Source organism: Oncorhynchus masou, chromosome 9, assembly GCF_036934945.1.
Source record: "Oncorhynchus masou masou isolate Uvic2021 chromosome 9, UVic_Omas_1.1, whole genome shotgun sequence".
NCBI lineage: Eukaryota > Metazoa > Chordata > Actinopteri > Salmoniformes > Salmonidae > Oncorhynchus > Oncorhynchus masou.
This window is the reverse complement of record NC_088220.1, coordinates 51,941,016-52,013,104: the sequence shown is the minus strand read 5'-3', so window position 1 is coordinate 52,013,104 and position 72,089 is coordinate 51,941,016. Positions and strand designations below refer to the sequence as shown.

The window sequence follows — 72,089 nt, the reverse complement described above, 5'->3', positions numbered from 1 at the left end:
AAATGCCCGAGATGACACCTCTTTGATCTAAAACAGGGATTTACATATAACCTACACAGATCATGTGCCATCTAAATATCATATGGCTACTTGTGTCATAACTATTATCCAGGGTCGCAGTTATTGGTTATTATTGGCCAGGTCGCAGTTGTAAATGAGAACTTGTTCTCAACTGGCCTACCTAGTTAAATAAATGAAGGTGAAATAAAAATTCTAATTCTAAGGCCTACCTAGTTAAATAAATGAAGGTGAAATAAAAATTCTAATTCTAACAACTTTCTTTGAACATGAAACCCCCTTTGGTCAAAGGTCTAAATGGCCATACATAATGTATTCCAAAAGGTACAGTATGATTAAAAATATATATTTCCCAAATATTATTGATACTAATATATAGTATGCCCTCATGATTATGGGGATGCACTGCCATCGATGGACAAAAGTAATCATATGTTAGTCTATTAAACAGATATGAACAGCGTACATAAAAAACTCAAGAAATATTAACCTATATTCGGTTATTTTACGTAGGGATTTACAAAGCATCTCTGATTGGCTCCGGTAATTGACTGGAATGGAGTAGGTTAAGCGCATTACTCTTGATCCATTCAGTGCGTAAACAGTGACATGTGCCGTCTCACACCACAGTTCGAAAAGGTTTCAAACACGACAATTGTGACATTATCTATTTCAAAAACGTTGTTCATGAATTGGATTCGGGTGCTAGTATCAGTCGTTGATGGTTTCGTTGTCTTGCTGTGAAGTATTTTCGCTTTGTTCAATAAATTGTGCTCGTGCCCTACTTACGCCTCTAATGATCAAAGTAAACGCACACATTTTAAGTCTTTAGGAAAAGGGCTCCACCAGCTGGTTACAAAGACAATAGCAGCATATATCAGACAAAGATCTTACATAACTGGGTTATTTATTAGATTTTTTAATTACGTTATTTCACCTTTATTTAACCAGTTAGGCCAGTTGAGAACAAGTTCTCATTTACAACTGCGACCTGGCGAAGATAAAGCAAAGCAGTGCGAGAAAACAACAACACAGAGTTACACATAAACAAATGTACAGTCAATAACACAATACAAAAATATATGTTCAGTGTGTGCAAATGTAGAAGAGTAGGGAGGTAAGGCAATAAATAGGCCATGGAGGCGAAATAATAACAATTTAGCATTAACACTGGAATGATAGATGTGCAGATGATGATGTGCAAGTAGAGATACTGGGATAGAAAAGAGCAAGAGGATAATTAACAATACGGGGATGAGGTAGTTGGGTGTTCTATTTACAGGCTGTGTACAGTTATTGGCTGGCTGTGTACAGTTATTCAGAGTTATGAATAACTATGCCTACACAAGGCTGCTGTGAATGCTCGCAAAATAATTTTGACGTTGGACGTCTGTGTAGCCCACATATACGAAAGATCATAAAACTCACTCATGCAAATGTCTTGTGTAAAATCCTAATTTGAACCAGTTTGCTACAGCAGGAAAACAATCCTGCAGCAACAGGAAATGTGAATTATTATGTGGACTATAATTAATAGACATTGTTTTTGGAGTTGATCCAATTTTCGTAAGGGAAAATCAAGTATGACATTTCAAAGTGAAAATGACAAACTTCAGAAGCCTTTTAAACCTCAAATACACTACAAGTTAAACATGTTCTGCATTGCAGGAAGGTTCTCCTGCAACAGGGTGATACAATTAACATCCTATTATATCCCAGAGCGCGTAAAACCCATACATCTATGCGTAAAACAAACAGTCAAGGCCTCTTTTTCTCCGAAGTCTCTGTAGTGCGTAGTGACACCTAAATGCACTGTAAATAACGTAGCCTATGATTTAATTCGATAGCACATCTGTCATTATGTAAAATGTTACATTGTAGGATACTGCAATTGGCAAGACAATGTAAACACATGCATTACTATGTTAACCATATAATCCCATTCATTAAACATTAAACAGATCACTTCATTCAAGTTTTTTTTATTTATACATACTCTTCCATTTAGAGTTCATTGTTACATCTAGTTAATCCAGAGTTAACATCAAAGAGCCAGCTATGGTCTGGTTTCTAATCTCCCTCATTGATGTTCAATTGAGTTTCTTTACATTGACGTTGGATCACAGAGAGTAGTCTGACACCATTTTAACAGAAATGCTTGACATGTTTGTCCACGTATAATCCCAGAAGCACCATAAAGTTAGTATCGCCCGTTTCGACCGTACTATCTAATCAGTCCAAAAACACTAATTACAACCAATCACTGCGTATATTACTTTGATTCGAGGACATCAAAGTCATTATCCTTTGAACCAAATATGTATATGTTATTTTATGATGAATCTGCGTGAACCGTTTGAAATGGACATCTTCAAAAAAGGTAAAGCCATTATGGGCCATTAGGCATTTTCTTTAGTACAAAAAGGGATGTAAAATTGAATAATAATGAGGGGTTACATTTGACAATTTATCATGTTTTTGAACTATCAATGGATGAGTATATAATCTGGGGTTGATCATAAAACTGCACATTTGAAGGAGGACAGTGTCCCTGGTTGGAGAGGTGAGACAAAAAAGTAGCCCCGAGCACGTACCTAACTGTTTTAGAGGGACTTTTACCCCTGAGCATGGGTACGAACAACATTTCAAACTTCAGCATTGAACGCATTTTAGGCACTGAAATGGGACCTTCTTATACAACTGGAGCCGAATCTTCACAACATTTTGCATGTTTGTCTGGCACCTTCCACCATGGACACTCAAATCCACATAATGAAAACTGGAAATATGGTATGCCTAGGGATTTGACAACCGCACACATGCTGCAGGTTCCGACCATATCACACACGTTTGATTCTAGTAGCAGTTACCTTAGTTATGGATCATTTCATTGTCATCATGCAGATATAAATCTGTGTCCTACTGCAACTCAACACCGAGTTTTCAACGATGAAAGAGGTGAGATAGTGTTACATTTGATTATGTCACTACATAGACTGTATGTTGAGGCCACAAAGTATTGAACTGTAGTGCTACATTGTTACAAAGTATTAGGCCTACCTTTTTCTTCTTCTCTTTGCTTGCTTTTGACTGCTTAATCATGTTTTTTTTAAATCTCAGGGTATCAGCCTCTATGCACTTACTTGAACCAAGGTGGAAACCAAATAAATCGGGTCAGAATGCGCACAGTGTTCACGGACAGCCAGACCAAACAACTGGATCAGCTGTTCGAACAAACGAATTACCCCGGCGTCGAGGGACGGGCTGAACTAGCCAGGAACATGGGCCTCACGGAGGAAAGTGTTAGGGTAAGAGAAGGATACGTTTGCTTTTAGAAAAGTGGTTGTGTAACTGTTTAAGTTACAAGTTATTTTCTGGACTTGACATCATTTGTTCTATTTCTCTAGGTATGGTTCAAAAACCGTCGTGCGCGCCGAAAGAGGCAGAAGAGCGGCACCAAGGCCGAATCCCCAGACCTGGCTACTTCGAAAAGAGACCGGCCAACAGTCGACGACAAGCGCAGCTTCCAGGGAAACAGCTTCTCATGATTCCTCTGATGATAACAAGAACATATGATTTCTTTACACTAATTTATGTTTTCTTGAGTTCATACGCCTTTAGGCCCACTCACAACGCGTACATATCCCCAGATAGCAATTCATCGGTGGGCATTTCATGTAAAAACTAAATGTAATTGTTAGACCTGCAATAAATGCACATTTGAGCAATTACAGTAAGTGTCTGAGTGATTTATCTCTAAAGTTGTTTGAACAAAAGCAAGCAACAGCAAATGTAGAAAACAACATCAACTTTTATTAGATTCATAGTCGCAGAGTTGTAATTATAAGCATTTTCATGCTGAGATACACCATCGTAAAAAGAAACTTTCAGCAAATAAAGAGCATGCAATGAATATTATTCATGACACTATAATAAACCCAACAGTACACCCCCACCCCCGAGTTAATTAACTATTTTGGACACAGACACCAACACACTGGAAAACTGGAAAATAAAAGTACACTTAGTGAAATTATCAAAATATATTTTTAACAAACTGCAACGACATGTCTATGAAGAAAATGAATCATTGTTGAGATAGAGTTTTAGAATAACATGTTTTTTTGTTTTGTTTTTTAAAGATAATGACAGTACACCACTTAATAAGATTACATACATGTTCATAGTGTCCTCGAATGAACATAACATTTGAAGAGAGGACTCATCAACTTAGATTCTTGTCAAGTTGTTAGTTGTAGATGATAACAAAGTAACACATTAGTGACATCTACTGGCATATTATGGTACACGTTATGCTACCAGAGTGTAACATCGAGGCAATAACTACACCATTTTGGTCAATCTTGGCATCAAACGACTTTTCTTGAGTATATAATCTGCCAGTCAACCAACTATTGAACTCAACCATGTAGTAAGTATGAACAATGTTGCACGCTATACTTATTTCTAATGACATTTCTTCCAGCATAAGTAGTAAAGACAAGACATTCTGATGTGTTCGTACTCATTATCAAGCACTTCAGTATGGGGCGAGGATTTGTTTGTTATCTACTAGTAAAGAAACTCAGTCCTTCTTGACACAGTATAATTTTAGCCTTTCTTGGCTAACATAGGATTTTAACAAAGCGAGCTGTCCTGATAAAGTTTGCAACATTTTGTGTTGAGATAGTAATTAAATTAAATAAAAAGAGAAAAGTTCCAAATGCCATAGTTTCTTAAGTATCCCATTAAATGACTTTGAGGTTTAATGGACGAGTTTCTCTCAAACTGGATATACTCATCTCCCTTATTCAGATCAAATCAAGCTGAAGCTGAGTCCCTCATAGTATCCTTGTTGTTCAGCGGCTCTCTTACAGACCTAGTCATAACTTTACACGAGCAATATCAAAAACAACCACGCATTGTTGCGTTCAGTTCCACATTGCTCAGTGCCACATCTTATAAGGGGCGATTTCGGAAAACGACATGGTGCAAGAGTTTTTAGACACTTCCTGATAATGAGATTTTTGTTGTTGTTCCGCGGTGCTGTTAACACAGGATGTTCACAACGGTGTTCAGAGAGTGCAGGAGGAAGTTCAGGTGTTTTCTCTCCTCCTCATGGTGTTCTTACATAGTGTTGAGTAGACAAAGACACTATCCATATCCACATTGCAAAGTACACAGTTAAATATTGCTGTTTTTATGCACACACTCATAGATTTTGACATTAAGCGCACACACGTTTAGACGGTCATATTTTTTTCCTAATGCTCACACCCACAAATTTACCCAAGCCTAACTTTGAGAGAGAAGGAGAGAGAAGCATGAGAGGATAGCCAACAGAAGGTGTAAACTGTGGTAGCAATGAGCTAGCAGATGTTCCGTCTGTGCAGATTTAGCCTGAGATTAACACTTTTGGTGCCACAAGGACCCTACAGATGGGGAGGAGGGTACTAGTTTATTAAGAAACATATCTTGAACAAGTATATATTGGTACCCCTGTAGATTTCCTATTTCTATAAACAAAACTTAAAAATGTGGGCAAATAAAGCTTTTTTAACATTACGTTTAAGTTAAAGTTAAGCAAAAGTTATTGCTACTTCATGCTACACAATAAAGAAAACAGCTTTAACAATATTAACCTAAGTGGTTTACCCTTATATTACATTTTGGGGTGAGCAGCTATTTTGGTTAATGTAAACTTGGATCTGTGACCAACTGGTTCAAAAGTGCAATAAACACCTAAAACCAAGTTATGTAATTCTTATTTGACCCAGTTATGGACAAGTAGAGGTGTCTATAATAATATGATTTAAACCATTGCTAGAAAATTGTCTTTCAAGGGTAGAGAAGTTATCTGTGCAGATAAAGATGTCCTTCAGAAATGAAGTTGGGACATTATGATTGACATACGTACGTGCTAGCATTACATTTCCTAAAACTGGTAACAAGTTTTTAACAGGGATCTCTCAAAGATTTTAGTTCCAGAGACCAGGAACTTCATTTCCGGACCATGTGTGAGCATATTACAATTACACAAGCCCATTAACAAGCAAATCAATACTATATACAAATTTCCAATTGCACATTTGGGAAAATTCTCAGAGTGCAAGTGAAGAAATAGTGAATGTAGGAATCCTGAATAATATTAAACCCTGTTTTCTTTTGGACATATGACATTAGAAGAACATGACCATATATTCATGTCACATCTTTTCACAATAAAAAGGAATGTTTATGGGAAAATAAATTAGTAACACGATTTGACTCAGACTTGCACATTTTGGATCAATCCCTTTAGTACGACAGACAGACAATGTGTTGGTCTCCTCTGAAATGCTGGAAATTAGGATGAAGCAGCAGCAAATCAAAGTATATCAGTATGTACTTAGTCATTTGAAAGGTTCCCTAGTAGAAGCTCCATGGCATGAGAAGTTGGCTGACTGGTCTAAGGGTTTTGGCAACTTCTGACAGGGTAACAACAAGCAATCGACACCAAAATAGAGAAACCTACAAAAACTAAATGAATATATCTATTAGATAGTTGCTTTTGTAGAGTTTGTGTCCCAGATTTCGAGTTACAATTATTTTGTCTCATTATTAGTGTTACAAACGGAATGCAGGATGTTAGTTAACATACAAGGCACTAGGTTTTGCTATAGGACTGACTGCAATCAAGGAGAATGGAGAGTGGAGGGGGGGGGGCAGTGGTTCACTACTGTAATTCTGACAGCAAGAGAAAAGCCAGAGAAAAGCACAAATGAAAGATGGACACTAAGAGGAGAGCAGTAGATCTTTTGAGGAGGAGGAAGAGGAGGTGGAAGGAGAGTGTGGTTAGGACTGCATCTCGGCTCGCAGCATCCAGGGGAACCAGCAGCAGAACAGCAACCTGAGGAAGAGGATGAGCAGGAGGAAGAGGAGAGGGATTCGCGTCACTGGACATATTCATTAACAGGAGCTTATTTCTAAGGTGCCATTTGTTGACTCAGAGACAACACAGAGAGGAAAAGAAGAGACTCTACCTGGATATTGAGCTCTCAGACGTTATGTCCTTAGGTGACCTCACCGCGTTGAATTTACGCTTTGGCTGGTTCACTAGAATAAACAAAGAACATCTTTGGATAGAATGCAGACGTGGGAGGAGAAGGTACATGATGACATGGGGTGGCGTGGCAAGCTGGCTAACATGACCGGACGGATTTGACCGTAGATACTTACTAGACACCTGGTGGACTTTCTTCACCATCGTGCCGTCGCCGCTCTGACCGTCCTTTGATCCGCCGATTCTGAGAGATCATTAAAACAGCCGTGCTTAGTATTGTACAAGACGGTCAGTCTGTTCAGAATGAACCTTTACAATCACAACAGAGAACGTTTGATATGGTCTCGCTCTTCGTCTGAGAATGACGGATAAGCATAGTAACATGCTTATGCCACAGGTTCTGTACAGTAAAATGCTTTCTTATCAATAAAGTCGTTATGTTATCTTAGGGTCATTTAAAAAAAAACAGGTGTTAAAATAGGTGTTATGTTACCTCTGTACGCGAGACGGGGGTGCAAAGACGCCGTACTTGGGCAGGCATGTGAAGTAGCGGACACCAAAAACAGACCCGTCATGCTTTCCTGTGGGCTGCTCCAGCTCCACGCCAAACCAGTAACCTGGACACACACACATCATCAATAGTTCAACTTGATTAAACATTTCTAAGCATTTGTCAAACATTTCTTGAAAATACCACCACCAGTGTTGCAGTGACTTGATTTCCCAGCAGACCTACCTGGGGCAAAGTCTGTCTTTCCGTAATAGCGTATGATTCCCTGCTTCACACCAGCAACCAGCACCCGGTCTCCAAGTTCCACTTTCACCCCATCTGGGTCCAGACTGGCCACGGACATAGACTTCTTCCTCAGAGCTGATGGAGGAAATCAAACGTTAGTCAACATGTTATTTTTAAGCAATAAGGCACGGGGGGTGTGCTATATGGCCAATATATCATGGCTAAGGGCAGTTTTTAGACACGATGCAGCGCGGAGTGCCTGGATACAGCCCTTAACCGTGGTATATTGGCCATATACCACCAACCCCTGAGGTGCCTTATTGCTATTATACACTGGTTATCAACATAATTAGAGCAGTAAAAATATATATTTTGTCATACCCGTGGTATACGGCTGTCAGCCAATCAGCATTCAGGGCTCGAACCACTCAGTTTATAATGTGTTATAAAGTCTATGAGTCATGTGTTATTTATGTGTTATAAAGTCTGTGATTCAACAGATGGCTTGTTGTGCTCCTATGAGAATGAATGTCATGGCCCTTGATGGGGAAACTCTTTTGTGGAAGCCGCATTTCAGTTGTACAACTGACTAGGTGTCCCCTTTCACTTTCCTGTACCTTTCTCTCTCTCCATTATTTCCTTCTTTTCTTTCTTGTTCTTTCCTGTGACGCGGGAGAAGTCCATGCGGGGCGTCTTGGGTGTGGAGGTGACAGAGGAGGGGACCAGCTCAACAGCTTTGGCGATTTTCGACACTGGAGCAAAGATACCTTCAAGACAATAGAAGTGATTAGAGAAAACCCTGAAAAAAACCTGCTTTGCATAAAACCTGCATAAAACTGACAAAGAAGTTATGAAATCAAGTCTTCTCTTTGCTCTTTTCTCACGGGGAATCTTTGCATTTCAATAGATTTAAGAAAGAATTCCCAAAATGTGAGTGAAATAACAGGTGGTTACCCAATTTGGGGGGGCAGATGAAGTAACGCACCCCCCCCACACTTCCGTCGTTCTTGCCCTCTGGCTCGTCCAGCTCCACCCCTACCCATTGGCCACTGGCGAACTCCGTGGTCCCACAGAAGCGCAGGGTGCCCTTCTGTGGAGGAGACACATTTATAGTGGATTTTGACTATCAATTTGAATTAAGCTTATTGATCCCCACAGGGGCTCATCGAACAAAACAAGCTACTTTTATCATTGAAGGTGATACCAGGAAGGATTAAATGGTTAACAACACTACTCCACAACACTGAGGTAGGACTAGTCTCAGAGACATCTCTAGACCAGGGCAGCATGCTTATCTGCTACCTTTCTGTCATTCTTTACTACTGAGAGACTAGGGCCCAGGCCTGGCCAACCCTGTTCCTGGAGAGCGACCATCCTGAAGGTTTTTGCTCCAACTCTGATCTAGCGCACCTGATTCTAATAATTAGCTGTTTGATCATCTGAGTCAGGTTAGTTACTACTAGTGTCGAAGCGAAAACCTTCAGGAGGGTAGCTCTCCAGGAACAGGGTTGGCCAGCTCTGTGACTAGGCTATGGTTAGTAGTCTACCCATCTCAACACAATAACATGTTTTAAGTGATTATACTGTGGTCAGTAGGACATACACTATATATACAAAAGTATGTGGACACCATTTCAAATGAGTGGATTCCAGTTGCTGACATACAGTAGGCCACACATAGGTTTTCAATGCATTTGAAGTGCAGTTAATGATGCATGGCAAATACCAAATGAATGCACCAAGGGAGACTATGTCGTTTAGTGCAGTCAGTAATGCGGTCAGTCATGGAAATACACCTGAAAACACGATTAAATGTGTTCAGTTATGCAAGTAGACACAGGTCGAGGGCTACCCACCTGCTTCAGGTGATGCAGAGCTGAGATGTCAATTTCATCACTGCTCGATTTTTTGGGGAGCTATACGTGTTAACACAAGTGGGAATAAATGTTTGCTAGAATTCATGTTCTCTTCTCACACAGTACAACAAGCAGCAGGGCTCCACCATATAGGATGAATGATACCTCATACTGGCCACTATAAAAAAATATATAAAGATAATTGAAAGCCATTTCAATGGTCTTATGCACATAAACGCGCTCACAAAATTCAGCAGTTTATTTTAATTCACTTTTTTCAGTCTTTGAGGCTCCCATTTCTCACCCTTTGCCTCCCAATCCTGACAAACCGCACACACACACACACACCTTCATGTCGTCCAGCACCACACGGTCGCCCAGTTTCAGGCCGATGGAGGTGAGCATGAGGTTGCCAGGGATGTTGTCGTAGTTGAGCAGGGTGGCGCGGGGCAGGTTGCAGCTGAGTGGCACAGAGTCCAGCAGCAGCTGCTTCAGCTCCTTTGCCACCATGGCCGCCTCTGCTTTGTCCAGAGTCATGTCCATGGGGTCAGGGACCACCTCGGCCGGCCCCTGGCCCTTATCATTCTGTCAGGGAGCGGGACAGACATCAGAAATAAATTGGTATATTTGTGTCGAAGTCATCCCCACATAAAACAGAAACAGAATCTGTTTTATCTGAAACAGTGTTTTTAAAGAGCGACTGCCCCTAAAAAGCGACTTCTCATTTTGAAAATGGTCTATGTGGCATTGATATGAGCCATAAACATTTATTCTACTGTCAAAATTGACTACAAAGTCTAAATAGGATAGTTTTGGTCATAAAGTCAGTCTGAGATTTGCAAAATGATAGAAATAAAGTGTATGTCACGGAATAAAAGGGTACTGTAACAGTTTAGCTTTGGTTGGGTTTATTTTAAGCCTGCCCACATGCCTACAGCTGGCAGCACCCAAGTAATCATCAATTCGGCACACAGCTGCATGAGACCTGATCATAATGTCCATGGTCAATTTGGTTTGACATTCGATAGCCCTATGGGGCTAGTTAGGGACATCAGTAAATTACACAATGTACATGGGCAATATTTTTAAATGCCAATAGTTCCACATTTCAATGATCTAACAACCTCAAACCAACTATAAATTGAAGAAATTCAAATACAATTATTGAAATAATTTCATGAGACAACTAAAAGGTGGGCAACATAAAAAATACTGCGCAATTTACATTGTGTAAATTATTTATGGTCCCTAACAAGCCCCAGAGCTATCAAATGTCAAACCAACTTGCCACGGTCGCACACCAGCTGACTGAAGCTAATTGGTGAAAGAAGTTGGCTAATTAAAGCAATAGCTTTCCTAAGCGACTTCAAGGCCTGTTAGACTGTTTCACGTTATCTAGAAGGGTGAGTGACTGTAACCGTGTACTGTTTTGAGAGAGTGAATGTACAAACCAAAGACTGCTTGCCACGTGCAAACACACACAAAATAGTTATTTCTTATGAAGTTGCTCCTTAATGACCAAGCTGAAAAACGAGGCCAAATCAGGAGGTTCAGCTCCCTTTTAAGTTACCAAGAAATCATATCAAAGAGACATGAAACCTCAGATGCACACCCATTCTATTTGGTCCACCTGTCATGTTCCAGGCGATGTCCACTCCTCAATTGTCCAGTGTTGGTGATCCCGTGCCTACTGGAGCAGCTTCTTCTTGTTTTTAGCTGATAGGAGTGGAATGCGGTGGGGTCGTCTGCTGCAATAGCCAATCCATGACAAGGATCGACGAGTTGTGTATTCCGGGATGCTATTCTGCACACCGCTGTTGTACTGTGGCGTTATTTCTGTGTTTGCTGCCCGCTTGTTACACTCTTAGAAGAAAAGGTTCTATCTAGAAAATTAAAGGGTTCCAGGTAGAATCTTTTCTACAGAGGGTTCGACATGGAACCCAAAAGGGTTCTACCTGGAACCAAAAAGGGTTCTCCTATGGGGACAGCCAAAGAACACTTTTGGAACCCTTTTTTCTAAGCGTGTAGCTTGGACGATTCTTGCTACTCTCCTTCGACATCTCTCATCAACAAGCTGTTTTCGCCCACAGGACAGTTGCTGACTGGATGGTTTTTGATTGTCACACCATTCTTGGCAAACCCTAGACACTGTTGTGTGAGAAAAGCCCAGGAGGGCAGCCGTTTCTAAGATACTGGATCCGGCGCGCCTGACACCGACAATCATACCACACTCAAAGTTGTTTAGGTCACTTGTTTTGCCCATTCTAATGTTCAATCCAACAGTTACTGAATGCCTCGATGCCTGTCTGCCTGCTTTATATAGCAGGCCATAAGACTCACTGTCTGTAGGAGCGATCAAGCACCTAATAAACTGTCCAGTGAGTGTATATGCCATATTCAATTTCATCATTTCTGTTTGTAGTTAGTTACCATGAGAAAGAGACATACAAAAGAGAGGTCTAGTCAATAGTGCTCTTACCCGGACAGTGGGGTTGGCTCCATGCTCTAGCAGACACTGGACTGATCCCAGACACAGGTTGGAGGCAGCGATGTGCAGGGCTGTGCCATGGTGGAAGTCACTACAGGTGGAATTCAGCACTACAGAGACAGTACAACCAGGTTCAGATCAAATCAATCTGAATTGTAAAGCCAATGTCACCTATTGTCTTAGTTTTATTCTAAAAGCGTAAGCCAATTCCTTCTCCTAGGGGTCCCTAAAAGCATTGCCAATTTAATTTCTTAGGAGTTTCGTGTTGTGCTGGAGACCCATGGTCCGTAGGCAGGAGAATAACAATTGAGACAAAACGGCCACAATCAATGTTCAGGTGTTGTCGAGCGATGATAAATCAATGTAGGAGTTAATGAAATGGCCTTGGGTCAATGCTGGTAGGGGCTGGATGCAGTGTTAGTTCTGATTGGAAGTCCAGGGAGAGGAGAAATACAGGAACATACAGGACATACACCAGGAGCATGCTAGAACTGACAAGGTCCAAGCAGGAGCTTTGGAGTGTGAGTGTGTGTGTATACAGTGAGTGAGTGTGCAAACAGGGTGAGGGAAGTCGTCTGGGGAGTGTTTGGAAAGGTTTATTAGTCTCCAACAGCTCCCGAGGACTGACTATCTTGTCAGTTGGCTAGGTAGGCTACATGGGTTGTGTTGACGCTACTCACCTCGGGGTTTGGAGGCCTTGAGGAGAATGCGAATCAGCTCGGGCACGTCGAAGTAGGCTGCGTAGTGCAGGGCGTTCATGTTGGTCCAGCGGCTGCGGAGACTCACGTCTGCCCCCAGGGAAATTAGCTGATTGGACAGCCTGAGGGCAGCGGCAGGGTCACCTGGACGGGGTCACAAGATGGACAAAATTTGTAGGAAACTACAGTAAAACTGCACTGAATCTTAAACTAAAAATACTTTTTTTAATGAAAGCTTTATTAAGGATTCAGACATTTGAAATGAGCAATCAGTTGAGGGTTTGTTTGAGAGTCTCACCAACTCCATGGGCCCCGGCTTTGCAACTGTAGTGGAGCAAGGTCATGTCTGTCAGTCCGTCACGGTCGTTGACATGGCAACCACGCTTCAAGATCTGAGAGGAGACAAGGACTGTTCAGTGAAGAGAGAGAGAGAGAGAGCGAGAGGCTAGGGGAATGGCAGAGAGAGCAGTACTATCAGATGCCTTTAAAACACTATGAAACACTAAGGCCAGTCATCACTCACACATACAGACCACACCACCCCAGGGCCATAGCCTCTCATCTCTCTGAGTGATGCTCCCTGTGCATAGCGTAGCCACATTAGCAGGATGGGCCATTCACACCCAAATAGCACAGAAGACGTGTTAGTGAACTCTAATGGGGAAGGTGAGGATGGCTTCCTGCTGTGTCGTGAATTAAGCGCCACGTTCATTTCCACTGCATTGCAACTTCATCAGAGGCTGTCCTTGCTGAGTAGCATCCATCTACATGAGGAACCGGCAGCCATTTTGGATAGGTAAAACATTTGAGGGAGACAAATATTGAAATGATGGCAGTCGTTACTGGAAGTGACATACATTAACTATGCTGTTTCAACTGAATATCTAAGCTTGTACTCGGTACATTGGAAACAGTACCAATGGGAGATAACAGCAAACTATTCATGGCACCCTTTACAACGTCGAATAACCTCCATCAATGTCTCGCTGAGTGTCAGATGTGCTATGTAAAGCCATATTCCCAACGGTGAAGATTTGAAGATGCAATGAAACTCCAGTTAATTAGCTCTCTCCTCTAGTGCCAGCAGACAGCAGTGACGGGTGTCGAGTGACAGGTGAAAAAGGACCCATCCTGATTCCTGAACTGGACTAGCAACTATCTCGGGACAGTTCAATATCCACCCGTGTCAATCAAGAGAGACGAAATGAGCACACTCTCCTCAAGCCCTGAGACTATGCCTTTTCATACAGAGGCATGTAGTCCAACTGAATGAACAAGATATTATCAGACAAGTCCTCTCCTGAGGCTTAATGAGGACACCACCATGCACACTTTCATGATTCAACATGAATTCAACATGGATTCTATAAGATGGATCCCTGTAGCTGCAATGCTAACACGAGGCTAACATTGTCGAAAAGGAATTCAGGGCTAGTAACTGATATTGGTGGAAATTCTGACTGTCCAAGTAGCTTGTAAAGAAGCAGTGGCCAATCTGTATGTGCCAAAGCCATACTCTCCTGATTCGACTTCATTTAGAACTTTGTTAGGTTGAATCAGGTGCGTTCCTGATTTGATTGGAGCAAAAGCCTACATCCACATAAACCTTTTGTAGATAAGTCAATCCATCTCTGTTAATGAAAATACTCTCAAATACTGTCAAAAAGACATTGACTATTTGCCAGAGGGCTGAGGTTGTTTACTGAGAGTGCAGCAGAGTGGTTCTTTGCCCATATCTGACAGCCTGGTCTGATTTAGAGTCTGTCTTAGTACAGAGCCTGTTTGGGTAATGGAAAGACCTTATTATCTCAGCCATCAATCACAGCCATCATGGGGTCCCAGGGGACACCCAGGAACTGAGGCTGACTTTACGATCAATCCTAACACTAAAGCTGCAAGGCTTAGAGGAAACCGAGTTAACTAAGAGTGTGTATTTGCTTGGTGTGTGTACATGTGTTTTTATGGGGCATATCTTCCCTCTCTCCAAGACAGTAGGGCGGGATTAGGAAATGAGTCTGAAACTTGAAGTATGCACCCTCATCACTCTTCCCCCTCAGGGTTATGAGAGTTCCTACTCCTATGGTCACATTAACACTACTCACACTGCAGTAATGGTTGGTCCTGAGCTAAAGCTGTGCACTTTCATCTGAGCAACAGCAATATAAAAGGGAATCGACTAAAACATAACCGACACCTTACATGACAACATCCTTAGTAAGAAGGTGTTTTGTGAAAGGTGCTTATTCAACAACACATACTGTGTATGGGCATGGGACTGGGAAATACTCATCTTAGGCTTGCCTTGTGCCTTAATGGGTTCTCTTTGTGGTGCCTTACCAACGTTGAGGCTCTACTAGTGGGTTTTGTCAAAAAACACTCACTTACTAGGTTAGTGTGATAACGAGTCTGTAATCTTCTAGCAGGACCTTGGCCAACAACAACAGTGTACCGCTGCTGACCGGCTCAGAGCCGCAGGAGTTCACCATAAAGAGCGGTCGAACAACACAATTACTGGGCCTGAATCGACTGCATTCCTCCAGGGATCAAGGAACTTGATGCGTCTGCCCTGTTGGCAGCTCTGAAGCGCACAAGAGCAGAGCAGCAAGCTGAGCACAGACCAATGGACTTCTCTCCTTACTGCAAATGCAGCATGTGGTGATGGTGACCAACTCTAGAAGGTTGCATGCAGCTGAAAGGTCACTGCTCTTTCGATAGTAAGGGATTTAATACATTGATATTGTTCATGAGATTTCAATGAATTTGAGCTAAAAGGTGTGCATTGTTGTGTGTTACAGTATGTTGATGAGCGTTTCCATGTTCTCTTCAACTACTGACTGCATGGTGAATTTTGTTTCCTGTGTGTATTGTATTTTGGTTGGAGACCTGTATCTTTGCTGCACTATGCAGTAATATACTCTATTGGTCTGTTATGTACAGTAGAAATGAATAAAACAATTATATGGGTCCAAGCACAGAGCCTTGTGAAACGTCAAATTCAACTTTGTAGGCCAGGGATGTGCATCTGGCGTCCCGCCTCTTTTGTAGGCTCGCGGAAAAATGTCCATACAAGGAACTCAGTCGGGATCTCAACTTATTGTTGAGAGTTACAATATTAGAATACACAAGGTGTAAATTTGGTTGTGCATCAGCAATTTTTCTCCTGCTATGTCAGTTGGACAGTCTCTCAACTAGCCCATGTCAGCTAACATTTTTTAGATCAGTAAATTAGTCTAACCAGCTATCTAAACTTGTATTAATCATAGCCGAATTACCAACTGGGTGGCCCCCATTGATTTTGTTAGTCACTCTCATTCAAATATCACATTAAAAACTGCAAACATTTCTCTCCACCCTATGGCACAATGTTTAGAATTGAGTTATACAATTGCTAAATATTCTCTCCGTCCCATGGCAAATCCTGTAGAATAGCAGCAGACTTGATTTATAACTAATATTTTTTTTATATGCCCCATGATAAAATGTGTAGAATTGGAGGAAATGTACTTTAAAACGTCAATTGTTCCTTTCTGCTGTCAAGAGCAGCAAAATGTTTTGCTCGCAAGTTAGGCCACCCCCCCAACAAATGGCTAGGGCCGGCTCGGACGGCATGTGTGGGTATGAATGTGGTGCAGATCCATGAGCCACTGAGTGAAGATTTTTTTGTGGCCTCCAGTGTTGTGTCTGAGCTGTATTCAGGCCTGTAGTCTGCTGAAAATCGGACCGGCAGTAACTCACCTCGTTTCCGATGAGGTCGATCTTGTGCTGGACCTGTGGGACCCACTGACGGATGATGGCAAACAGCTCTGGGATGGTGGTGCGCGGATCCAGCAGGATCTCCAGACACGCAGGATCATTTGGGTCAAAGAATGTGAAGACTAGAAGGGTAGGGAATGCCAACAAGATAATTATCCTCCTCATCAAATCAGTATTACATGTGCCTCTCTTGCTATTTTTATGTTTTTATGTCAGACAGCATATTGACTCATTCTGAATGTGTGATATTAAATATCATATTTTTTTATTATTACAAAATATACATATATTTTGGGTTGTATTTTACAGTAGGCCTGTTAGTGCACTCTATTTAATTACTTATGGAGTTCTCTGTGGGACGTCCAATATTTCTGTCCTGTTTAAAAGCACCGTTTCTAAAAGCAGGATGTGGTAGATTGAAGCCCTACCGAAGTGGGAACACAATTGATCTTACTTTGTTTTTATAATACACCATCATAATAAATGCATTGAAGCTTGTGGGAAAACTGAAATAAAAAGCTTCACATCATTTTAGCCTGCAGAAACCACTTACATTCATTGGCATAAAGTGTCCAGCAATACCATACTGTTTGCATATAACAGCCTCAAAGTCAAAATCCATCTACTAAAAGGATCAATAACATGCCATAAAAGGCCTTGTTCACTTATTTATAGATCATATACATTTTATTACATCTTTTCATTATGTTTCTATGACTCTGCAGAGGTTGTTTTGACCAGGCAGTGGTCTGTGCTTGGTGAAAGGCTCTTTGTGGACCGAGGCTACAGCAGCACATGGCCCAGAGCCCAAAATCCACTGTTACATATAAAGCAGTGTTGAGTAGGGAGCATTATAACAAAGGGACTTGGCCTGTATTCACGAAACGTCCCAACGTGCTGATTTGGGGTCAGGTCACTCCCGTCCATATAATCTTATTCATTATGACCTAAAAAGCTAAACTGATCCTAGATCACACTCCTACTATGAGACGGGCCCTGGAGCCTGAGGCCTAGGACCCACCATAGTCTTTGGGGAGGGGGGCCTGGGCAGATGGGTGGACCATGGGCCTCTTCCGGGGCTCGTGAACTGGGCTCTGGTACTCAGAGGCAGGCTGGGCCTCCTCCTCCACCTCGACAGTCTGCTCTTTAGTCATTCTGCTAGACGTCGGCGGGCCTGGAAAACAAGTTGGATGACAAACATTCCATGAGTAGCACTACAGAACAAACAGCTCCATCACAGGTTTCTCTGAACAGTTCTCATACGTCTATGACTCAGCCAAGAGTCACATGAAGTAGTTGCTTACAAGAGTCTTGTTCCCATGGCAGCCTATCTACTCTGGCAAGTCTATACCCTCAGAGCAGACAGGCTCTATGTTTGGCTCTAGGGCCTGTGAGAGACGGTCAGTAGTGACTCACTGATAACTGCACTTACTGACAAGAGATGAGGAGACTCAGAGAGCAGACAGGCTAACAGGCAGTCTAATTGATTGTACCATGTCAGTGCATGCTAATACTAAGTCTTAATGTCCATCATTGTCCTGGACATAGCTAAAGGGCTGAGCTATATTTTCCAAATAGTATATGCAGCAGCAGATTTTGCACATCCGTTCTGACTATGGGAAATCAGGGACGCATGTACTGTACAGTATGTGTTGGACATTGCAGCACTCATTTCTGAGGGGCTGCTGAACAAACAGTAAAACATCTATGCAAAAGCCTTATAGTATCATGATGTCAATGCTAATGCAATTTATATACAACACAATGGACCCTTTAGCCTATTACGTTGACATGGCCTGACTGGATTTCCACCGTGAAATAATTGTTCAATCTAGGGTCAGAGAATAAGCTATATGTATTTATTATAAACACCCCTTAAGAACAGAAGCACTAACACAACTGAGAAACGGTTTATCCCAACATTGAAATGGGAACAGTCTATGATAGCGTCAATTATTCACTGGGTCTTTTTTGTCACGTCCAAGGGCTGCTTCCTCCAAAGTCTGACTGCACGGTGAGCACGCCACATGTATCTAAAACAGATCCATCCGGCCTGAACATGATTATGCTGCCAAGTAATCTAATACACAGACTATATTGTCCATCCATGCCTCTGCTAATCCTTTAGGATTTTGAAAGAAGTCCAGAGAGAGAGAAGAAAGAGAGACAGAGAGCTCATCACACAATCAGTAAAAGCCTTAGCCTATTGCGCAGCTGTGCTATTGTATCAGTCTACCAACTCAAGCATTATCGGGTCAAACAGTGAGGCAAAACAGAGGCCATACAGTGGTCTGTGCTGTATTCATTACGCTTACAGGCTGACCACACACATTGCAAAATAAAGGTAGAAATCTATGTTATTCAATTATTGCACCCACACTGCTCGTGCGCGCCAATGAGCGTCTGCGTTGCCAAGGGCTAAAATAGAAATCAGTTCTATTTCTGACGCAGATCGCGCAGGAAGTCCTGCCTCTCCCATCTCCTCATTGGTTTATAGAAGCAGATACACACGTGCCATCTCCTCATTGGTTATACCCATGTGGGTGACTGAAAGACAAACGAGGTCAGTGGCGGTAATACACCTAATTTATGAAAGTTGCCAATCGCAATATAAAGTAAAGAGAAGAAAAAGCTTGGAAGGAAGAGAGATGACTAGAAATGATTCGGTTGACCGTTTTATGTGTGGATTAATTGGCGGAGTAGAGGACCTTGTGCATTTCAGGTAAAATAACAACTCAATGTTTATATCCCAGGACAAATTAGCTAGCAACAGCAAGCTAGCTAAATAGGACAAATTAGCTAGCAAGTGCAAGCTAACTAGCCATAAAGAGTTTGTTTTGATATTTTAACCTGCGTGTAGTGATTGCTTTTGGTGTGGGGGGACAAAATACATTTCTGCGCGATGGCGCACGTGCGCAGCCGGTTTGGGTTCCGTGTTAGGGTAACTGCATTAACAGAGACCGATTCTGCCGTGATACAGACTCAAAGTCTAATGAACAACCCCCACTCAGGCAGATACCATCCTCCTGATACTCTACGAGTCGCCTGTTTCCTTCAGTTGCATCATATTGAGGGGGTTCCTAGTCGTGCTTTTGGATATGGAAACATAACATGGATACATAGTCAAGAGATATCATAGCCTGGATGATTTGGGAGCAAATGTCCCTGCACAGTGAGTCACCTTACCCACGAGCTCCTACATTTTACTTTGATTTCTTCCTTTAGTTATATACATTCTTAAGTGTTTCCCATGATCTGCCCTGAATCAATAGCCACTGCAGAATGGGTGATACAACAAGTTTCCTGACATCCCAAAAGGATTATGTTGAAACAAAGGCTATCCAAGATATAGGGTCCGATGACTGGTAGATAACTATACCTGTGCTGTGCAATACCTGTCACCAATTATGACTATTCTACTAACAGAGTCCAGTAATGGCAGCCATCATCGTCTCCTCTGAGTTGCCCTGCTCCTCTTAGTTCCTAGCCCTGATCTGACAGTAGTCTTTTATGAATGAAGTCTCAGTCACAGACAGCATTTTCACTGGAATAAATGTGATGTATAATTAGCGAGAGCATATTATTTGTTTTAATAAAATCGAGTACTGTATATGACTAAGTCTTATGCAACAGTGCTCATATGAGTCAACAAGATGTGTAAAACCTGGAGGCAAATACATTCAGATAGCAAAATATGAGGAAAAACAGGTGCAACAAACTTTACAGATTTTGATCTTCTATTCAATACCTATTGTAATGGAATGAATAGCATTTTACAATTTGGCTGGGTCACACTAATGCTATCCTACTGAATTTGACAAAAACAATAGGCCAGAGCTTGTATGTTTGAGTCATTGACAATAAATAAAAACAATATATTAGTGTTGCAATGAGCAATAACGCAAAATGTGCATATTGCATTGCTCTACAACGTACATATGATAAAATGGAAAAAAAAAACGAGAAATAACGCCCCGTTGACAAACAATGAGAAATATGCTGGAGGAGGATTTTACAGATCACATGTGAAACTATTCCTTTGATCCAATAACAATGAGAAAAAGCATAATATATGGCCCGATGTCTTATGTTTGCGCTTATATGATAAAATGGGCGGAAAAAACATCCGCCAGTGAGATTTCATGGAACAGTGTTTTCAGAGCATCCATCTTTCTAGGCTCGGTATCAAGACAAACACACATGCTGTGAAAAACACAGGAAGCAAATACATTTTATCAAACAAAATATAATAATTTGAATCTTATATGCATGAATGATATTCATCTTACCTCAAAACAATCCTTTTTGATTATCTCAAGCTTTTCCTCGCGGTTCACCTAAATGAGAACAGCAATGGTGCTGAGGATGCTGCTATAATGCTGCGAAGGTCTTTCTCTGTGACTGCGTCACGGGCGTGAACACGCATGGACCACAACCATACACAACGTAGGCTACGAGCACAACAGTGAGTGTCCTTCCTTGGCACAGGAATTCGCCTAGTTACCACAGCCACAAAATTAGCTATAATTAAAAAATTAATGAGGTAAAAAATGGCTTTTTAAAAAAATCTTAATTTAAGATTAGGGTTCGGTATAAGTGTGGTTAAGGTTAGGGTTACATTTAAAATCGCATTTTAAGAAAATAAAGGCCAGAGCTTGTATGTATAGCCCCGTTAGAACATATAAATGGACTGTTAGAAAATGTATATATATATATATATATATTCTTCACATTTTCTAACAGTCCATTTATATTTTCTAACGGGGCTATACATTTGGGTGAGGTTTCTTTCTCGCCTGAGTAGCCTCGTTTCACTGCCAAAAATAAAATGAAACCATCTAGTGTTCAGCGAAATAACAACACCATGTCAAATAATTAACATCCAATCACATTAACCGTTACTCTCTTGCGGGGAATTCCACTAATGGTCCATATGTAGCCAAACGTAGCTGCTGCTCATTCCGTTTGCACGACAATTGATAAATGGTTAAAAAAGTAAGAGACACATACCAGCTCTACTGGTAGTACTGCTACTACCAGCAGTACTGCAACTACCAGCAGTACTGCTACTACCAGCAGTACAGCTACTACCAGCAGTACTACACCTGCACCTGTCGACGACACAAGTTGTTCTGCTTCCACGAGCACATCCAATGCTAGCATCAGTAATTCTACATTGTTAGCCCAGCTAGTATGGACAGTTGTAAATCTGATGCAGCCGAAGAGCTACTGCCCCCTTACCCGGGAAAGCACTGAACAACAGACAGGGATGTTGGACCACCGAAGAGGTACAAATATGAGAACTACATTGTTTTGGGGTTCACTTATATTGGGAATAGTGCCTTTCCTCAGCCGCACTGTGTTATATGTGCAAAAGTACTATCTCACAACTCGATTGAACTTTCACTCTTGCGCAGACATTTAAAAACAAAACATGCCAATTTGAAAAATAAACCATGGGAGTTTTTTGAGTGAGAATTAAGATGACTTTTGAGTAGTAATACATGTATAAAAGCAACAGATACCATTACTATGAAGGGGCTAGAAGCGTCTTATATGGTGAGCTACCGAGGGTATATGTCTGTTACGTTTATGGGGGTCAATTAAGGAAGACATCCTCTTCTGCAAACCACTGGAAACCAGGACAACAGGAGAGGCTATTTTTAAATTATTGGACAGCTTTGTGACATCAAATGGACTTAGGTGGTCAAGATGTTTTTGTATCTGTACTGATGGCGCAAAAGCCATGAAAGGGAGACATAGTGGAGTGGTAATGCGCATGCAAACAGTTGCTCCCGATGCCATTTGGGTACACTGCAGCATCTACCGAGAGGCTCTTGCTGCCAAGGGAATGCCTGACAGCTTGAATGATGTTTTGGACACTACCGTGAAAATGGTTAACTTTGTTATGGCAAGGCCCCTGAACTCTCATGTATTTTCTGCACTATGCAATGATATGGGCAGCGACCATGTAATGCTTTCACAACATACGCGCTGGTTAACAAGGGGCAAAGTATTGACACGTTTAAAAAAAATTGACAGACGTTAAAGTTTTTACTGACTATCATTTTCGCTTATCTAACAGCATTGCATGATTAAAAAGCTTACAGACAGTAGGCAATTAAGGTCACAGTTATGAAAACTTAGGACACTAAAGAGGCCTTTAAACTGTCTCTGAAAAACACCAAAGGAAAGATGCCCAGGGTCCCTGCTCATCTGCGTGAACGTGTCTTCGGCATGCTGCAAGGAGGCATGAGGACTGCAAAAGTCGGCAGGGAAATAAATTGCAATGTCCATCCTGTGAGACGCCTCAGCACTGCAGGGAGACAGGACGGACAGCTGATCTTCCTCGCAGTGGCAGACCACGTGTAACAACACCTGCACAGGATCGGCACATCCGAACATCACACCTGCGGGACATTTACATTTACATTTACATTTAAGTCATTTAGCAGACGCTCTTATCCAGAGCGACTTACAAATTGGTGAATTCACCTTCTGACATCCAGTGGAACAGCCACTTATAATAGTGCATCTAAATCATTTAAGGGGGGGAGAAGGATTACTTATCCTATCCTAGGTATTCCTTGAAGAGGTGGGGTTTCAGGTGTCTCCGGAAGGTGGTTATTGACTCTGCTGTCCTGGCGTCGTGAGGGAGTTTGTTCCACCATTGGGGGCCAGAGCAGCGAACAGTTTTGACTGGGCTGAGCGGGAACTGTACTTCCTCAGTGGTAGGGAGGCGAGCAGGCCAGAGGTGGATGAACGCAGTGCCCTTGTTTGGGTGTAGGACCTGATCAGAGCCTGGAGGTACTGCGGTGCCGTTCCCCTCACAGCTCCGTAGGCAAGCACCATGGTCTTGTAGCGGATGCGAGCTTCAACTGGAAGCCAGTGGAGAGAGCGGAGGAGCGGGGTGACGTGAGAGAACTTGGGAAGGTTGAACACCAGACGGGCTGCGGCGTTCTGGATGAGTTGTAGGGGTTTAATGGCACAGGCAGGGAGCCCAGCCAACAGCGAGTTGCAGTAATCCAGACGGGAGATGACAAGTGCCTGGATTAGGACCTGCGCCGCTTCCTGTGTGAGGCAGGGTCGTACTCTGCGGATGTTGTAGAGCATGAACCTACAGGAACGGGCCACCGCCATGATGTTGGTTGAGAACGACAGGGTGTTGTCCAGGATCACGCCAAGGTTCTTAGCGCTCTGGGAGGAGGACACAATGGAGTTGTCAACCGTGATGGCGAGATCATGGAACGGGCAGTCCTTCCCCGGGAGGAAGAGCAGCTCCGTCTTGACGAGGTTCAGCTTGAGGTGGTGATCCGTCATCCACACTGATATGTCTGCCAGACATGTGGGACAGGTACAGGATGGCAACAACAACTGCCCGAGTTACACCAGGAACGCACAATCCCTCCATCAATGCTCAGACTGTCCGCCATAGGCTGAGAGAGGATGGACTGAGGGGCTGTTGTAAGGCAGGTCTTCACCAGACATCACTGGCAACAGCGTCACCTATGGGCACAACCCCATCGTCGCTGGAACCAGACAGGACAAGCAAAAAGTGCTCTTCACTGACAAGTCGCGGTTTTGTCTCACCATGAAGCGTTACACCGAGTCCTGTACTCTGGAGCAGGATCGATTTGGAGGTGGAGGGTCCATCATGGTCTGGGGCGGTGTGTCACAGCATCATCGGACTGAGCTTGTTGTCATTGCAGGCAATCTAAATGCTGTGCGTTACAGGGAAGACATCCTCCTCCCTCATGTGGTACCCTTCCTGCAGGCTCATCCTGACATGACCCTCCAACATGACAATGCCATCAGCCATACTGCTCATTCTGTGAGTGATTTCCTGCAAGACAGGAATGTCAGTGTTCTGCCATGGCCAGCGTAGAGTCCGGATCTCAATCCCATTGAGCACGCCTGGGACCTGTTGGATCGGAGGGTGAGGGCTAGGGCCATTACCCCCATAAATGTCCGGGAACTTGCAGGTGCCTTGGTGGAAGAGTGGAGTAACATCTCACAGCAAGAACTGGCAAATCTGGTGCAGTTCATCGGAGGAGATGCACTGCAGTACTTAATGCAGCTGGTGGCCACACCAGATACTGACTGACTTTGTTCAGGGACACATTATTCCATTTCTGTCAGTCACATGTCTGTGGAACAAATCAGGGGGAATGGGAACCAGGTGTGCGTAATGAGACAAGACAGTCCGGGGTTGGTGGTAATGATCCAGCTCAGTGACTCCTATAAGGCCGTTGACTTAGACCTCCGGAGCTGGTGAACGGAATGAGCAGCAGTGTACTGGGGAAATCCGTGACAATGTTCTAAAGGTTCACATCAGTGGCTTGTAGGCTATGCTTGGAAGATAGGAGATGCTAAATGTGTTTATGTTAATTAACGGTCAATTACCATGAGACTGGCAGTTATTTGCTTGACACGGCAAGGGACCCTGGGCACAGGCTGGGGAATATCGCCGCCCCAAATCAGAGCTGGAGGCAGCGAAAGCTGAGTGGCGGTGGTATGAGGAGGCAGCACGGCTGGAATGAGAGGCAGCCCCAAAAATCTATTGGGGGGGGCACAAGGGAAGTGTGGCCAAGTCAGGTAGGAGACCTGAGCCAACTCCCCGTGCTTACCGTGGAGAGAGGTGGACCGGGCAGGCACCGTGTTATGCCGAGAGGCGCACAGTGTCCCTGGTGCGCAGGCATAGCCCGGTGCGTTACATCGCAGTGCCTCGTATCGGCCGGGCTAGAGTGGGCATCGAGCCAGGTGCCATGAAGCCGGCTCAGCGCATCTGGTCTCCAGTGCGTCTCCTCAGGCCGGGGTACATGGCAACAGCCCTACGCATGGTGTCCCTGGTTCGCCAGCACAGCCCAGTGCGGTCTATTCCACCTCGCCGCACTGGCCTGGCTACGGGGAGAATCCAGCCAGGTAGGGTTGTGCAGGCTCGGTGCTCGAGACCTCCAGTGCGCCTCCACGGTCCGTTCTATCCAGTGCCTCCTCCACGCACCAGGCCTCTGTTTTAGATCTTTGTTTTAGGTTGGTCAGGGCATGAGTTGGGGTGGGTTGTCTGTTCGTTTTTCTATGTTGTGTTTTGCGTTTGGCCTGGTATGGTTCTCAATCAGAGGCAGGTGTCGTTAGTTGTCTCTGATTGAGAATCATATCTAGGTAGCCTTTTCCCACCTGTGTTTCGTGGGTGATTGTTTTCTGTGTTTGTGTATGTCACCAGACAGGACTGTTTCGTTTCGTGTCATTCTCTTTGTTATTTTTGTTTTAGTGTTCTGTGTTTAATAAATTCATCATGAACACGTGGTCCTCCGATCCTTGCTACTCCTTCTCAGAAGAGGAGGAAGACGAACGTTACACATGACAATGATCCAAAACACATAATCAAGTCTACATGCAAAAAAAGCAACACATTTTAAGTTGTGGAATGGCCTAGTCAAAATACAGACCCAATCCTAATTGAGATATGTCAGGACTTGAAGCGAGCAGGTCATGCTTGAAAACCCACAAATGTTGCTGAGTTAAAGCAGTTCTGCCTGCAAGAGTGGGCCAACATCCTTCACAGCGATTTGAGAGACTGATCAACAACTACAGGAAGCATTTGGTTGCAGTCATTGCAGCTAAAGGTGGCACAACCCGTTATTGATTGTAAGGAGGCAATTACTTTTTCACATAGATACCACTAGCTGGCCTCCTAAATAGATACCACTAGCTGGCCTCCGCCCAGTACCGTGCCCTGAACTTAGTCACTGTTACTAGCCAGCCTCCGCCCAGTCCCCTGCCCTGAACTTAGTCACTGTTACTAGCCAGCCTCCGCCCAGTCCCCTGCCCTGAACTTAGTCACTGTAACTAGCCAGCTACCACCCAGTACTTTACTCTGCACCTTATAAACTGCTGCCCTTTATATATAGTAATATAACACAGGTCATTTGAATTATGTTTACATACTGTTTTACCCACCTCATATGTATTTACTGCATTCTAGTCAAGGCTCCTATTTCCTATATAACTACAACTACACACGTGTTCTATTCACATACTGTCCATAATCTCGATACACACAAGCATATACATATACATTCATATTCTGGAGTCTGATATTGCTCGTTACAATATTTTTATAATTACTTTCTTTTTATCTTTTATATTTGTTTGTATTGTTTTGTGTTGTTAGGTTCTACTGCACTTTCAGAGCTACAACCAATACAATTAGATTTGAATCTGTCTATTGTGTGGGTATTTCCTTCAATGATTTTGTCTGCATAAAATGTTTACAAAACAGTTATGCAAGTCGTCTATTAAAATAGGCTATATACAGTGCAGGAGGGTGTACATACCCTAAAGGTATTGTGGGAACACGTCTTTCTTGTTCAAGTATAGTTCCCTGTTTACCTTCCAACCACAGCTAACCTGTAGCAGCTTTTTTTATGAATTAGGTTTCATGTGGTCTTTCTCTCTCTCTGCCTACATAGCTAAGAGTAACTGCCACGTTGCTCTGACACATCTCAATCCTCAAGTGACTTAGAACATGGATTTACAACATGTACTGCAGACTGACATTTTGTCCATAATAATGGCCATAGCCATTATTATTTTACTTTGGAAGTAGATGGGGAAAGAGAGAAGTTATGGACATTTGCCACCGGGTCCTTCACTAATTCCTCTTCTTGGTAACTTGTTACAAATGGATCTGAAACGACCGGACAAGTCCTACATGGAGGTCAGTTAAAAGCCACAAGCTGTCTGATTTTCTCAGTCATAGATGGAGCTATGGAGGCAAGCGCTGCAGTCATAGATCAATATCATAGTTCTAATCATTTGAAGCTGCAGTATACATTGTTTGCAGGGTTGGGGAGTAACTGATTACATGTGTTGTCATCAGATACATGTTGTCTGATTACAAAAAGAACAACTGTAGTCAGTTACCTTACCACCCGAATGATTGTAATCAGATTAGAGCAACTTTTGAAAAACGAGATGATTGATTATTGGTTTACTTTTAAATTCAGAAAGGATGAATATGAGAAAGACAACAACATTTATTCCCCCATAAATTACATTCAATTCAGCGTTTAAAAAAGGCAAAAGTTTAAGTTTGTTCCACCTGAGCAAGTGGAACAATCAGAGACCAATATGATGACACACCAAATCCATTTGTTGGATAATTGTTATATGTTTCTATTGCCTCTTAAAGGGGCAAGTAATCCAAAATGTAACTGAAAGTAATCAGATTATGTTACTGAGTTTGTATATTCCAAAAGTTACATTACTGATTATAATTTGGGGCAGGTACCTAGCAACAATCAGAAAGTAATCTACCTAACCCTGATTGTTTGTTTAGAGACAATGGGATTAAACAGCCTTATTTGGGGTTGTGTGGGGATAAGACAGTTGTACTAAGATCATGAAGCAGTTCAAGAACCTCTCACCTCCTCTCATCAGCTCAGTAAGAAATACGGCTCAGTGTTTACTGTGTGGTTGGGCCCCAAACCTGTAGTGGTGGTCTCTGGCTATCAGGCCATCAAGGAAGCTCTGGTAGACCAAGGAGAAGAGTTCAATGGAAGAGCCAACCCTGCCATTACCCTGAAACTCTTTAACGAGCACGGTGAGTGAAATGAATGGAAGAGGGATGGTGTGACACACGTGTCATAGTCAATCTCTGTGAAAATTGACTTTTCTTAGAAGAGGGAACTACTGTGCTATATTCATCCTATCTGTCTGTGCCTCTGTCCTGTCGTACTCATCAATCTAGGGGTGGGATCAAGTAATGGGCAGAGATGGAAAACTCTTCGCAACTTCTCCTTGATGTCCCTGAAAAACCTCGGAATAGGATGCAGGAGCCTCGAGGAGAGAGTCCAAGAGGAAGCTAAGAGTCTAGTGAAAGCCTTCAGTGAATATGGAGGTATGTCTGTGACATCTGTTTGTGTGTGTGTGTGTGTGCATCAAAATAGGCTGCTGAGGGGAGGACGGCTCATAATAATGGCTGGATCAGAATAAATGGAATGGCATCAAAGACATGGAAACCACGTGTTTGATGTATTTGATACCGTTCCACTAATTCCGCTCCAGCCATTACCACGAGCCTGTCCTCCCCAATTAAGGTTCCACCAACCTCCTGTGGTGTGCATGCATGCGTATTTATGCTTGTTTGCTGTCTCTTCCAGATTCCACTGTGAACCCCAAAGAGCTCCTGTTCCATACTATCATCAACCTATTCTGGTCCATAGTCCTTGGGCGCAGGTTTGAATACAACGACCCAGAGTTTCAGATCTTCTACAAGCCTGTCTATACATACTTCGACATGCTAAAAAGCAAAGTGTCAATGGTATGGTAGCACATGCAGTGCCTTCAGAAAGTATTCACACTTCTTGACTTCCACATTTTTTTGTGTTACAGCCTGAATTAAAAAACAACAACAACATGTCACTGGCCTACAGACCATACCCTATAATGTCAAAGTGGAATTATGTTTTATACATTTCTACAAATTAATTAACCTCTTAAATGTAAAGTCCCCATATTTGGGGACCCTATCTGCAAAAGCAGGGTGTCTGCGGAAAGCTGAATATATTGGCTATTGATCTGTGCCTTAAAATATTTGGTGTTACTTACTATCATAAATGGGTATGCGAATGTATATGGGCAGGCCGAGCCAATGACCTCATTTCAAGATGGCTGCCACCTACATTCTGGTTAGCGTTGTGGAGCATAAACGAAATAAACACGGAATACATCGATTCACACCGAAAGCCGGGATTCCACAGATCATGAGGATATCTTCTTTGTTTGCCTGTGAGCTACCGTTATATTGATCACCAGCCCCGAGAGTCAAAATGTTTAATTTACGAGAGACGAGAAGCACCAAGCACACTGCATTACATTGTCAACAGATTTCATCGCTTTAATTTAATCTCTTTAGCATAAAAGATCGCTTCTCAATGGCGAGTTTTTGTTGTCCAAACTAAGAATGTCGAACAGCTAAAAAAAGGAAGCTATAAATAAGTATACCGACATAGAAACTTTAAATAAAATGCTGGACTCGGATCAGGGGAGCGATTTGGACAATGAGTATTTCGAATCGGCTGCTTTAAAGAAGGATTGGATCCACTTTTAGATCTGTAAGTAAATTATTTTCATTACTTTATATAGCTAAATTATATGTATTTCGTTTTTTATTTTTAAGTTGTCTGCTAGGCCTATGTAACAAGTAATTTCAATGTTATATAATTCTAAAGTAGTTATTGTCTATGTTTCATATTAGTTGACTGTTTTCTGTTAAAAGTTTCATCCTTGTAACTTTGGAAAGGCCACTAAATTATCATGGCCGTTGTTTATTTGTCGTTTTCACTTCTGCCTTTGTCTTCAAACTGTCACTGATTGCACTGTGTGTGCTTCACACCTATGTGAGTCACCGTACAGATAATGTTTAGGCTTGGTGTTTTTTGTTGTTCTCTTTTGAATTTTACCCATTTTCTCCCCAATTTCGTGGTATCCAATTGTTTAGTTGCTCCCGTACGGGCTCGGGAGAGAAGAAGGTTGAAAGTCATGCGTCCTCCGATACACAACCCAACCACACTGCTTCTTAACATGGCGCCATCCAACCCGGAATCCAGCCGCACCAATGTGTCGGAGGAAACACTGTGCACCTGGCAACCTTGGTTTGCGCGCACTGCACCTGCCCCCGCCACAGGAGTCACTGTTGCGCGATGAGACAAGGATTTCCCTAACGGCCAAACCCTCCTTAACCCAGACGACGCTAGACCAATTGTGCGTCGCCCCATGGACCTCCCGGTCACGGCCGGTTACGACAGAGCCTGGGATTTGGGAGCCACCCATTTGGGAGCCACACTTCCCCAGCAAGCAGCAAGCACCCCTGCCGGTCAAGGTCTTCACCCCTCACTGCTATGTCAGTCACCCTCTTGAAAAAGAAAATAGGGCTTGTGGCACCATTTGTCCTAACAGTTTCCCCAAGGTAAACAACATGACAAAACCAGCGGAGAGGGGGACCATACGTTAGAACAGGACTAACAAGCTGCTTTTTGTGAAATGGAAGGACACTAGGGAAGTAACCATGCTCACCACACAGCATAAGGCATTCAATAACAACCGTGTCTAAAGAAGGGTAAAAAAGGAAGAATGTCCCCGTTTCTGTGAAGGTCTGCAATCCCAGCATGTGGTGTGTCGACCTATCTGATGCTTTCATAGTCTACTACCAGGTCCTTCACAAGACCAGGAAGTGGTATAATATTATTTTTTTTTACCACTTTGTGGACATTGCTACAGTAAATGCTTTCATTCTCCACAAGCAGATGGCCAAAGCAAAAGGTCAAACAGTTTTAGAGATGGCTGAATTGGGGGTCCAAAGAAACCTCACAACCATCACAAGACCCCACACTCAAGGTGAGCGCCACTATCCAACAAACATGCCAAAAGACAAAAGGAAGAACTGCAAGCATTGAACAAAACACGATGGGAAGGTGAAATGGCTGATCTTTTGTCCGAAATGCCAGCTTTTTGTTTCCTGGCAGAGATGGACCTCTTCAAAGCCTATCACGACATGGACAAGCTACGGTGAATATGAAATATAATCATCTACACCTGGGTTGCAAAACAAACACAAATGCCATTTGTAAATAGTTCAGATTATTTATATTTTTGCACCTTTTTTAGTGAAGGACACGTGTGTAACCAAGTTTGTGTTTAATAAGACATTTTATATATTTTTTTTAAATATATCTGTTAATTTTATATTGTTTTTGTAAACAATTAATTAGTGTGTGGGACCAATACACTGGATATGTCTAGGCTAAACGTTCAGGCACTTTGGAGAGGTTGAAAAAACACTTGGATATCCTCTGTATGTCCCCGGACACCACCACAATGTTTGAGAGAGGTTGATGTTGTAGAAATTTTGTTTTTATAGTGAACAAAATTTTTTAGGCACATCCAGTGTGCAAAAACAGTGCAATTACCACATTCGGACACTTTGGAGTGGTTGAAAGGACACTTGAATGTACCCTGGATAACAACACCACAATTAGGTTGACATGGTAGAAATTGCTTTTATACTGAACAAATAGCATTTCGAGATTGCAAATATGCAATTGCATTGGTATTATCTAATTTACAGACATATGCCATTTGGAGAGGTTTAGGGACACTTGGAAACGACCCGTGACCACACCTGACACCACTTACTTAAACATCTGCCCATTTCTAGTTGTTAGGTCATTCAATCCCATTTTTTTCTGATATTGTTCGCATGTTGTGGAAGCCGTCTGATGTCTTTCCAGCTCTGGGCATCAATAATTCACTCATAGCTTGTCAATGATAGATGACTTTCAAAATATAAAACAAAAAAAAACTTATTTTATGTGTACTTGATCTTGTGTATTCTGAACTATAACTCCTATGTATCTTCTTATAATTTCCTCATAATCTCCCAGATGTCTTCTTTCCATATATACCACGTTTTGGCATGTCCGAATCATGTAATTAGACATGAATAGCAGTTACTTTTGGGTATGTCTATTTAGGCGGAAACCTACATTTTGCCATTACATTTGAGGTTAAACATTAAAAGCTGAAATGTCTTGAGTCAATAACTATTCAAAAGCCTAAATAAGTTCAAGAATAAATGATTTTTGAATGACTACCTCATCTCTGTACCCCACGCATACAATTATCTGTAAGGTCCCTCAGTCGAGCAATGAATTTTAAACACAGATTCAACCACAAAGACCAGGTAGGTTTTCCAATGCCCCGCAAAGAAGGGCACCTATTGGTAGGTGTGTAAAAAAAATGTAAAAGCAGACACTGAATATCACTTTGAGCATAGTGAAGTTATTAATTACACTTTGTATGGTATGTCAATACACCCAGTCACTACAAAGATACAGGTGTCCTTCCTAACTCAGTTGCCGGAGAGGAAGGACACTGCTCAGCGATTTCCCTTTAAAAAAAATACATGATTGGTTGTATTGATACACAATCTTAAGCCTAATTAATAACTTTACCATGATCAAGGAGATATTCAGTGTCTGTTTAATGCAAGGCATTGGTGGTTGAATCTGTGCTCGAAAAACACTACTCAACCGAGGGACCTTACAGATAATTGTGTGTGTGTGGTACAAAGATGGTTTAGTCATTCAAAAATCATGTTAAACACTATTATTGTCCATGCAACTTATTATATGATTTGCCATAACAAAGGGTGAATACTTTTATAACTTAAGACATTTTAGTTCTTTATTTATTATTAATATGAAAACATTTATATAATGTTCTTTTCACTTTGACATTATGAGGTATTTTGTGTGACAAAGAAATCACAATTGTATCCATTTCAATCCCACTTTGTAATGCAACAAAATGTGAAAAAAATCCAAGGGGGGTGAATTCTTATGAAATGCCTGTTATTTATCTACACCTGCTCTTCCAAACCATGGCTTGATTGTGTCTTATAAGCTTGCCTGCCAAAATGGATAATGATAACAAAAGTATAACAACCACCCTTTCCTTCCCATGTTTCCTATGTTGCTCCTCTTCCAGCTGTACAACATTTCCCCCAGAATCGTTGAGTGCTTTCCAGGAAAACACCAAGAGCTGTTTAAGGCCATAGACAAGGCCAAAGCTTACATACGACTGGAAGCAGATCGTCGCCTTAAATGCCTGGACACCTCTAACCCCCAGGACTACTTTGATGTATTCTTGGTTAAAATGCTGGAGGTAAAACAGTGATTGATTTCTGGAATTTAATGTTAAACCTCTTGAAGTATCAAAAATATGTAATAGCACCAACTAGCCACCAGAAGGCACTGCTTTCCTAAATATATGATTCATGATTACTTGTGTCTGAATCTTTTTGCAAAGTCAAACTTTCTCTCAAACTTTCTCATAAATGTCCTATCAGTGTATGATTTAGAGGTATCTTCCAACTTTCCTTAGGAGAAAGATCAGCCAGGGACCGAGTTCAACTATGACAACTTGTTTCCGTGTGTGTGGGATCTGTTTGCTGCCAGCACAGAGACCCTGTCCTCCACCCTATCACACGCCTGTCTGATGATGATCAAGTACCCTGACATACAAGGTATCCTCTCTTCTGTATCACTGTTATTGAAGTTATACTCATTTATTGCAAATATAGCAAATAATACTGCAACCCAACTTAATGGGCCAGTTTCCAGGATGCAGATTAAGCCTTTTCTTGGACTAAAAAGCACTATACTGAATGGAGATTCCCTATTGAACATGTTTTTAGTCAGAGGAATAATATGGGTCTGGAAAACCAGCCAAAGAAGAGCTGCAACAGAGAGTTTACATTACATACCATGTAAGCAGCACATACATGCTGACATTTCTTCATTCTCAATACACTATAAACACGGTATATAAACATACATGACAGAACCCAAATGCTATGAACGTCTATGACTGTCTCTTCCTCAGAGAAAGTTCAGAAGGAGATAGACGAGGTGATTGGCTCGAACAGAGTCCCCACGGCTGACGACAGACATAAGATGCCCTACACGGACGCTGTCATCCATGAAATTCAGAGAAGTATGTGTCTTGCTCCCACTGCTGTCCCTCACCAAATGACCCGAGACACAACGTTCCACAATTACCACATCCCAAAGGTGACCACCGTTTCTGAAAACTTATCCCAAACATCTATTATTTTTACCTGCTAAACTGCCAATTGTTTTATGTAAGCGCTCTTTTGTAATTCTTCCAGGGTACCACAGTGTTTCCATTGTTGTCCTCTGTGCTGTTTGACCCCAAACTGTTCAAGAAGCCAGATGAGTTTGACCCAGAGAACTTCCTGGATGAAAATGGACACTTTAAGGAAAACAATGGATTTCTTGCTTTTGGACTGGGTAAGATCATGTTACAAGTGGCTAATAAAATAATATGAGACTGTGAAAACAAGAACCACTCCATAGTAGCTCTCAGAGGAAAAGCCTCATCATCATCACACAATATACATACACATTGCTAAAATCTTGTTTGATATGTTTTGCATATCAAACAAGGCCAATGTGTTTGTTTTATTTTTAATTTTTTTATTTCACCTTTATTTTACCAGGTAGGCCTGTTGAGAACAAGTTCGCATTTATAACTGCGACCTGGCCAAGATAAAGCAAAGCAGTGCGACAAAAACAACACCGAGTTACACATGGGATAAACAATCGTACAGTAACACAATAGAAAAATCTGTATACAGTGTGTGCAAATGAAGTAAGGAAGTAAGGCAATAAATAGGCCAATAGTGGCGAAGTAATTACAATTTAGCAATTAACACTAGAGTTATATGTGCAGATGAGGATGTGCAGGTAGAAATACTGGTGTGCAAAAGAGCAGAAAAACAAAACAAATATGGGGATGTGGTAGGTAGTTGGTTGGATGGGCTATTTACAGATGGCCTGTGTACAGCTGCGGCGATTGGTAAGCTGCTCTGACAGCTGACACTTAAAGTTAGTGAGGGAGATATACAGTGGGGCAAAAAATGTATTTAGTCAGCCACCAATTGAGACTCTCCAATACAATCCAACATTGCAGAGTTACAGTGGGGCAGAAAATTGTGCAAGTTCTCCCACTTAAAAAGATGAGAGAGGCCTGTAATTTTCATCATAGGTACACTTCAACTATGACAGACAAAATTAGAAAAATAATCCAGAAAATCACATTGTAGGATTTGTAATGAATTTATTTGCAAATTATGGTGGAAAATAAGTATTTGGTCACCTACAAACAAGCAAGATTTCTGGCTCTCACAGACCTGTAACTTCTTCTTTAAGAGGTTCCTCTGTCCTCCACTCGTTACCTATATTAATGGCACCTGTTTGAACTTGTTATCAGTATAAAAGACACCTGTCCACAACCTCAAACAGTCACACTCCAAACTCCACTATAGCCAAGACCAAAGAGCTGTCAAAGGACACCAGAAACAAAATTGTAGACCTGCACCAGGCTGGGAAGACTGAATCTGCAATAGGTAAGCAGCTTGGTTTGAAGAAATAAACTGTGGGAGCAATTATTAGGAAATGGAAGACATACAAGACCACTGATAATCTCCCTCGATCTGGGGATCCTCGCAAGATCTCACCTCGTGGGGTCAAAATGATCACAAGAACGGTGAGCAAAAATCCCCCCCAAACTTCATTGCTCTAGAGGAGATTTCCATGGAGGAATGGGCCAAAATACCAGCAACAGTGTGTGAAAACCTTGTGAAGACTTACAGAAAACGTTTGACCTCTGTCATTGCCAACAAAGGGTATATAACAAAGTATTGAGATAAACTTTTGTTATTGACCAAATACTTATTTTCCACCATAATTTGAAAATAAATTCATAAAAAATCCTACAATGTGATTTTCTGGATTTCTTTTCTCATTTTGTCTGTCATAGTTGAAGTGTACCTATGATGAAAATTACAGGCCTCTCTCATCTTTTTACGTGGGAGAACTTGCACAATTGGTGGCTGACTAAATACTTTTTTGCCCCACTGTAAGTCTCCAACTTCAGTTATTTTTGCAATTAGTTCCAGTCATTGGCAGCAGAGAACTGGAAGGAAAGGCGGCCAAAGCAGGTGTTGGCTTTGGGGATGACCAGTGAAATATATGTGTAGGTTTCTGTCCCAGGATTGTAGGTTGAGTACTGAAGGTAACCTCTCTCATTGTCCCTCAGGGAAGCGTTCCTGCCTGGGAGATGGAATGGGGATTCCCAGGATGGTGCTCTTCCTATTCTTTACTTCCCTTCTTCAGCGCTTCACCTTCAGGGGCACAAAACCTCCAGAGGAAATTGACGATACTGTAGTATCCTACTTTATTGGCCGCCTGGCGCGCCCCTACACATGCTATGTCAAACTCAGGACAGCAAATATTTAATTGATAAAACAACTTTTAATCTTCATGAAATTCAATGTGATTTATTTTCTGAACAAGGAGGCTCAACAGCAAAGTGGTCATATCTTTCATTATTAATATCTATTTTTTTGTTAGATACAAAAAAAATAGACAAATACTTAAACTGGCAGATTAAGAATAATTTAATTTAAATGACTGGTGAAAATAACAAACATGTACATAAAAAGTGAATAAAAATAGTGTCACATATACAGCATGTCAGATTTGGTGCTGTTCTTTGTACTGTAATTGCCCCGTGATAACATATTCACACACACTGAAATATCACTAGAGTGTCAGTGCACCCAGTTTACCCGTTGACAGGTATATAGAACATGTCGAGTTAAGTCAGAAGGTCATGTCCGTTTACGTAATACGTTCCACCCATGCCACAATGGACCCAATGCATTATGGGTCCAGGGTGACAGTCCAGTACTAACTCACTGCATGGTTCTACCGTAGGCATCCATGGAATCCACCACCCTTTGACCACAGTTTACTGTCCACTCTCCTAGATCCAGGTCACGGCACCACTGTAACACATACTAGCAATGCTAACTAACTCTATGCTACATCCGATAGTTTTTTATTTATTGAAGAGTCAATGTCTGACATAAGCAGTTTTACAAACAAAATTCCAAAAGGTTACATGTGCTGTTGCCAAAGGTACATTATACAAGAGGATATGTAAAGTACAACGCTCAGTTTGTGAATGCTATTTCAGAATTTGTGAGCTTCAGCCAAGCCACTTTGGAAATTAAGATAATATCTCACACACACACACACACACACACACACACCATTAGAGTAGTGATCTATGCCACCAGAGGCATCGAGGCAAGCACCAGTAATGACCTTAGTAGGAATACTGCTAGTGAAATAAATGATCAGTTCATTTGTATGACATAATACATTTTGATGACACTGAGAGATGGATGGTGGACATGCTTGGGTAATGGGTTGGTCCCATTTGGAGTGAATGAGAAGACAGAAATACAGGGAAGTTGACAGCTGCCTGGTTTAATTGCCTATAGAACCACTGTTCAACCGGGGAATAGCGACTAGGTGCAATGTGACCCTCAAATGACAAACCGTAAAATGAGTTGAGGGCTCTGGATGCTCAGACAGATCCATAGACACCGAGTAGTCAAGCTATATCTGGAGAAGTTAGGGACAATGCTGTGTTCGTTTTAGATTGAGACCCTTCTTTAAATAAGAGTAGGAGATTGTTAGCTGGGTTCACACACAAAAAGAAGTGGCCTTTTAGCGAAACTCATATTGGTTGATTGGTATTTCAAATCTTCACTAAGGGTGAGTTTGTAATCAGGGCAAAACATTTAGTTTGTCACAGATTCCAGCCTGGAGAACTGAGTTTGTTTCATCCTTGCACAGATATATGTAATGTAACAGATGTCTTCACATAGGATGAATAGAATGGATCCTAGCTTTGCAAACATGCTGTCAGACACATAGACCTACATACCATCAACACACATACAGTAGACTACTTGAGCATTTTGTAGCTGTGGTTCATCATGTAGAGCGCCATTTCCTATTGCACCATAGTGTCTAGGCCACATGACAGCAGGGGTACTGGGGACTGGGACCTTAATTCCCAGAGAGATTCCCTCTAGGCATGTTACGACCTGTGGTCAGGGGAATATAAAACTGTCAGCTGGTTGGTAAGTGGTTATGGTTAGTCTGGAAAACCTACAAGAAAAAAAAACTATTTGTGGAGGGCAACAGGCTACCAGAACTCACCGCGATAGAGATCATATGCAGTTCAGATTGCATAAGCCTGTGATAAATCGAGAAGATGAAAGAAGGTGCCACAGACTACGCCATTCCAGTTATCGTCTTTTCATTTGCATGTAGATACAGCGCTTAAAAGACCTCTAAATTACGTTCACCTTCCATTCTGTGATAGTTTTCACTATGTCAATAGGACCTTACAAATCATTCAACCCATTTTGACAGTGCGTGTAATCCGAGAATGTATCTTTCTCATTTGCAGACACAGCCACCACCATGATAGTAATGTGCCTGCCTTAAGGTCTACGATATTGCGTAAGAACGCCATTCCTTTGCTCACTGTATTCAGTTAAGCCTATAAGGTTGCAGTAAATGTATGACGAGTGAGCAAGGGGCTTTAGAGATGTTAAACGATTGGGTGAGAAGAATTCAAAACACAGTGTTGCCAAGGGAAACCATAGTGTTTGTGCAGCTAGCTCACTGGGGAAGACAATATTGGTTTTACTCCCCTCTTGCCTTCTCTAAGTCCCTCACTGAGTTTGTCCAATACCAACATATAGACACACTATTGTTAGAATTATCCATTGCACATGAAAAGACGGTCCACGGTTGGCACATAACGTTTCCATTTTGTCCACTAGTAGAGCAAGAGGTAGAAAACAAAAGAAGCAAACCCCCAAAACAGTCGAATCAGAGCAGATCAAGGTTGGACGGTGTTCATTTCCTAATTGAAGTAGCTTTCCTCAACATCTGGAAGTCCCATAGGGCGGCGTACAATTGGCCCAGCGTCGTCCGGGTTTGGCCAGGGTAGGCTGTCATTGTAAATAAGTTAAATAAAGCTTAAATAAAATTTTAAAAAGTCAATCTAGGTCGATTGAGGCGATATTGCACTTGGGATGGGTCATCTTATCTGCTACTGAAAACCTATAGGAGTCACAACACACAGCCTGATTGGCCAGTGCAGAAAAAACATTCTGCCAATCATCCAATGAGTCCCGGATCATGTTCACACAACTATTAAGACATGGGTTCGATGAAACACTAACTACAGTCGGCCACATAGATCTGGAAGTACACAACTGAAGCAGGCAGGTTGTCTGCTTTGGATTCCACCCACTAGAAATGACAAAGGTAGCCAGCTAGTCATTAGCCCCCTCACCGAGCCACTCAGCAGTAGCTCTCAGAGTATTTGATGGCTCCCTCTCCGCCCCCTTTTTCCAGCGGAGCTCCATCAAGGCCGTTCAGCACCTGCTTGCGGGCGGAAATGTAGCAGTAGGCCTTTCCCTTTTTGGCCCCTGGGTGGTGGTGTGGGCGCGGGTGGGCATGCGGCCCCGAGGCGGAGGCGTCCGAGAAGAGGTTGTGGGTATCCTCCTGTGGACAGTCAGGCTGGCAGGGCGGGTCGTGGTGGCACTGCCCGCCGCCGGTGCCCCCCTGTGGCGTGTTGCTGCCTGTGTTGCGAAGGTCGTCCAGGACGTTCATGCCCAGCTTCCATCGCTGCCACTTCTTCTTTATCTCTGACTGCACCTGGGAGAGATGGAGAGAGATGAACGAGGGAAGGTAATGAGTTTTTCCTGACCTTATGATCTGACCAGGATACAAATTGTATCTAAATTTGATCGTTATTCTCTTTAAGCACTACAGTATGTATGCTACCTCAACCAAACTAGGCCATATCTCAACAGGAAATACATCAGACATTTCATGTCACACAGGGGCCTAACCACTTCTTGACTCTAGACATGGCTGGACCCCTCAGTGACATCACCGTTGCCCTGCGGACTTAGGTAGTGAGCTTCTCTGTGTGACAGCTAACCCACAGTGACAGGGTGACATACCCAGCAGGTCACAGAAAGCGCTGGCTTCTCATAGGAACAAACAGAGACGAACGTGTCGTAAACTCAGGTGCTACGGCTGTTCAAGTGCACTCATTTTGCCCTGGGCTTTGTTGAGAGCACACTTCACTTCCTTACTCACCTCTTTATTGACGAAGCAGTACAGGATGGCAACCAGTAGACCCTGTGGGATGAGAGAGTGAGAGGCATCAGCAGAAGAGAGAGGTAATCAATCTTCCCCCATCTAACACATACAGTACCTAACAGAAGCACCGCAGAGAGAAAGTTCATGGAGTAACAAGCAAGAGTGCATGCGGGCACGGGACACATGCACACTCACTCACACAGCATGCATACCCAAACACACCCCCATATAGACAAATAACTTTTGTATCTCATCATATTACCTGGAAAGAGTTGAAGAAAAGTTCAAAGAAGAGGTTGATATTTCGGAGGACGCCCTCGGTCTGTTCCTCTGAAATCACGGCAAAGACAACCTCATGGATGCCGAGGAGAGGGATGAGGGTCAGAGTGGACTTTGCCAACCTGCACACACAGAGCATCCTTTACAGAGCCGAGCAAGGGCAACTATTAGCGAGGTCTGTTTGGTCCTATATGGTGAATCACTTTCATCAATGGCATCAATGGATGGTTCACTTTTCACACAAACACATAAAACGCCAAACAAAGAAAGCCTCAACTTCCACACCTGGACTCAAGAGCAGGAATGTTAAGTAACGTTTTCAAAGCATCTTGGGAAATCAGAAAGGCAATTCTCTTCCCATGACTCTTTTGGTGGCTCAGAATCAGTGCATCAGCTGCACCTTAGATTCCAATCAGACTCGTGTTGTCCGGCGTACCTCGAGGCCAGGCTTAGTTCAGAGGATTATGCATGCAACTGGTCTCTTGGATGTGGCTGGTTTCCTAAAAAAAAAAAAGTATATACACCGTCTCCAAGGACCACGGCTCACAATCAAAGGACGGGAAGGCCCCCGTTGAACCCCACAGAAACATCAAATGATTCCACAGCTCCCTTTACGCTGCATACTTTAAAAGGGCAAGTTAACTTAGTGATGGATTATTGAGGTAATGGATGTCAACGGAGTTTGGAGCAACAAAAACAATTGTGTGGATAGTGTCATGTCATCCTAATGTCTGCTGACTCGCACAAGACTAGAGTCCTCGTGTGTTTAGGCTGGAGGATAGGTGACAACGGCGCTGCCCAAGGTACGGTAATGTTCCGTGAATACGACAGTGTTTAACAAGGTATGACATAGACAAAGTTACGTGACAAAGAAACACATAAAACACGTGTGAGCAATGAGTTGGCTTCATCAGTTTTTATAAGATACAATACAGTGTTTGTTTTGTGTTTTCATTTTGATCTGCTTTCATGTCATTCATGGATTAGAAGGTGCTGTATCTTTCTTACCTGAATTTATAATCAGTGTACCTCATTTGGTTTGCCTTCAATTTGGAGACAAGGATCTGTATTATCCGAATAAATATGAAAAAGTTGACCTGGAATAAAAAAAATAAAAAAGATAAATAAAACACAATCAACATCAAACCACCAAGTATTAGCTTTATTAAATGTCAGAGAGAGAAAAAAGGATGTGTTTCCAAATAGGTCTGTTCTGTTCTCTGGCATTTCAGTATTATATGACTGTTGAAGCAGGGTGAATATGTGAGAATTCCACAATAAGTTTGAGTTCCAAAGTCAGACTGCAACATGTTAGGGGTATTAACTGCAAAGTCCAGGTGACAGAGCGCAACTGCACGTCGTATTACGTGCGAATTACTCCTATTTACTTAACCTTTATTTTGACAGGCTGTCATGCTATTTTACAGATGAGCCTTGCAATTATAAAAATATACACATCAATACAATGAAAAAAGTAAAAGAGAGATAGAAAACACAGTCTATGTCTAACATTACTAACTATGTCAAAAGATGTTAGGCATTTAGACCTTAGGGGAAATGTGAGAGTTGTGGGACAAATTACAAATCATCTGTGACAGGAGAGTCCTCATCTCTTCTGGCATGTTGCTTCTGATGCAAAATACCATAGAAAAAAAATGATATTTTCCTCCTCTCAGAGTTTCCCTGAGAGACACTAATTAAACACTCTTTAGATCAAGCTTCAATGAACATGTTAAGTTTTACTAAGAAAAGAAAAGAAACCAAGTGACATTCATTTCGTCTTCTGGGTTGATGAGTCATCCATTCATTTTAATGTACAGTGCATTCCGGAACCAAAACATGCCCACTCAGCTTTCACATTCGCACAATTTCCCCAGGCTTGTCATGGTCTGCTAACTTCAAAGAGACAAGACTGCAGGGGGAAGAGGAGAGGAGAGGTGGGTTGACGAATGAGTAACCCCTGGACCACCATTGCTTTAGGGCACACAGCACAGTCGACACACACACACGTTACACACACTCACCAGAATGGCCAGGAGGATGGGTGTGCGGATGATCCACCAGTACGCCATGTTCTCATTGATCTCCCAGCACCTGGGAGGAGATATGTCACAATCTCTCAGTCGGAATTCTGTTTTTAGTAACAGATGATGAGGAAATAAGATTGAATGGAAATGAGAGTGACTCACCGTGTATTCTCATACAGGTACCGCACTATAATCCAGGGGACCACAAATAACACTGGGGATCCTACACACAGTGTCATAAACCATACATTACTGTCAGGAAACAGCATTTACATTATTTATCATGCGTGTGTGTGTGTGTATATCTACCCCAGCCGATGAAGAGGTATCCACAGAAGTAGCTGTTCTCTGAGAAGACCATGAGCACCAGCAGGTTGTGAAGGTACAGGCCCTCCACCAGCAGCCAGTAGTAGTTAGCCCCCACACAGTACTGCATCAGCACCTGGGCCACACGGCAGCCAGACAGGGCCTGGGGGCAAAGGTCAGGGGTCAAATGTCAGAGGCGGAGATCAAGGATGGCTGTCTAATGTATGAGAGACGAATTGTGTCTTTAAACAGTACGCTCGAGTGTGTGTTTCTGTAACGTGCGTTAGTGTGTACAGCCTTTGGTTCCGACCTTATCACTGAGGACGTTGGACACGTCTCTGTTGTCTCTGAACTCTGGGGTGTCCCTGGTGAGGACAGCATCTCTGGTGAGGATGGATATGGCTCGCAGGATGAAGGACGCAAACAGATTGGTGTGGATATAGTTCCTGGTGCACCTTAGTTTCCTAGGGTACAACGCTTGACAATGAGATTACTGTTCTTTCCCGCATCATGTACATTATATGTCATGTGTCAAGTGTAGGATTTTAATTTGATCACTCTTTTGTTGATGAGAATATTCATGCACAGTAGGGTTGTATTCAAAGTTTAAAAAGGCTTCTAAAGTTTGTAATTTCCACTTTAAAATTTCAGAACTTGCCATAACAAGAAATATCCATTAATTATAATCCACATAATTCACATTTCCTCTTGCTGCAGGATTATTTTCCTGCTGTAGCAAACTGGCTCAAATTAAGATCTGTATGATTTACATTTACCTAATTCACATTAGATGACTAGAAGTGAAGCCATTGCCTTAGTCCAAACAAACAGTCCCACAGTCAGAGTCAAATCCTGACATATAAATATGGACTGTATACTGTTTATGACTGTGGTCAGAGCCAGTATTTACCTGAAGATGAGCAGTATGATGAGGGCCAGGGAAAGGCTGGCCAGGGACAGAGAGTAGCCCACAGTGTACATCACCCGGAAGTAGGCCAAGATCACCATCTGGTTCTCCTGTGGACAAACAAAGACCTGCACTCAAATCCCAAGTAGACGAGGGAACAACATGACCCTGTTTTCACCTATAACTCTCTGACTCTATTGTTGATGTGCTGTGTTGTACTAATGTCCTGTCCTTTTGGTAGAGTGCAAACAGGGACACGGATACAGACGAAGCAGATGCACTGACCGCAAAAAGTCCTCTTGTCTTGTTGCCTATTATGCCTTGGAAAATGTTCAAAAACACTTTAATGATGCTCAGTACACTATAATAAACTCCTATTAAAAATGCACATTTACACACCAATAGTGGGGGAAAATGCATTGGAAATATAGGGAGCGTTATTTAATTCACTGCGAACAGCGATCAGCGTTTACCAACCTATTTTTCTTATCATCAGGGAGTCTGGCTGCAGACTGGAGTACATTTCAGCTGTGGGTCCAATGAGGCAAAGCAGCGTTGCATCATTGGTTGCCAGCAAAAACATAACCCCTAGGTGACGGCTGTCTCCCTCTTCATAAAGAGAGGACTGTGTGTCTCTCAGAGCTCACCATCACACTCTGAAGCCCTAGCAGATCTATAATCCAGTATGTAGTACTGACTGTAAGGTTCTGTATTTAATTTCTTTAGTCAACCTTGTGTTCTGTTTCCTTGTGTTCTTGAACGTAGCCCTGTCTTTCATTTTCGTTCATTGATTTCATCTGTGTTAGTTACTCACCTGGTCTCATCAGCTCCTTATTTAGTTCAGTACATTCTGTTTGTGCCTTTGTGAGGTATTGTTCATTTTGACTCTACTAAGTCTTTTCCTAGCTCGTTTGTGAGAACCAGTTATAGCCTTCAGTCCTAGTTTTGATTCACCTGCCTGTTTGCCTACCTGTGTATGACCATGATTCCTGCCTTCTGCGAAAAACCTGCTGCGCCCTGCGCGTGAATCTACACCTTTTTCCTCCTGAGTATTCATTACACTGACGAAAGTAATGACATCTTTTCTATTGATGTAGTAAATGGACCATTCATTACTGAGCTCGTAATGGAGTGCAGCACTAGATGTGAAATTAAGAGAGGGTAAGGATGACTTGAGTTGAGCATGCTGATAGGGATGATTGGAAGTCAACATGAGCGGACAGCAACTGCTGCTAGCCCACCTCAACATCCATAAGCAATCAGAGCATTCGGGCATTATCGTAAAGGAATGGCCATTCTGGTAATTGCATTTCTATGTCCCCTACAGGTGGTATGCCATTGGAATACCTACTCTATTACTCATTGCTTTTTGAATGGCTATTTGGCCATGAATTAGTTAACCTCTCAAAGTTTTCTAAAAAATGACATATAGTAATTAAAAGCATTAACCCTTTGAAAGTATCTTGTTCTCCTCTTAGCCATGTGTTTTATGCGCTCTGACAAGAGGGTCTATTTCAGGAATGGTGCATGATGGGTATTACCTGTGCCACCTGCTGGTTGTTGTCTGCGTTGCACTGGGAGTGGTCCCTCCATGTACTGCTGGTGTTGTTAACGGCCCACTGGCCATCAGGCCCACACTCCCGCAACACATACCCATTACGAACTGCATAGACATGCAGAGGGAGAGATGAAGAAGTCAAACAGATGAGACAAATGGAATTCTGTACATTGACATTAAAACTAGTAGATGGTGATAGCGCTGAAGTCATCCACGTATTCCTATAGAAAACTCCCAATGGCGCATGAAGCCGGAACTATTTGAATTTGAAGCTCGCCATATTGCTGAATGGGACTGAATGGCACCCCAAAATTGCTAAGCATCATGGTGAAAGTATCTGTAACTAGCATAACTAGCAAAGGACCGTGGTCGATGTAGTGGTATTCATCCTGCATGACCATTATTGGTCTGTGCCGCCCATTATTGGTCTGTGCCGCCCATTATTGGTCTGTGTCCGCCCATTATTGGTCTGTGTCCACCCATTGTTGGTCTGTGTCCACCCATTATTGGTCTGTGTCTGCCCATTATTGGTCTGTGTCTGCCCATTATTGGTCTGTGCCCGCCCATTATTGGTCTGTGTCCGCCCATTATTGGTCTGTGTCCACCCATTGTTGGTCTGTGTCCGCCCATTATTGGTCTGTGTCCGCCCATTATTGGTCTGTGTCCGCCCATTATTGGTCTGTGTCCGCCCATTATTGGTCTGTGTCCCCCCATTATTGGTCTGTATCCGCACGTCGTCCTGTGTGATGACAAAATGTAGCAGTCAGAATGGATCACGATTGAATTAAATATCGCGATTTGTAGTGGAATTTAAAATAATTGACAGTGGGGATATAACTTGATCATAATAAACACATTTTAGAGCACAAAATGACCGCATTTTTTTTGGGGGGGGCAGACCAGGGGCCTCATCTATAAACCGTGCATATGTACAAAATATAGCCGAAAATGAGTGTGCACCAGATTTCACACGAAAGTGGGCATTTATTCAGATTCTACTTGACATGAGAATGTGTTAGGGACCGCGCTGCCATTATACCGCTCAGGAAGGAGACGCGTTCTGTCTCCTGGAGATCAGATGAATTGCAATTCATTGCAAAGTCCCTCTTTGCCATGCAAATGAACTGAATCCACTGCATTTCAGCCCTGCCACAAAAGGACCAGCTGACATCATGTCAGTGATTCTCTCGTTAACACAGGTGTGAGTGTTAACGAGGACAAGGCTGGAGACCACTCTGTCATGCTGATTGAGTTCGAATAACAGACAGGAAGCTTCAAAAGGAGGGTGGTGCTTGAAATCATTGTTCTTTCTCGGTCAACCATGGTTACCTGCAAGGAAACAGGTGCCGTCATCATTGCTTTGCACAAAAAGGGCTTCACAGGCAAAGATATTGCTGCCAGTAAGATTGCACCTAAATCAACCATTTATCGGATCATCAAGAACTTCAAGGAGAGTGGTTCAATTGTTGTGAAGAAGGCTTCAGGGCGCCCAAGACAGTCCAACAAGCGCCAGGACCATCTCCTAAAGTTGATTCAGCTGCGGGATCGGGGCACCACCAGTACAGAGCTTGCTCAGGAATGGCAGCAGGCAGGTGTGAGTGCATCTGCACGCACAGTGAGGCGAAGACTTTGAGAATGGCCTGGTGTCAAGAAGGGCAGCAAAGAAGCCATTTCTCTCCAGGAAAAACATCAGGGACAGGCTGATATTCTGCAAAAGGTACAGGGATTGGACTGCTGAGGACTGGGGTGAAGTCATTTTCTTTGATGAATACCCTTTCCGATTGTTTGGGGCATCTGGAAAAAAGCTTGTCCGGAGAAGACAAGGTGAGCGCTACCATCAGTCCTGTGTTATGCCAACAGTAAAGCATCCTGAGACCATTCATGTGTGGGGTTGCTTCTCAGCCAAGGGAGTGGGCTCATTCACAATTTTGCCTAAGAACACAGCCATGAATAAAGAATGGTACCAACACATCCACCAAGAGCAACTTCTCCCAACCATCCAGGAACAGTTTGGTGATGAACACTGCCTTTTCCAGCATGATGGAGCACCTTGCCATAAGGCTAAAGTGATAAACAAAAACCCACAAATTCTGACAAACTCCAAGCATTGAATATGCAAGAATGGGCTGCCATCAGTCAGGATGTGGCCCAGAAGTTAATTGACAGCATGCCAGGGCGGATTGCAGAGGTCTTGAAAAAGAAGGGTCAACACTGCAAATATTGACTCTTTGCATCAACTTCATGTAATTGTCAATAAAAGCCTTTGACACTTATGTAAATGCTTGTAATTATACTTCAGTATTCCATAGTAACATCTGACAACAAAATATCTAAAGACACTGAAGTGGAAAACTTTGTGGAAATGAATATTTGTGTCAATCTCAAAACTTTTGGCCACGACTCGTACCGCTAAATGCCTTTCTTGCTTGCTCTTTCAAAACAATGCAGTAATGAAAGTCAGTAGTGCTATAATAATTGAATAAAAAGCCAAATAGAACAAAAACACACAAGAAATAGAACTGTGAGCACTGTCATTTGTTGTTGTTGTAGCCCCACAATGTTTCAGAGTGCGTGGGCAGTCCATCATAAAACATTGTTGAATTCAAATGTTCCGCTGACAGGTCCCCGACAATTTGCCATTTTTTTCTCGTTCAGAAACGGGCACAGTCCTGTTCCAGACACAGCATAAATTACTGCTAAAGATGAAAACATTCTGCCAACACAGTAAATAGACCGGTAGCTTATGTCAAATATTTGACAGTATGAGTAGGTTACAGTATTGCTGTGTCGATAGGAGCGTGACATCATTGCCTATTTCATCTTAGAGTCTATACCAAGGCAGGAAATCCAAAAACCCAATCATCTATTGATGAACTTTTGAACAACAATTAGTCTTTTGCATTACGTGGTCTATTGACAATAGTTCCAAATAATCCTGCAATTAAATGGCATTATTGTCATCATAAAAGGGGAATGAAGTGTTTTCCAGGCAAAGTTTTAATGCTCAGTCAAGCGTCCACAGTTTTAAGACAAGGCTGATTTATAATGGGAAACATGCGTATGCTTGTAATACTGTGTACAGTATGTCATGCGCCAAGTTAATCAAAATCAATATTATTTCAGAAATGGGCAGGGTTATAAATACGGCCCCAGGGCTTTTGGCGCCGCTAGGTTGCTACGCAGCAGCCGACCAGCAGAGCTTATGATTTCACGCTCCAGACCAGACACTGGGGGCCTGATTCTGTACGGCTTTAGACAGAAACAGTGTTAGCATTAACCTCTTAGCTGGAAGTCGGATGAAACAAAATCTCATTTATCCTACCGAACCATAAAGCACTAACCAATGCCACACCAGTACCTTGGTTGTACCAGGGGAGGTACCACGGGCAGGGCACTTTAACCGTGGTGTTGGGGACACCCTCCGGCCAGCAGGCGTACATGTCAAACATACGGCCGCAGAACAAGCCTGGGGGGAGAAGAGAAGATATAAGTAAGCCGTAAGTAAGCAGGCAGACAGCAGACCCTGAATCCTTCATTTTTAGTCTGAAGCTAAACAGGATAGAGACTGATTAGTTAAGGGGTGATGAAGCCATTATAATTGTGAAGCCACCTGCATATTTCTACTGTCTACTCTAGACGATAACGTTTTAGATGTTATTCTATCTGATTTATAAACCCGTAATGTGGTTTGTCTGATTAGGACAGGCGTCTGTTTTTGAGTCTTACCTGGGGGTGTGGGGTCCGTGCTCATTCTCAGCAGGCACTCGTTCCTGTATCTGTTCCATTCCTCTACCGTGTGCTTCACCGTCTTCGTTGACACAAGCTGCCGGTCATAAATCACAAGATTGAGGGTCAGGGGTCAACCCCAGTGGGTTATTCTGGGTAAGCCCTACAATACCTCACTGGGTTTAAAAACCTGACTGGATATAAAGCACTAATGCCTTGGCTTAGTGTAGTGTTGTAACTTAAGTTCTCCATAAAAGCTGACATATACATTCACTAAACCAGCTGCATTGATTGAGGATGCAAAGCACATCACACTGACACTACTGTTAAGATCAGCTTCCCAGCACTCTGATTGTGTTCTATAAAGCACACAGACCATCATTATTATTATCTGCAGTGATTCAGAACGGTGAATCATCTTCACATGACTTACATTTCATAACGGCTCCTGAGGACAATCAAACAAACTAACGACGGAAGCGTCTAATGACACGACACACTTCTACGGATGGGATTGTGAAGGTGCAAAGTAATGTTATAAGTACAATCACTACTGCCGTAATGAGCAGAAACAAAGTTAAATGTGCCTACCACAGTTCTGCACAGGACAGACAGGATGAGGAGGAGGATAGCAGGGGTCTTCATCACTTAGAGGAGTGCCAGGGCGGAGGGCCACTCATCATCTCAGGGCTGCTGGGTGTTTTTGACCCAGGGGGGCCAGAACCAGGCATTGCCTCAGACCTCCACCCCATAGCCCACACCCTGAAAAACAACACACACAATCAGTTAGACCTACTGTGTACAGTACAGAGCAATCACACAATATGGGTTTGGGTTACAATTCTTATCATGTAGTATGCTAAAACAAGCTTGTGGGTCCACAATGGGAATAGGATTTGGCATTTGATTTGTGGAAAGGAAGTCAAAACGTAATGGCACGGGATCAATGATGCTGGCCCAATAATTGTGGCAGATGAGAATTTATATTTTCGTCAAGTGATGTAGCCACTTAGTTCAAATGTTAATGAGCCCAATCAACATGTAATCATTCATGAATCCATGAAGGCCAATGAGGCCATGTAGCTGATTAGAGCATGTGTGGTTTCGGCTCACTATTTCCCAAGGACACTGTGACAACAAGACACCCATTTTGTTGCTACTGTAGTGTAGGCCAATTTGAGCACGTCCACACCCAAGTCTCCCAAAGACATCTCAATGAAATCTAACCAGAGTGCTATCTAACAATCTGATGGGAGGGCCAGTCGTTGTAATCTTGGAAACATCTACATAAAGAAGCCCAGAGCCATATACTCTATTTAGAGAGTTAGGACATTGAGGTTTCTGCATTATGATGCATTTACATGTCACAACAACATAATTATGGCAGCCATGTTAGCTCCCCATTAATATTACATGGGGAAAATTGAAACAAGAAACAGATCATCAACGAGGGGCTACTGCCTTGGTAACCAAACAAACACACTTGCCAGTTTAGCTAACCAAACCATCAGTCCTAGCTTGCTATTAAGAACATTGAATTCAACAATGCCAATAACGTTTTCAATTCTTCTTCTGCTTTCAAAAGCAGCTCAAACTGGTAAGAATGAACTATAGCCTTTGAATTCTACCGTGCAAATACACTGTTATGGGGAAATAATGCACAATCTAGAATGCCCTTCATGAGTGTCCAACAATGCCATGGTATAATGCTATGTAACTGAATGTCTAGAATTAGAACAATATTCAAAATTCTAAAAGTTGGCCTAACTCTAAATATAGCTCTGAAGAAGCTGCATGCCTGTATCTAGAGACAAAGTGTTTTGTTCAGTCATGTATGACAGAAAAGGTCAATTATTAAATGTTTTTTTTGTGGGGTGTGCTAAACAGTGTGGAAAACTGTGTGAATTATCTTTAAAAATACAAACACAGCCCTCCGAGTGGTGCTGAGGTCTAAGGCATTGCATCACAGCACTAGCTGAGCAACTAGAGATCCTGGTTCGAGTCCAGGCTCTGTTGCAGCCGGCCCGGGAGATCCACAGGAGACCCATGGGGCGGTGGACAATTGGCCCAGCGTCTTCCGGATAAGGGGAGGGTTTGGCCTGTAGGGATGTTCTTGTCCCATCGCACACTAGTGACTCCTGCGGCGGGCCGGGCGTAATGCACGCTGACACGGTCACCACGTGTACGGCGTTTCCTCCGACACTGTGTTTCCTTCCGGCGGCTGGTTAAGCTGGCATTGTGTCAAGAAGCAGCTTGGCTGGGTTGTGTTTTTGGAGGACGCACGGCTCTCGACCTTCACCTCTCCCGAGTAAGTACAGGAGTTGCAGCGAATAGGCAAGACTGTAACTACCAATTGGAAACCACGAAAGTGGGGAAACATTTATTTAAAAAAAATAAAAGAATACAAACACTGAACATAAAATATTGTTCCCATTGTGCCTGCTATGTTACTTAAAGAGCTGGAACACATTGGTCTACACAGCAACTCCCTCAATGTACATACTGTACTGTACTAACCTCATTGTTGGGGATCAGACATTTTATACAAAGAGTTTGTGCTTTTGTTTACAAAGAGTTCATGCTTCATGCACACAGAGGATCCTTTTTCAGACCGAGAATTCTTCCTGCAAAAGGAATTGGGAAATTGTATGCATCACATCAGTCACATTGACAAGACTTTCTTTTCCCTCTGAATTCTATTTTTCTTGTGCTGTATTACATCTCTCGTGATTTGAAAAACGTTCTACATCTACAAAAATAACCCCAACTGTGTACATTGATCGAACATGACATGTTTGAGTTTTAGGGCATAAAAGAGTTGAGGGGGAGTTGCACAGTATCCTGCCTTCGTCTAGCTTGTTTTTCTTTTCAGGGGCCAATTCCCAGCAGGTGTCTCTATTTTTTTCCTCTGTACAAAAGAAAATCCAGTAAGTCTGCAGACAAACACTGTAGCATACACACAAGACCAAGAGTAGATACTCAAAACACAGATTGTGATCCAAAGTACACTGTCAGTACTTTATTCCTTCACAAACTAAGAGCAGCCATTTCAAAACACCCCGAATAGCGTCAACTTCACATCAGAAGAACGCTCTGAAAAGAACTATTAAGGTTCAAAGCTGAAGATGCCTCTGGTTTAATTTATTCAGTAACTCTTAAACAAGCAGACGAACTGTGAGGGTTTTCTTGACCCGTGAAGGGTTTGGACTAAAACCAAGAACCGACAGGCCATTATTACCATGTCATCTCATCATGATAAACACATCTTCGTTTAAGTCAACATGTCAGTCAAGCTACTGAACCCTAATACAGCCCTTACACCTACTATGGCCGTGCAAAACAGAAAAGGAAGTTCCATGTTATCCAACAGACAATATGAGGAAATGATTTGCACATCTGCTGGGTGAGAACCTGCTCATTATGTGGTGGGTCATATTTGCACAGTAATGAATCCTAATGAAAACCCAACTCGTTAGCAAGGCCCTGGGCCTCGGGCAATTCCAGTGCACCACTGTGAAGAAAACAATACTTTTTTTTACGAGAGTTTACGTTCTGCCAGAATATTCAGGGTTGAATTCTCATTATTGGAATTCGTCTCACAAAACATCCAGGGGATCCTACCGTTAAAGCTGCTGGGCTTTTAGGCAAACAATTACAGACTTATCGGAAAAAGAGGTATTCTCTGTAGGGTCTCAGTGGAATGTACAGCTACAGTATGCACATAGACTGTATCTATACAAAGAGCGCTCTTGGCATGAGATGGGAGTGATGATGATGATAACCTGCCTCATTGCCAGTCATACCTGGCAGGAAACTGCTCAAACTCGAACCCATCTGATGCCAGAATGTAGACGGGTAAGAGGCAGCATCATGAGACAAACTGGGCTAACATAACAGGTTTGGCCAAAGTTTGTGAGACGTGAGGAATAGGGAGAAAGGCAACATAGCACGGATGACTTATGGGAAGAAAGAAATTACTCTTCAAAACCAAGCTACAGTCCAGGCACTCTTCATCAAGGTACCACGTGATTTTCAAAAAGTGATATAATCTAGAGTATTGTATATAATTAATGGTATGTTCATCATGCCTACTTTCATGAGGGGTGATAAAGGTAGCAATGTTTTGACATTTGTGTGTAGGTTAAGTAGGTTTAATCCATCCCTGTACTGTGTCGGCAGTGACAAGCTTGGCCCAGTGAAGGAACACATGCACGCTTCAATCCACCAGATGAAATGATGTGAGAAATGTCCTCCGTCTAGGCTTCCTTCAAAACATTGGCTCAGGTTTTAACTGACAATATGCTTTGAAGGAGAAATCGGATTCTATTCATGTGTCTTTGGCAAACCTCTGTCACCCTGTAATGTTAAAAGGCTTCGACGACACCGCATTTTAAGCCCAAATGACTATGACTTTGAAAAACAGAATATCGCTTCGGGACAGAATGGCACTTCGTCTGGAATCAAATAGACAACAATATAAGCAGATGAAGAAGATGTTGAAGAAAGACGTAAAATGGGACTGTCAAGAAGTGGGGTAATGTTCACCAATGACAAGCCTGGAGTTGGCTGATATAGTGTCTATAGTGCACAGATCTAGACGGTTATTTATTTATTGTATTTCAGGTCTACTTACCATGTTAATGACTTCATGTATCAATGCCAACCTGGTGATATAGAGTAGAGTCACAGTCTTTTGAGAATGAAAACAAGAGAGAACTGCAAGTAATTCACCAACCAAACACAAGGTTTAAGGATATCTCGTCAGTTGTGTTATCTAAACTGCGCCCCAGTTTTTCAGGTTGTGTTTTTCCTATTTCCCAAGCTTCTACAACACAGTTAATCTTGTGTGGAAGCTGGCATCTCTCACCGATCACAAACAGTAATAGGAAGCATATGAGCCAGGGGTTCTGGTTGCATGTAACTTGCAGTAGAGGGACTGTCTGTGACAAGTGCTGTCACAGTTTTTCTGTCATCAAGGGCAGACATGCTTTTAAAACAGGGTGGATGATGTGTGACCCTCTCCACCCTGGTCAAGCGGGAAACTGTTTCGGCAGAGAGTGTAAGAGGATCAGAGCTAGGCTACTGGATCTCCTTAACACCCGGGCTATTTCAGGTCAGTCCAGTGGCCCTCGGTGACCCCTCCAACTCATCATCTGTGACTAAGGTAATAACACTAAGGCCTGGAAGTGCGGCAGCTTCAAACAGGAGAAAGATTAGAACTGGGGATTTGAGTTTGTGTGCATAATTAGGGCAATGGACGGGTGCGACCTGACCCGACCAGTTTTAGACAGATAGACGCTGTCTATACGGCAAGCTGGGGCAAGTCAGCTGCCCACTGCTCACTTTATAGTGCTGTAGACTAGTGGCAAAGTTTGTATGTAAATTGTGGTGGGGCAAACTCTTTTTTTTTTAGATGCATGCCAGCAAAGCCACTACACAACACAACACTAAACAATACATTTGTTCCATTATAACTGTGACAAACGGTGCTGACAAACTGTTAGGGCCTACATAATGCTGCCCTAACAGCAGAGCTTTCTTTTCAGCACCATGGAGTGAATCCTTACCACCACTACACCTGGCTATGAGCTGAGCCTTGTCTGGCAACAAAACAGTTCATTCAGTCTCATTTACTGCCTTTTTAGAAAACATAGCTGATATGGCTGACTTGCATAACAAATGTGGTTTCTTACTGACTGTTGAGCTGTTCAAGCTATGGCATAAGGGAACAATGAGTGGATAAGAGGCAGTCCAACTAGAGAACATTACCAACCCCCATGCTCTGCATTTACCGCTGGCTGCCCCACCACCACAGAAAGCACTGAGCTAGGCTGAAACACCTGCATTTTGGAGCTGCCTTACTCAAGAAAGCATAAAAGAGAACATGTTTGTATGCGGCTTTATTAACTCTATGATTTAATTTATTTTTTTTTTTACATTGTTTGCAAACGTATATGTGACATCTATTAATGCCAGAATAACATGCAAAACAGCCACAAAAAAACAAATATATATATATACTGTGAGGACAGACACTGGGAGACGAGAAGCATGTACAGGGAGTGAACATTTAATAAATAACGTACATGAAACAGAACAGGAGAAACAAAACAACATTAATGCTGACACAGGTATGAAACTGAGGAATAGACAGATATAGGGGAGGCAATCAAAAACGTGAAGGAGTCCAGGTGAGTCCAATGAAGCGTTGATGCGCGAAACGATGGTGACAGGTGTGCATAATGAGCGCCAGAGAGGGGGAGCGGGAGCAGGCATGACATATACAGGACCAGTCAAAAGTTTGGACACCTACTCATTCAAGGGTTTTTCTTTATTTTTTTACATTGTAGAATAATATTGAAGACATCACAACTTTGAAATAACACATATGGAATCATATAGTAACCAAAAAAAGTGTTAAAGAAATCTAAATATATTTAATATTTGAGATTATTCAAAGTAGCCACCCTTTGCCTTGATGACAGCTCTGCACACTCTTGGTATTCTCGAATACAGCTTCATGAGGTGGTCACCTGGAATGCATTTTAACATGTGTGCCTTGTTAAAAGTTAATTGGTGGAATTTCTTTACTTCTTAATGCGTTTGAGCCAATCAGTTGTGTTGTGACAAGATAGAGGGGGTATATAGAAGATAGCCCCTAGGTCAGTCAATGCGGAAAAGTTCAAGAACTTTCTTCAAGTGCAGTCGCAAAAATCATGAAGCGCTATGATGAAACTGTCTCTCATGAGGACCGACACAGGAAAGGAAGACCCAGAGTTACCTCTGCTGCAGAAGACTAGTTCATTAGAGTTACCAGCCTCAGAAATTGCAGTCCAAATAAATGCTTTCAAGAGTTCAAATAACAGACACATCTCAACATCAACTGTTCAGAGAAGACTGCGTGAATCAGGCCTTCATGGTTGAATTGCTGCAAAGAAACCACTAGTAAAGGACACCAATAATAAGAAGAGACTTGCTAAGGCCAAGAAACACAAGCAATGGACATTAGACTGGTGGAAATCTGTCCTTTGGTCTGATGAGTCCAAATTTGAGATGCAGAGTAGGTGAACGGATGATCTCCGCATGTGTGGTTCCCACCATGAAGCATGGTGTGGGGGTGCTTTACTGGTGACGCTGTCTGTGATTTATTTAGAATTCAAGACACACTTAACCAGATTGGCTACCACAGCATTCTGCAGCAATATGCCATCTCATCTGGTTTGCTCTTAGTGGGACTATCCCTTGTTATTCAACAGGACAATGACCCAAAACATACCTCCAGGCTGTGTATGGGCTATTTGACCAAGAAGGAGAGTGATGGAGTGATCAGATGACCTGGCCTCCACAATCACACGACCACATCCGAAATGAGATGGTTTGGGATGAGTTGAACCGCAGAGTGAGCAGAGTGAACTCCTTCAAGACGTTTGGAAAAGCATTCCTCGAGAAGCTGGTTGAGAGAATAACCAAGAGTTTGCAACGCTGTCATCAAGGCAAAGGGTGGCTACTTTGAAGAATCAAAAATCTAAAATATATTTTGATTTGTTTAACACTTTTTTGGTTACTATATGTGTTATTTCATAGTTGTGATGTCTTCACTATTATTCTACAATGTAGAAAATATTCAAAATAAAGAAAAACCCTGGAATGAGTAGGTGTGTCCAAACTTTTTGACTGATACTGTATATATATTTTTAGCTGAACAGATGGGGCTCAAAAACCTGCCACGAAAGACGGGGTCGCCACTGCTGTAGACACAGTCAGCGGGGAGAAAATAAACGTTCTCCATGCATTAGCACTTTAGCACACAGGCAGCATATTTCAAATGATGAAATGTGTGGTGCATGGATGGCGTAAGCTACAGAGATACGAATAATGAATGCCTTTTAAAATTCAGACATTCAAACTCAGAAGCTGGGGTCAGATTCAGCACTATAGCTAACAAGGGAAGAGGAGAGGAATGGTTGCTGAATTCGTGCTGTTGTTGTATCTCTGAGGCAGATCAGAGCTCTGATGAGCAGAGGAAAGTCACAGGAAGCTGTGGACCCGTTGGCCCTTCTCCTTGTGTGACATCCATCTTCAATCATGTTGTTGTGTGGAGGAGGGGAGGGAGGAATGGGGGGGGGGATCCACATAGTAACCACTGTGATTTTTACTTCAGAGAGAGAGCTGTAATTTCCACATGTTTACGCACACATACCGGTATACTATATGGCAAAATACACAGAAATGGGCAAAGACATGCACAGGCACGCAAGCCAGCATACCCATGTAAGCACACACCCACACATGCACACAATAATGATAAAACACAGTGTCTGACATCCATAAAAAAGTTTGGGGGCACTTTTGAGGCATTGTGCTATTACTGGTATTTCCAGCATTGTCCACTGGTGTTGCTGCTAGTAGGAATTCCTAGGAAATGTTCTGTAATGGTTCAGGTGTTGGCTTGACAGTTACTGGACATCGGTTCGAGTCCCGGTCGGTGCTACCCCCCCTAAATTCGCTCCAATGTACTTCCATGGTTGGTTTCATTGACTCTCCTCTTTAACTGTGGGTGGCAAGTAGCCTAGTGGTTAGAGCATTGGACTAATAACTGAAAGTTTGCAAGATCGAATCCCTGAGCTGACAATGTAAAAATCTGTTCTTCTGCCCCTGAACAAGGTAATTAACCCACTGTTCCTAGGCTGTCATTGAAAATAAGAATTTGTTCTTAACTGACTTGTGTAGTTAAATAAAGAACAATAATATATATATTTGTTTTTAAACTGATCTATTTTTTAGATACAACTTCTGAGTCTGCATGAGCAAATTGAGAAGTAGAATCACTGATCTACAAATAGTATTCCCTGACAAATAATTGGTTGTGTGGGATTAAGGTTTGTAGAGCTATGCGTCCCTTGGTTTAGACAATCTCCCCCTCCCGAACATGCTGTACACGCACAACCAGCAACACTAGTGGACAATGCTGGAATTACCGGTAAAAGCATTGTGCCTCAAAAAAGTGCCCCTAAACTCCTGGCCCTAATTATGAGATCATTGTTGTGTCTGTGTATACATAATAGATTGAGGCTACTTTACATGATTCTCCTGATAAATCATAACAACCCAATGCCAAAGAACACTGTGTGGTTAAATTACAATTTCGACTACACAGGATGGCAAGACATCAGAGGTTGAAGGCTAAAAAAGAACTGGACTGTGACATACAGATTCCTCTCTGTCTGCTTTCATAAATCTCGTCTCCACACAAAGTTCACCAGGGCTGATAACATTCCAAGAGGTTGTATACAAAGATGGCTAAAGATGCAACTCTCCTTACATCTCACGTATGTCCTGTGCACACCCAAACAGTAGGCTTCTAAGCACCCACGCACATACTGTAGACGCACACGCGCATAGGCGGCGATGTGGGCACACATACAAAAGCACACGCACACATGGGTATGGGTCACAGGATGTTAGTGGCACCTTAATAGGGGAGGACGGGCTTGTGGTAACTGCTGGAAATTAATGAGTGGAATCAAATACATTCAACACGTGGTTACCGTGGTTACCATGTGTTTGATGCCATTTCACTTGCCCCGTTCCAGACAATATTATGAGCCGTCCAGCCCTCAGCAGCCTCCACTGGGGATAAGTCAGAACTTCCTCCAGTTGAACAGTAGCAAGACTGAGGCTATGCTTATTGGGAAACTTAAGCAGGTCACCAGTGCTGGAAACATCTGCCCTACAATCAGCGGCCAGGCCATCCACATGTCCTCTGTCATCTTCAGCTTAGGAATCAAGTTTGATCCTTCTCTATCCTTCTCTGTGTTAATTGACAAACACATTTAGCATCTCCTGGCCTACAAGCCACTGATGCAGACCTTTGGAACATCTACATTTAAAAAAGTCTAATAAATCCATATAATATAACCTACACCCTCACAATAAACCATGATTTATTTTAGACAGGTTTAAATAGTCCATTTCCGAAGAACAGAATAGCATACCCTGATCTGGCTATGCCATATGGCTGTGGGCTACACTAGTTAATTTAGCTGGCAAGATTTGCTTAGAAGTCCTTGGTATTATTTATTTTAAAGTTTGAAGAATACAATTGAACAAAGCTGAATAAAATAGAAAGGATATTTTCTCCAAACGATTTGAGGGAAGTGCACACATGCGGCTATTCTTTGTTGAGTGGTTAAACCTCTTAGAGATCGGGCTACTTTTTTCAACATTCTGTTAAAAATCGTGCAACATTTCAACGTCCTGCTACTCATGCCAGGAATATAGTATATGCATATTATTAGTATGTGTGCATAGAAAACACTCTGAAGTTTCTAGAACTGGTTCAATGGTGTCTGTGACTATAACAGAACGAGTTCCGTGGTCAAAATCGCCAGAAAACCTGGTCACGAAATCAACGGAGAAAAATCAATCCGCCAGTCCATGTATTGTCTATTGGAAGGAAAAATACTTAAGGCTGAGGATACAGTTCCTATAGCTTCCACACTATGTCGCCATAGTTGTGATTTCGATTCAACTAAATCGTTGGTCATCTGAGTAATAGCCACATCCGGTTGTCAAGTCCACAGCTGTAAACAATGGAACCGGAAAAGTTGACTACGTTTCCCAAACTTGTGCCTATTGAATACAGATCGCTCCGTGATCAATTTGTTCGTTTATTAACGTTTAGTAATACCTAAAGTTGGATTACAGAAGTAGTTTGAAGTGTTTTGTCAAAGTTTATAGGCAACTTTTTTAATTTAAAAAAATATTGTTGCGTTTAAAAAATGTGTTTTTACTGGATCTGACGGTCTTCATAAATGGACATTTTGGGTACACAAGAACCGATTTAATCAAAAAAAAGACCCAATTGTGATGTTTATGGGACATATAGGAGTGCCAACAAAGAATCTCGTCAAAGGTAATGAATGTTTTATATTTTATTTCTGCGTTTTGTGTAGCGCCGGCTACGCTAATTCCTTTGTTTACGTCCCCTTCTGGTATTTTGGCGTGTTGCCTGCTATCAGATAATAGCTACTCATGCTTTCGCCGAAAAGCATTTTACAAATCTGACTTGTTGGCTAGATTCACAACGAGTGTAGCTTGAATTGAGTACCCTGCATGTGAATTTTAATGAACGTTTGAGTTTTAACGAGTGCTATTAGCATTTGGTGTAGCGCATTTGCATTTATTGTGAAAATTATCTTTCCCAAACTTGAAACACACGCGCGGCTTAAGTATGCCAGTTAGGCTCTACATCCCTTGTAAAGCAGATTAATGTGCTTAATTTTAAGAAGTTATTTGAACACTTTAGCTGTGGTACAAACCTTATCAAAGCCTATAGGCCTATGGGCTGGGCTAGGCTACATGGGGTGTGTGACTATGATTCGAAAAAGCCGCAAAAAAATACATTGTTTCTTGCCTTATGCTGGGCATCAAGTGATAATATATCATTCACAAGTGATAGGCTAATATTTTTTCCCCATCAAACTATTCTTGATTTAATCTTGTCTTTACATATACTAAATAATATATGTGTGACAAGGCTCGGTTAATTTTCATACCAGCTAGGTAGGCTATACTCCTGTTTTAAAGAGAAGCAATATGCTGAATATTAGGAAAGTTGAGAAATAAATATAGTAGGCCTAGCCTATAGAAAGCTGATGGGATCATCCTCTTTTTAATAGAGCCCATCACTCTGTTTTCTCCCGCAATTGCATAGCCTATAGAAATGTTGTGCAACATGAACTCATGGGCTCTCATGAAGTGTTTGATTAGATTTTCAATTTGCATTGATGTCAGAGTGATTAGAGGGACAATAGAGTACTGAGTACCAGGTAATTAAAACGTTTGGTCGGCTACTAATGACCGCCAGGACCATCAGAGCTGGGAGAAGCCTAATTACAGTGACTAAACGGTCACGTGGAATTTGACTGTATTCGTGACTCGTGACCACCGGTGTGGTGGTAATATGGTCACCGAAACAGCCCTAGTCAGACCACATCACCCCAATCCTGGCCCAACTCCACTGGCTACCGGTCAACTACAGGATCAACTATAAAATCCTCATGTTTGTATTTAAAGCCTTGATGGGTTGAGCCCCACCTAAATCAACGGCCTCATCTCAATCAGTGAACCACCTCGCACTCCACACTCCAGCCACTCCCTGAGGCTTCATGTCCCCAAGACACATCTTCGAACTATGGGGGACCGAGCCTTCTGCTCCCGTGCCTATGTATTTTTGATAGTCCTTATCCCAATCCAAAATGTATTTAGCACGTAGCCCACTATCGCTATTTAACTTGCCTTGATTCTAAATGTTGCTTTATTATATAATTGTAAAAAAATATCCTCAGTAGAGCTTAAGATAACTCTGTAATTAAAAGCGCTACACAAATTAAATGTATTAATGTTATGCACGCATGCACGCACGCACGCACACACACACACACACACACACACACACACACACACACACACACACACACACACACACACACACACACACACACACACACACACACACACACACACACACACACACACACACACACACACACACTAATGCTAAAACAAACAATAGCCATGTCTGACATCTCATAACAGATAGGTTACGTTACGGTCTTTCCCAGATAAATCACGAGGCAACAACATTGCCAAATAAAAGAGGAGGCATCATTAAATTCCCCAGTTTATTTTTCTCTGTCTTGAATGCTTGATGATAGGCACATTTTTCCCATTTCCTCACAAGTGGCGCCTTAGTCCTTTTAATTGGTAATTAAACACATGACATGACAGCCATGACTTGGCAAGACAGTTAATCAATCATTAAGCAGACATTCCCTGGAAGTAACTTCGGCTGTCAAAATCATAGGTCAGTAAGTTCAAAGGTGAAATATGGAGGACTGAGTAAACATGAGAAGAAATGTTTCCTTCTAAATGCAATAGCCTACTTACTGTAAACAGAACAAATAGGACTTCGCCTACTCTGTCAAGACCAAAGAAACATATCAAAGAAGAATCTAACATGAACAATTGGTGCGACAAGAAAATTAACTGTTGTAAAAGACCCAGTAAATTCATGAGAACTCTGTAGCTTATAAGAATCAACCCAAGGTTGGACTTCTGGACCTATGCGAGTTGATTCACATCTCAATATCGTCCTTAAAATGGTCAAGCGATTCAGATATCATATTTGCACTGATACCTCATAGATTCCCTCTCTACACAAAGCAGATAAGAAAAGCTCTATGCGCTGTCTATCTTCAGTCCAGCTGCAGCGGAGCTATGCCTTGGCACATCCCCATAGAGGAGGATAAGAAACAAATTAAACCCCTCAGGCAATTTAGAAGTCTACCTAAATTAGAGGGTGAAGGAAATGAGGGGAGAACTGTTCGTGGGGTTCCCATGTACTGTAGAAGTGCCAACAGAAAGACCTGCAACAATAGCATACCAGTTAAGGTATTCCCTTCAAATCGAGACGTGAACGTCCCATAGTGAATGACAGGATGGGATGTTTAAAGCAACTTTTTTGTTTTTTGTTGTTGTCTGCTGTCTGCTGTTGGGTTTTTTTTTTTGGTCTATGCAGGGTGGTGTCTCATAAGAAGGTCATAGATGCTTTATGTATGCTTGTCTGACTGAAAGTTGGTGTTATTGGCCTTTATCCTGCCATGATCAACTTCCTGTACAACTTAGGGACTCCATAGACTTCTGCCCATTCATGCTGACCTCTTTGACCAAATTAGATTTTTTTAAATCTGAATGCTTGATCAGATCATGGGTATGACTGAATGGAAAGTTATACTGCATGTGTAATTGAAATCAGGAAAGTAATCAATTAACAACCTGCAAGATGTTTGTGTTGTTTCTTATATTTTCAAGACGGCAAACAGGTACAAAGGAAATTCCCCGTCTTGATATCGGTACATAAACACTATCCATTACGGAAAATCCCAAACAAATCCTAAAAAAAAACATGTTTGGAAGATCATTGATAATATTCAAGGACAGATACATTTTATTTTTCTTCAAAAGTAGAACACCTTGATCAAGCATCGACCAATCATCCTAGATTGTACGTGCACATATTTGAATACAATCCATCAAAATCAAATAAGACATATTGGGCCTTTGGCTCACTGTCAGCACAAGTAGGTCAATACGGCAGTAATCTATTTCATTCAGGTGCCATAGGACAATGCCCACACACGTTTTACTTGCTCACGACATCCATGCTGTGTCCGTCTGCACGTATTGCGCCAGATTCCCTTTAAACAAATTGCAAGCCACAGATGTTTACCAAGCCAACCAACGCATTACAGCAATGCACTCCTGGACTCCTTGTAAAGTGTAGGAGCTGTGGCATATCCCAGCAACCAGACGCCCCTGCTGGTATAAAATTCTTTTGCTCGAAACAGTGATTACTGAACCCATTAGCACCACATCCCTGGAGTGCCTGATGTCACAACCCTGTCATTCTGAGTGGTGTCAGGTGCGTGGGCCAGTGCATTGACAGACACACAACACAACTGTCTGTGTCTCTAACAGAGGAGCACACAGAGCCATTAGGTGCCAGCCCAATTAACGCTGACACGCCCGGCAGAAAGAGCTCTCATTTTACGTAATGGGACGGTTACTACAGCTGGCCTCCGTGATCACCTCTCTCAGGGAGACAGAGAGACAGAGAGAGAGAGAGAGAGAGAGAGTCAGTATATGTGCATGTGAGTTGCTAAGCTGATGTGTGTCTGTGTAGCCTGTAGTGAATCTCTGTGAATATGAATACATCTGGATGTACAAATAAGTGTATATGCACTGCATGTAACTTTCTGACAGCCCCTGTTACGAAAGAAGAAGCAATAAGCCACGCTGAACTGTTACCCAGTGCTTTCTTCTCACATGTTCAAAAATAACTTTCATCTTGCTTGCATGCTTTACCAGTAGAAGGCAACAGTAGTGAGGCGGTTGTGTTTGGGAATGATGTTTAGGAAACAGCGCTGGTCTAAAAAAAAGAAAAGATGAACAGTACTGTTCGTCATTTTGTACAGCGTGACAATGGGTGCCAAGGTTTTTGTTTGCATAAGCCCCTACCACTAACAGGAGGGTGGAGAGCAGAGGCCGAAGGGAAACACATGTGACAGTCCATCAGTATTATCATTCAGCCAAATCTGTGAGTGCCTATCAGCACTCAGTACTGTACGGACACTTTACTCCGAACTAACATCTCTAAACATAAATCATAGTGATCATCAGTTGTGATTTTAGCATGTAAATCTTTGTGGGGCAAACTTACATTTTTTTTAGATGCATGCCAGCAAAGCCACTACACTACACACCACTGAATAATACATTAATTGGACTATAACAGTGACAAACGATGCCCACAAACTGTTAGGGCCTACATAATGCTGTCTCAACAGCAGTTCCAAAACCTTACCACTGTTACAACTGGCTAACAGCGGAGCCTTGTCTGGCAGCATGACAGTTCATTCAGCAACATTTACTGCCTTTTAAAAAACCATAGCTGATATGGCTGACTTGCTTAAACAAATGTGACTTGTCTCAGGAAACGAGGCGTATGCCGCGGGTGACTACTTCACAGCAGAGCCATTTGAACTGAAACTTTTTTAAATCAAAATGCGTTTTTTGGCAGAAATGTCTTCTGGAACATGTGAAATTCCATGTCCCTTAACTTCGATATAGGGGGCGCTCTTTTAATTTTTGGATAAAGAAACGTTCCCGTTTAAAACAAGATATTTTGTTTAAATTGACAGCTTTGGAAAGAAAACACTCTGACGTTTCCAAAACTGCAAAGATATTGTCTGTGACTGCTACAGAACTAATGCTACAGGCGAAACCAATATGAAATTTCATACAGGAAGTGCCCCAGATTTTGAATGCTCTGTGTTCCAATGTCTCCTTATATGGCTGTGAATGCGCCAGGAATGAGCCTACACTTTCTGTCGTTTCCCCAAGGTGTCTGCAGCATTGTGACATATTTGTAGGCATATCATTGGAAGATTGAACATAAGAGACTACATTTACCAGGTGTCCGCTTGGTGTCCTCCGTCGAAATTATTGCGCAATCTTCAGCAGCGTGCACTTTTCCATCTGGTTCAGAGGAGAAAGGTAACTGCCACGAATGATTTATCATCAAATAGATATGTGAAAAACACCTTGACGATTTATTCTAAACAACGTTTGCCATGTTTCTGTCGATATTATGGAGTTAATTTGGAAAAAAGTTTGGCGTTGTAATGACTGAATTTTCGGGCTTTTTTCTTAGCCAAACGTGATGAACAAAACGGAGCGATTTCTCCTACACAAATAATATTTTTGGAAAAACTGAACATTTGCTATCTAACTGAGAGTCTCCTCATTGAAAACATCCGAAGTTCTTCAAAGGTAAATTATTTTATTTGAATGCTTTTCTTGTTTTTGTAAAAATGTTGCCTGCTGAATGCTAGGCTAATGCTATGCTAGCTATCAATAACTCTTACACAAATGCTTTTGTAGCGATGGTTGAAAAGCATATTTTGAAAATCTGAGATGACAGTGTTGTTAACAAAAGGCTAATTTAATTTTTATTTTACTAGGCAAGTCAGTACCTCTTGATACTACCCATCCCGGATCCGGGATCGTGAATACAGCCTCAGGCTCATTAGCATAACACAACGTTAACGATTTCTGAAAATCGCAAATGAAATGAAAATAATATGCCTGCTCTCAAGCTTAGCCTTTTCTTAACAACACTGTCATCTTAGATTTTCAAAATATGCTTTTGAACCATAGCAAATCAAGCATTTGTGTAAGAGTATTGCAAGCTAACTTAGCATTTTGAGTAGCATTTAGCACGCAACATTTTCACAAAAACCAGATAACCAAATAAATAAAATCATTTACCTTTGAAGAGCTTCGGATGTTTTCAATGAGGAGACTCTCAGTTACATAGCAAATGTTCAGTTTTTCCTGAAAGAATCTTTGTGTAGGAGAAATCGCTCCGTTTTGTACATCACATTTGGCTACCGAAACGAACCGAAAATTCAGTCACCAAAACGTCAAACTTTTTCCGAATTAACTCCATAATATCGACCGAAACATGGCAAACGTTGTTTAGAATCAATCCTCAAGGTGTTTTTTCACATATCTCTTCATTGATATGCCGTTCGTGGAAGCCTGCTTTCGTCTCAGAATCCCATGGAAAAATACCAGCAGCTGAAAATGACGCACCAATTTCGACGGAGGACACCGGGCGGACACCTGGAAAATGTAGTCTCTTATGGTCAATCTTCCAATGATATGCCTACAAATACGTCACAATGCTGCAGACACCTTGAGGAAACGATAGATAGGGCAGGCTCATTCCTGTCGCATTCACAGCCATATAAGGAGACAATGGAAAACAGAGCCTCAAAAATCCTGCTCATTTCCTGGTTGCCGTTTCATCTTGGTTTTGCCTGTAGCTCCTGTTCTGGGGCACTCACAGACAATATCTTTGCAGTTCTGGAAAATTCAGAGTGTTTTCTTTCCAAAGCTATCAATTATATGCATAGTCGAGCATCTTTTTGTGACAAAATATCTTGTTTAAAACGGGAACGTTTTTCATCCAAAAATGAAATAGCGCCCCCAGAGTTTCAAGAGGTTAAGAACAAATTCTTACTTTCAATGACGGCCTAGAAACAGTGGGTTAACTACCTGTTCAGGGGCAGAATGACAGATTTGTACCTTGTCAGCTCGGGGGTTTGAACTTGCAACCCTTTCGGTTACTAGTCAACACTCTAACCACTAGGCTACAAGCTAAGCTTGTGAGTGAATATATTTCTTTCATTTCATTTGTGATTTTCATGAATAGTTATGCTAATGAGCTTGAGGCTATGATTACGCTCCCGGATACGGGATTGCTCGATGCTAGAGGTTAATAACAGACTTGTATGCCATCTGTATGTACTGTACAAATAAAATGGTTAAATTACGAGTCTAGTTGGTTTAGCCACAGAAAAAGCCAGCAACCTTTCCCCTAGCCATGCTAGCCATGATTGGCTGAGATAATGAGTGGGCTGGACATGCCAAGAGATGAGTTTGGAGATGGTCAGTATGTGTAGGTAATCCTGTCTAACACTGCTTTTTTATGTATCACGTAGTAGAACTGCATAAGTGTTGCTCCACTTTCTGTAGGACTGAGTTTTGAAATCAGTGGAATTAGAGTATGATAGATAAGGAGATGGAGAAAACTCATGTTTCAAACTAAGGGTAACCATGGCATCCGTGACAGGGATAGGCGTCCATCCATTATGTATATGGATAAAACAGTCTAGCTAGCTACATTTTCAGATATTACTCATTTCTAATTTTGACAGAAAGTCATTTTCATTTCAAGTTAAAGTGTACTGTTAGTTAGCTAGGTTAGCTGGCTGTCTGGCTCGCTAGCTAACGGTACGTGTATGATATTATTTGTATCTCAGAGCCATTTGCTTTGCTAGATATAGCCTAATGTTAGCTTGCTAACATTGAACCTGGTTGGTTAGATACCTGCAGATTCATGCAGGGTAGTAACGTCATGAGTTGGGATTATGGTTAATTTTTTACCTAGCTAGCTAGCTAGCTACACTTCTTAACAAAAGACTCCACTATGCAAGTAACCATTTCAATAGAATGTCACTGCGACAACTGTTGATAGACGTAGCTGGTAAATTCACTCTGGCTATCTACTCCGATTTCAGAGAAATCTCATCTGAGTGTGCCAGGGCGCAGAATAACTGATGAATCTATAAACGCCTGACATCCGTTGAATATGGCCGGTGTCGTGTCAGTAAACATTGGCAAAAAATAAATAATTGTTGCCAGCAGCACAGTTGCAGTCACCAACGCTCTGGATAACATAAACACAGCCTAACCAGCTGCTAGAGTAAAATGGTCAGTGAGTCGTTTTCTCATTTGTGTCTGGAAGTAGCTAGCAAGCTAGACAATGTTAGCCAGTTAGCTTGGGTGTTTGACTGTTGTTGTTAGGACAGAATGCTTGGATCAGCCCTTAAAGAGTTGGGTGGGACTAAAGTTTAAGAGGGTGTGAATGATGCTGAATGGGTGTAGACAAAGAAGAGCTCTCCAGTAGGCACCAAAATATTCAGAGGCCATTTTCTCAAAAGTGAGGTTAAAAGTCTATCAACTTTCAAAATTATTGTTCCTCAAATGCAGTGTATGATATACCATTTTGTAGCTCTGTGTCTCTGCTTTTATCCATTTAAAAAAAAAAAAAAAAAATTCAAATGTTGCTACGTAAGACCGGATCAAGGTGGTCTCGGTAACAAACTATGGCATAAACAGATTAGAGCAGATTAGAGGGAATTTCGATAAATACATTAATGAGCGAGCTAGGACGGACGTAGTCAATATAACTATTTGTTCAGCACTTTTGAAATTTACAGCGACAAAATTTAGAACATGGGCCATTCTTACAGTATTCTCCTTGTACACCAAGACTGAACCGTAGGAAAAAAATAAAGAGGGCATATAAGCAAGCGTACAATATTCAATGATGACATTTCTCTATAACAGGCTATAGGCTACATATGCACCACCAAGTCAGAACAGTAGGCTAAAGTATGAGGGGGAAATGGCTACTAACAGTTTACTACACATGCTACACTTAGTATTACTTTCTTAGCTATGGTATACACACATCCCTGGCATATTACATAATTTATGCAGCAGCGTACAAGACATTTTTGGACTCACCTTGTTGTGCTGTGCTCACTTGAACAGGAAGCTGGCACTGCATTCCTTTGTGGGCACATTTTGTCATCAAACTTTGTCAAAGTCTGGCATTCTCTGGATTTATGGTGCTTTCAAGACAACTGGGAACTTGAAAAAAGAACAAGGTCAAATCATGATGTTAGTGACCTTCAGGTCGGAGCTCTGGGGTTCCCGACTTGGAATTCTGAGTTGGATGACCTTTCAAAATGTATTTTTCCAGTCTGAGCACTTTTTTCCCCCAGAGTTCCCAGTTGTCTTGAACTCACTGAGGTCTGAGATTTCCCAGTTCTGAGTTTCCAGTTGTTTTGAAAATGACAGAAGTCTTGCTGGATTGACAGCATGGCCAATGCTGAATGTTTATCCTTCCAAGCTTGTAAAAAAATACCCTTAAACCCAGACTTGAACCACACATCCACTCCACTGAATAGCAAGCTAGTGATTGCTTTGCAAAGCTTGCAGTTAGCCACTGATTCCTTATTCCCTCCTTCCATTGTGAAATTTGCGATTTCCAACTCGTTGTGCAATGTTTATGTCCCTTGTCATATGACAAGGGTTGAAAAGAATTTGCCAGTAGATTGTCGACTTGATTCATGATGATGACTGCTAGCTTGCTAGCTAAGATTTTGAAAGTCAGTCCAATCAAAATTACTGTAGATATAACGTGAGTTGACATTTTATCTGTGGCCAATGACCTTGAGCCTTCTTGGCTGGGCACTTCTAATTTAACTCTATAGCAGCTCCCAAGGGGCTTGAATTTTTTTGCTCTCCGTGTAGATTTTGCGGTGATAGTGTCCCTATGAGTGACAGAACACTGAGCCAAACACCGCACAACTAGAAAACATTACCAACCCCTACGCTCCGTATTTTCAGATGGCTGCCGCAACACCACAGAAATCACTGAGCGAGGCTGAAACACCTGCATTTTGGAGCTGCCTTATAACAACTAATCTAATCACAATGATGCAAGTCGGTGTCCAGTTGTCTTTTGTCAGGAATTCACCATTGCCTCTTGAAGAATAATTCACCTGTAGATAGGACTACTTGCAATGAGAACTTGACCAACCAGTTTCGAACACATCACATACATACATCTGTAATGAACTCTTATTTGTTTGTTTTTATGAGGTCCTGTGTTCAATAACCCACGAACTAATCTCAAACCTCAACAAAAGAGCAATATTGTTTTATATACTTTCTCGTAAAAGGAGGTTTCCTTTCTTTACAGGATGAAAGACCCCCATATTAAAATATTGTTTACCACGCCACACAAATAGTTGTACAGTCTAAAACAGAAATAGGTTAATCCTAGCAAATAGGTTAATCCTCAAACCAACAAGATTTCAGCTGTTTGCCCAACTATCAATACATTAGATTAGCGCCTTCCATTGGCTAGGTATCCCCCTTTCTCTTTCCTTTCAATTTGTTTCTGGAAGCGCGCCCTCGTGCTGCACTACAGCTGTCAAGTGTAAAGTCATGGGTAGAGAGCGCTAGTTGTGCGGAAGGCACAGACGTGAAGCATGCCCGCAGTCTGCACGCACAACCATGACTTGTTATTTCCAACGTAGTAACTTTCTAACACTTATCATAATATTGATGTGACAACAGGCCTACTAGCGTTTGCAAACTTGTCAGTTTGAAAATTAAACAAACATGTAACCATACCATATCAGATAAATATAGGCCTAATGGAAAGGAAAACGAAAAGGCCTAATAGGAAAACCAATAACATGCAGCAGCATAAAATATAAAGTATAACATATAAATATAAAGTCTACTCTACATAATAGGAAAATAATCATGTAAATATCACTCGGCTTACTACTACCACTACAGCTACTACTACAACAAATAATAATAATAATAATATAGCCTACTATTTCTAATCAATTGTTACTGTGATAATGATCAATTCGTTGTTTTATTTAGGCCGAATATACATTTCTCCAGGCGAAAGTCTGCTTTCTGATCATGTTAAATAGCATTATCCTGGACGCCTGAAGTCGCTGAACGACAATCATGTTACACAAATTATGTACAATTATCAGCAAGTGGCTCATGCGCCTCACACTGAGCTAAACCACTTTAAATATATATATATATTTTATATCATTTATGCGCAAAAGTGCATCTATCAATGCAGACTACAAAGTTGCCAGCCACAACGTAATTTAAACCATTAATAAACACTATTACTGAAATTCATAATGAAAACATTATCTTACCGTTCTGGGAATCATTTTGTTCAGTGAAGGTTTCTTTTCTAGATCCCGTGCGCATGTGAAATGGCCTTTAAACGGCAAATACAGAGCGTATTTCAAAATTACAGGTATGTAGAGGAATCAGTAAGGTTTGTGAGACAGAGGCGCCTCCACCCGTGCGCTGAAATACTTGTGAAGCTTGTGAAACCACTCTGCAAGGAATTGAAACAAATTAGCGCACGGCTCGCCCACTCTCTGTCGACTGCGCTGGGCGCTCAGAAATGCACGAAAAACACTATACAATTGGAAAATGATGTCGCTCACGCAATTGAAACCATAACAAAGCATTTTCACAATTCACTGTTTTGGCAAAAGGTTAAGGGATTTGGCTGGAGAAATGTAACCAAACTCAAATTCATAGACCGAGTTATGGATGCAAGGACTGACCATCCAATGATATCAACATGATAGTTCTAACCATGTTTTGAGGCTATACAGTGTTAGTTTACATATATTTTCTTTACAAACATTGGAAAAACATGCATTTATGTTAGCTTCTGATGGGATACGACAGTTGAACTAAACCCAAGGGGCATTTTTAAATTATACTCTTCAAGAATCAATGGGTTTAAGCTTTATGATGAATTAAACATTCAAAAAATGGATGTAGTAACTGCAGATTGTCCCTTATAAAAGGTACAGCAATTGGTATTACTTTTCAAAGAAAAAACAATTGGAAAGACCAAATATTTATGTGAAGTAGTTTATATTCTAAATTGATCAGAGAATGACCCTGGATTAAGGATATTCAGAGGTCAAAAGACAAGAATACTTGAATCTTTAATGTCTTACCAAACAAACCATAATTCAGTGAACATTAACTGTGCCAGAATCCCACTGTTTGTTTCACAACTTTTTGTTTCGATGTTTGTCCATGTTCTCATGCACACATGACCACACAAAGGTAATGTGACTGTTTACACGTCAAAAACTATCTCTCCAATCCCACATGACCGCCCACACGAGAGCCAACATACCAGCAACAAACTCATTCACGGTTACAATGGACAAAGGGCAGGGTTCAATGTCAACCAGTTGGGTGACTTTTCAGCCTCACATTCTTGGGC

At 42.0% G+C, this 72,089-nt stretch overlaps 2 protein-coding genes and 1 pseudogene across 4 annotated transcripts; 1 reads left to right on the top strand and 2 right to left on the bottom strand.

The window, feature by feature from the left end:
* Positions 1–3,811: 3,811 nt before the first annotated feature.
* On the bottom strand, positions 3,812–21,045 carry LOC135546152 (CAP-Gly domain-containing linker protein 3-like). Of its 2 annotated transcripts, XM_064974340.1 has the most exons (15): positions 20,881–21,045; positions 17,613–17,765; positions 16,574–16,713; positions 13,137–13,230; positions 12,821–12,982; positions 12,132–12,250; positions 10,001–10,237; positions 9,653–9,712; positions 8,751–8,886; positions 8,414–8,563; positions 7,797–7,931; positions 7,554–7,677; positions 7,237–7,304; positions 7,041–7,113; positions 3,812–6,907 (listed from the first exon to the last, which is right to left on the bottom strand). In XM_064974340.1, exons 2-15 carry the CDS (start codon positions 17,743–17,745, stop codon positions 6,853–6,855), a joined length of 1,686 nt encoding a protein of 561 aa, XP_064830412.1. In that variant the 5' UTR covers positions 17,746–17,765; positions 20,881–21,045; the 3' UTR covers positions 3,812–6,852. The 2 variants fall into 2 exon arrangements, with proteins under 2 accessions (XP_064830412.1, XP_064830413.1); XM_064974341.1 differs by lacking the exon at positions 9,653–9,712 and having other exon boundaries at positions 20,881–21,044.
* Positions 21,046–27,116: 6,071 nt separating this feature from the next.
* Positions 27,117–36,625, top strand: LOC135546151 (cytochrome P450 2M1-like; annotated as a pseudogene).
* On the bottom strand, positions 36,620–71,148 carry LOC135546150 (glucagon receptor-like). 2 transcript variants are annotated; one of them, XM_064974338.1, is made up of 14 exons: positions 70,987–71,148; positions 49,616–49,786; positions 49,025–49,121; positions 48,657–48,764; positions 45,282–45,403; positions 43,744–43,850; positions 43,144–43,297; positions 42,837–42,996; positions 42,690–42,750; positions 42,525–42,594; positions 41,509–41,597; positions 40,484–40,622; positions 40,219–40,260; positions 36,620–39,768 (listed from the first exon to the last, which is right to left on the bottom strand). In XM_064974338.1, exons 2-14 carry the CDS (start codon positions 49,667–49,669, stop codon positions 39,412–39,414), a joined length of 1,560 nt encoding a protein of 519 aa, XP_064830410.1. In that variant the 5' UTR covers positions 49,670–49,786; positions 70,987–71,148; the 3' UTR covers positions 36,620–39,411. The 2 variants fall into 2 exon arrangements, with proteins under 2 accessions (XP_064830410.1, XP_064830411.1); XM_064974339.1 differs by lacking the exon at positions 70,987–71,148 and adding an exon at positions 68,747–69,192.
* Positions 71,149–72,089: the final 941 nt, after the last annotated feature.

Excerpts from the sequence above, each read along its gene's own strand:
- LOC135546150 (XM_064974338.1), bottom strand. The coding sequence starts at position 49,669 with ATGAAGACCCCTGCTATCCTCCTCCTCATCCTGTCTGTCCTGTGCAGA. Across the intron at positions 40,261-40,483 it reads TTTTCTTCAACTCTTTCCAG|GGTCTACTGGTTGCCATCCT; the intron begins GTAATATGATGA and ends CTCATCCCACAG. Across the intron at positions 39,769-40,218 it reads ACTGCTTCGTCAATAAAGAG|GTGCAGTCAGAGATAAAGAA; the intron begins GTGAGTAAGGAA and ends CATCTCTCCCAG.
- LOC135546152 (XM_064974340.1), bottom strand. The coding sequence starts at position 17,745 with ATGACTAAAGAGCAGACTGTCGAGGTGGAGGAGGAGGCCCAGCCTGCC. Across the intron at positions 10,238-12,131 it reads GAGCCAACCCCACTGTCCGG|AATGATAAGGGCCAGGGGCC; the intron begins GTAAGAGCACTA and ends GCTCCCTGACAG. Across the intron at positions 7,678-7,796 it reads AAAGACAGACTTTGCCCCAG|GTTACTGGTTTGGCGTGGAG; the intron begins GTAGGTCTGCTG and ends GTGTGTGTCCAG.